At 47.1% G+C, this 72089-nt stretch overlaps 1 protein-coding gene across 3 annotated transcripts; it reads right to left on the bottom strand.

Annotated features, from left to right (window-relative positions):
• Positions 1-6538: 6538 nt before the first annotated feature.
• On the bottom strand, positions 6539-46249 carry LOC134965845 (FXYD domain-containing ion transport regulator 3-like). Of its 3 annotated transcripts, none has more exons than XM_063942224.1 (8): positions 46063-46249; positions 15306-15367; positions 14032-14070; positions 12454-12474; positions 11854-11928; positions 10141-10177; positions 8951-8991; positions 6539-6721 (listed from the first exon to the last, which is right to left on the bottom strand). In XM_063942224.1, exons 2-8 carry the CDS (start codon positions 15343-15345, stop codon positions 6702-6704), a joined length of 273 nt encoding a protein of 90 aa, XP_063798294.1. In that variant the 5' UTR covers positions 15346-15367; positions 46063-46249; the 3' UTR covers positions 6539-6701. The 3 variants fall into 3 exon arrangements, with proteins under 3 accessions (XP_063798294.1, XP_063798293.1, XP_063798295.1); XM_063942223.1 differs by lacking the exon at positions 46063-46249 and adding an exon at positions 39176-39216; XM_063942225.1 differs by lacking the exon at positions 46063-46249 and adding an exon at positions 34661-34855.
• Positions 46250-72089: the final 25840 nt, after the last annotated feature.

Genomic DNA, 72089 nt, shown 5'->3' on the forward strand with positions numbered 1-72089 from the left:
TCTAACTGGGGTCTGGAGGAGGGGCATAGTGGGAGGAGCCAGTGCACACCAGGTAGTCCTATAGCTCTCTTTAGTTGTGCCCAGTCTCCTGCGGAGCCGCTATTCCCCACGGTCCTTACGGAGTCCCAGCATCCACTTAGGACGTCAGAGAAAATCCTTAATTCCTGATAGCAGGACATGAGGGCCAGAGTGGGAAGCACTGGTCTCTTATCCCAACCCCTTGGCGGCACTGGTGGCAACAGAGGTGGCAGCTGCAGCGTAGAGATGAGCGCCTGAAATTTTTCGGGTTTTGTGTTTTGGTTTTGGGTTCGGTTCCGCGGCCGTGTTTTGGGTTCGACCGCGTTTTGGCAAAACCTCACCGAATTTTTTTTGTCGGATTCGGGTGTGTTTTGGATTCGGGTGGTTTTTTCAAAAAACCCTAAAAAACATCTTAAAACATTGAATTTGGGGGTCATTTTGATCCCATAGTATTATTAACCTCAATAACCATAATTAACACTCATTTTCAGTCTATTCTGAACACCTTACACCTCACAATATTATTTTTAGTCCTAAAATTTGCACCGAGGTCGCTGGATGACTAAGCTCAGCGACCCTAGTGGCCGACACAAACACCGGGCCCATCTAGGAGTGGCACTGCAGTGTCACGCAGGATGTCCCTTCCAAAAAACCCTCCCCAAACAGCACATGACGCAAAGAAAAAAAGAGGCGCAATGAGGTAGCTGTGTGAGTAAGATTAGCGACCCTAGTGGCCGACACAAACACCGGGCCCATCTAGGAGTGGCACTGCAGTGTCACGCAGGATGTCCCTTCCAAAAAACCCTCCCCAAACAGCACATGACGCAAAGAAAAAAAGAGGCGCAATGAGGTAGCTGTGTGAGTAAGATTAGCGACCCTAGTGGCCGACACAAACACCTGGCCCATCTAGGAGTGGCACTGCAGTGTCACGCAGGATGTCCCTTCCAAAAAACCCTCCCCAAACAGCACATGACGCAAAGAAAAAAAGAGGCGCAATGAGGTAGCTGACTGTGTGAGAAAGATAAGCGACCCTAGTGGCCGACACAAACACCGGGCCCATCTAGGAGTGGCACTGCAGTGTCACGCAGGATGTCCCTTCCAAAAAACCCTCCCCAAACAGCACATGACGCAAAGAAAAATAAAAGAAAAAAAGAGGTGCAAGATGGAATTGTCCTTGGGCCCTTCCCACCCACCCTTATGTTGTATAAACAAAACAGGACATGCACACTTTAACCAACCCATCATTTCAGTGACAGGGTCTGCCACACGACTGTGACTGAAATGACGGGTTGGTTTGGACCCCCACCAAAAAAGAAGCAATTAATCTCTCCTTGCACAAACTGGCTCTACAGAGGCAAGATGTCCACCTCATCATCATCCTCCGATATATCACCGTGTACATCCCCCTCCTCACAGATTATCAATTCGTCCCCACTGGAATCCACCATGTCAGCTCCCTGTGTACTTTGTGGAGGCAATTGCTGCTGGTCAATGTCTCCGCGGAGGAATTGATTATAATTCATTTTAATGAACATCATCTTCTCCACATTTTCTGGATGTAACCTCGTACGCCGATTGCTGACAAGGTGAGCGGCGGCACTAAACACTCTTTCGGAGTACACACTTGTGGGAGGGCAACTTAGGTAGAATAAAGCCAGTTTGTGCAAGGGCCTCCAAATTGCCTCTTTTTCCTGCCAGTATAAGTACGGACTGTGTGACGTGCCTACTTGGATGCGGTCACTCATATAATCCTCCACCATTCTATCAATGGTGAGAGAATCATATGCAGTGACAGTAGACGACATGTCCGTAATGGTTGTCAGGTCCTTCAGTCCGGACCAGATGTCAGCATCAGCAGTCGCTCCAGACTGCCCTGCATCACCGCCAGCGGGTGGGCTCGGAATTCGGATTTGGGATTTCGAAGAATGCACAGTTCTTTGCTGTGCTGCTTTTGCCAGCTTGAGTCTTTTCAGTTTTCTAGCGAGAGGCTGAGTGCTTCCATCCTCATGTGAAGCTGAACCACTAGCCATGAACATAGGCCAGGGCCTCAGCCGTTCCTTGCCACTCCGTGTGGTAAATGGCATATTGGCAAGTTTACGCTTCTCCTCCGACAATTTTATTTTAGGTTTTGGAGTCCTTTTTTTTCTGATATTTGGTGTTTTGGATTTGACATGCTCTGTACTATGACATTGGGCATCGGCCTTGGCAGACGACGTTGCTGGCATTTCATCGTCTCGGCCATGACTAGTGGCAGCAGCTTCAGCACGAGGTGGAAGTGGATCTTGATCTTTCCCTAATTTTGGAACCTCAACTTTTTTGTTCTCCATATTTTATAGGCAGAACTAAAAGGCACCTCAGGTAAACAATGGAGATGGATGGATTGGATACTAGTATACAATTATGGACGGACTGCCACGGTTAGGTGGTATAAAAAAACCACGGTTAGGTGGTATATAATACAATTATGGATGGACGGACTGCCTGCCGAGTTCCGACACAGAGGTAGCCACAGCCGTGAACTACCGCACTGTACACTGGTTGATAAAGAGATAGTAGTATACTCGTAACAACTAGTATGACACTATGACGACGGTATAAAGAATGAAAAAAAAACCACGGTTAGGTGGTATATATTATAATAATAATACAATTATGGATGGACGGACTGCCTGCCGACTGCCGACACAGAGGTAGCCACAGCCGTGAACTACCGCACTGTACACTGGTTGATAAAGAGATAGTAGTATACTCGTAACAACTAGTATGACACTATGACGGTATAAAGAATGAAAAAAAAACCACGGTTAGGTGGTATATATTATAATAATAATACAATTATGGATGGACGGACTGCCTGCCGACTGCCGACACAGAGGTAGCCACAGCCGTGAACTACCGCACTGTACACTGGTTGATAAAGAGATAGTAGTATACTCGTAACAACTAGTATGACACTATGACGACGGTATAAAGAATGAAAAAAAAACCACGGTTAGGTGGTATATATTATAATAATAATACAATTATGGATGGACGGACTGCCTGCCGACTGCCGACACAGAGGTAGCCACAGCCGTGAACTACCGCACTGTACACTGGTTGATAAAGAGATAGTAGTATACTCGTAACAACTAGTATGACACTATGACGACGGTATAAAGAATGAAAAAAAAAACACGGTTAGGTGGTATATATTATAATAATACAATTATGGATGGACGGACTGCCTGCCGACTGCCGACACAGAGGTAGCCACAGCCGTGAACTACCGCACTGTACACTGGTTGATAAAGAGATAGTAGTATACTCGTAACAACTAGTATGACACTATGACGACGGTATAAAGAATGAAAAAAAAACCACGGTTAGGTGGTATATATTATAATAATACAATTATGGATGGACGGACTGCCTGCCGACTGCCGACACAGAGGTAGCCACAGCCGTGAACTACCGCACTGTACACTGGTTGATAAAGAGATAGTAGTATACTCGTAACAACTAGTATGACACTATGACGACGGTATAAAGAAAGAAAAAAAAACCACGGTTAGGTGGTATATATTATAATAATAATACAATTATGGATGGACGGACTGCCTGCCGACACAGAGGTAGCCACAGCCGTGAACTACCGCACTGTACACTGGTTGATAAAGAGATAGTAGTATACTCGTAACAAGTATGACACTATGACGACGGTATAAAGAAAGAAAAAAAAAATACCACGGTTAGGTGGTATATATTGTAATACAATTATGGATGGACGGACTGCCTGCCGAGTTCCGACTGCCGACACAGAGGTAGCCACAGCCGTGAACTACCGCACTGTACTGTGTCTGCTGCTAATATAGACTGGTTGATAAAGAGATAGTATACAATACATACAACAATATACTACTATACTGGTGGTCAGGCACTGGTCACCACTAGTCACACTGGCAGTGGCTCTCCTGCAGCAAAAGTGTGCACTGTTTAATTTTAAATTAATATAATATTATGTACTCCTGGGGGCTCCTGCTATAACAACCTGCAGTGCTCCCCAGTCTCCCCCACAATTATTATAAGCTTTGCCTTTTATACATTGATGTGCAGCACACTGGGCTGAGCTGAGTGCACACAGACTGAGTCACACTGTGTGACTGGCTGCTGCTGTGTATCGTTTTTTTTCAGGCAGAGAACGGATATAGCAGAGAACGGATATATTATATTAAAATAAATAAAAGTTAACTAACAACAACTGCACTGGTCACTGTGGTAAACTCTGTCTGACTCTGCACAATCTCTCTCTCTCTTCTAATCTAATTTCTAATGGAGAGGACGCCAGCCACGTCCTCTCCCTATCAATCTCAATGCACGTGTGAAAATGGCGGCGACGCGCGGCTCCTTATATAGAATCCGAGTCTCGCGAGAATCCGACAGCGTCATGATGACGTTCGGGCGCGCTCGGGTTAACCGAGCAAGGCGGGAGGATCCGAGTCTGCTCGGACCCGTGAAAAAAACATGAAGTTCGTGCGGGTTCGGTTTCAGAGAAACCGAACCCGCTCATCTCTACTGCAGCGCTGTACAAAATTTCAAATAGGGGAGGCACAGTGAGTCAGATGGGGTGACAGAAGGTAGCACTTTATGTGGTTCCCCTGTTTGATATTTGGACTGTGCTGCAGCAGCAACTCTGGAGCTGCCACTGGTGGGCTACACGCTTTGATGCAAACAGTCCAGGGATTTTTCATCAACTTTATTGGCCTTGAGCAGTAACAGATTTCACACTAGGCACATGACTAGGGATGCCACCTGGTGGGGACAGTTCCACAGGTGACTCACCTACCCCAGACCACTGGGGTCATTGGTGGTATTTTGTCTGGAGAGATCCCGGCTACCTAACTGCTGCCTGTCTTGAGGCTTCAACTTGAGATCCAGCTGTCACAAAAGGGGCGGAGCCCGAGTCGGCAGTGACGCACCCCTCCTACATATGCATTAAGCCGTGGGGAGAGGTAAAGCATACCTCCCAACTGTCCCAATTTTCACTGGACAGTCACTTTTTTGGGGGGACTGTCCTGCTGTGCCACCCGCGGTTGCAGGGTCGCAAATCGTACAGATATCACGCTAGTCTATACCCAGCTTTAGTTCATAGACTGCGCTATCACACTGTCTATGCAGAGCTGCTGGTAGACACTGCAGCTCTATACTTACCCGCCCGTGACTGCAGAGGCCGAGGACGCAGCCAATAATATTGTACCTAGGGACAGCCTGACCTCTAAATACAAAAGGGAATAAGCTTAGCGCCCGACTTACTGGCAACAAGTCCGGTTTAAGCGGCTGCTTCTAAAATTCCTGAGCCTCGAAAAGACTTACAAAAAAAAAAAATAAAAAAAAAAATACACCAAAAACAATTAGAAGTTATTTTATAGTGCTTCCATAGACTGTCAGGGTGACACTGAACAGTGCATTTTTCTTTTATAATACTGGACAGTATCAGGCACTTATAGACTATGCTTCAGTGCCCCCTCAAGACTGGAGTCTTCTGATCTTCTGTTCAGGGCTTTTCCTTTTTTTTTTTTTAACCTAAGGCGGCATTTATAGATGTATCACAGTAAGACAATAGCATTCTCCAATCCTTTCCTGTAGCGGAGAGTTACATTCAGTTCTGTCCGCAAACAGAACCCATTGTTACCCGATTTATGGTTCCACCATTTCCACCGTCTCCTGTTCTGCGTTTACGGCGACCGAACCCAAACAAAGGAGAAAGATGATTAATGGTTTCAATTATGGTTGTAACCCACTTTGTCTTTCACTGAATCAAAATGTGTGACCTGTGGTCATGTTAGGAAGAATTTGACTAAAATGCTTTCTGTACCTTCGAGTGTTAAAATGAGGCTTTAGAACACTCGGCCTCTAAAGAGAGTCAGAAATGTCACATGACCAAATAAGTAAACATTCTTAGTAACCAAAATCACTAACTTCTTTAAATAGCATATTTACAAAAAAAAAACCCTCATTACAAAAGAATTTATCAGAGCAGGTTTGTTCTAGTATGCTGTAGTTTTTGTACATAGTTGAAAAAGAAAATAAAAAAATGACCGACCTTTATTTGAACTTCAAAAATAATGGCACATCTCTCAAATAATAAATCTAAAGACGTTTGCTGAGGTTTAATAATTTCATATTTCTGTACACACTGTTGTGCAAATCCAAACTGTGCAGAACATGCGTTACCTAGAAGACTGCAAGCCAGTCATTCAGATTGAATTTAGTTCTGCTGAAAAGCAAAGCTCAGAAATTGGGGTGATACCAAGAAATAATTTTGGTATATTATCTATCGGACTAATTTATGGGCTGCAATCTACAGTACGGCTTTGTAATAAGTCCACTTTTTTTTTTTTATTAAGAGTAGGACACATTATTATAATACTCTCCCCAATTCAAATAAGCTGCAAAGAATGTAACTACACTGTTCTGCAACGAGCTGGCTGCCAAGTAACAGCAATGGGAGACTTCTATTACTTTAAAGAAAGCATCACACTGTGAGAAAACAAAACCATTTATTTGTATTAGTAGCCAAAAAATTTCTAGAGAAAACCGTTTACATAACAAAAAAAAAGTGTGTGAGAGGTCCGAGATGCAAAACAAGTTGTTACAGCAGAAAACTTAAAACAAAAAGTCCTTTTCGGAGAAGACGCGGCCGTTCAGCAGTGACTGGCGCTCCCTGTAACAGAGATTCACAGCGATAAGACATGAGAAGCACAAAGATATGAAACAATCAACACGTTTATTACAGTGAAAAAATGTGTCCTGAAACAAAAACTCGCTATTCCAGTTACTGAACTCAGGAATGTTGCTCAAGAATTTGGATGTCAAGATACAGTTGTGTTTACGGAAGTTAAATCTTCTAAAAATATTAGACAAATGGAGAAGTTGACCATAGCAACCAGTATCTGCCTATCATTTTATACAGTAGAATGCACTGGACAGATGTTGAGATGTCAATATCTTCACTTGTACATTCTTTAGGAGTTTTGATACATTTCCCCCTGTGTGCGTTAGAAAGGTTCAAAATGGTTTTCACCAACAGCAAAAATGTTTGGTTTAGTTTATTGCAGGAAGCCATTGAAAACCCAAGGCCGGGTATCATCTGACAACTGAAGGCAGCAAACTGTGGTGCAGTAGGAGGTAGGGGGTGGGGGTGTTGGTGAGGTTTAGCTGTCTGGAGGCACCGGGTCTAGCCTCCACTGAAGGCAGTGAAGGTGCAGTGAAGGGATAGGGGTACTAATGATGTGCCAAGTGGCGGCCGGACCCCTGAATCCACACCAGCCTGGACTTGAACAAATGTCTCACAAGGAGAACAAATAGTAATAAACTATGGTGTTCGATCATCACCGGTATCCGGAAGGAAAACACACAGTAAATAGATAAAAGAAAGAAAGAGAAAAAACAAAACAAAAACAGTAAATGGGTAGACACCAGATGGTCAACAGGGTCAAAGGGATGACCGTTAGATGGTGGACATGAACATGGGTTTTCATTATATTTAATGATTTTAGGGTTAGTGTTAGGCATTTGGCGGAGGGTTAGAGCTTGGTACTAGTGGAAGGGTTAGGGTTAGGCATTTGGCGGAGGGTTAGAGGTAGGCACTAGTGGAATGGTTAGGGTTAGGCATTTGGCGGAGGGTTAGAGGTAGGCACTAGTGGAAGGGTTGGGGTTAGGCATTTGGTGGAGGGTTAGAGTTGGGCACTAGTGGAATGGTTAGAGTTAGGCATTTGGCGGAGGGTTAGAGGTAGGCACTAGTGGAATGGTTAGGGTTAGGCATTTGGCGGAGGGTTAGAGGTAGGCACTAGTGGAATGGTTAGGGTTAGGCATTTGGCGGAGGGTTAGAGTTGGGCACTAGTGGAATGGTTAGAGTTAGGGTTAGGCATTTGGCGGAGGGTTAGAGGTAGGCACTAGTGGAAGAGTTAGGGTTAGGCATTTGGCGGAGGGTTAGAGGTAGGCACTAGTGGAAGAGTTAGGGTTAGGCATTTGGCGGATGGTTAGAGTTGGGCACTAGTGGAATGGTTAGAGTTAGGGTTAGGCATTTGGCGGAGGGTTAGAGGTAGGCACTAGTGGAATGGTTAGGGTTAGGCATTTGGCGGAGGGTTAGAGGTAGGCACTAGTGGAAGAGTTAGGGTTAGGCATTTGGCGGAGGGTTAGAGGTAGGCACTAGTGGAAGAGTTAGGGTTAGGCATTTGGCGGATGGTTAGAGTTAGGCATTAAAGTGCAGAGATAAAGTACCAGCCATCCAGCTGCTGTCATTTTTAATCACAGCCTGTGACATAGCAGGTAGCTGATTGGCTTGTACTTTTGTCTTTCTGCAAGGCTTAGTGCATCCCTAAGTGGGTATGGGAATAATCAGGGAACTACTATGAGAATGGAGGGGGTGTGGCAAGTACTGTGTGGGTGTGGCCAGTGCCATGTACCTACAATCTCAGCCCGCATGTCTCCTTAAATACGTTAAAGTGGAAACATTGCATCATTTTGCGAGGAAAACAGAAATACAATTTTAATGCTGGGAATCTGATCATCATGGTGTCATGATGATGGGCCTAATTTTATGTGGAGGCCTGGAGCTGTAGTCTCATCCGCCCCATTTTTAATCCGACTCTGTCTGTAATCACACATCTTATGAGATACTATATCTGCAATATCAGTATCTTCATGTTCGGGGGTAATAGGTACAAATAAAATAAATCTGCATTATGGAAAAATTGTGTGAATATTGAAAAATAATTAATGGAGTTACCAACTGAAGGACAGGACTTAAAGCAAAGCTTGTAATGGGAAGGAAAGGGAAAGGGAAAGGGAAAGGGAAAGGGAAAGAACTGGGCAGATGCTCTACAGTGTCTCCAATGCCACACAGACAAGGACCTAGGTTACTCCTACCAGAACGTGGGTGGCGTCTTACCTGGTGAAATAAGATGTTGCTCTTGTGCTCTGTTTCTTTGTCTGTAGATAAAACATAGTAAAATATTAATTTATTCCTAGCTGCAGATGCAGATACAGGTGGTGGAGTCATACAGCTGTATTAGGCATTTATTACTCCTTCTAAAGCACCAACAATAACTGTAGAGATTACAGGTAATCTAAGAACCCTTCCATCACTTTTAATTTGATGATCCGAAGGATTCTTAAATGAGCATACCGCCTTTAAACCACTGAGGTGACCCATATGAAGAATCTTGGTCATTACCATTATCCTAAATAGGTTTCTTTAGGCTGCTATTCAGGATTTAGAACTTTTCAGTGTCACGGGACTACCATGCCAGCCACATTGCACATGATACTGTGAGCAGAGAGGCTTCGGAATGACAGTCAGAGCTCTATGTACTATAAAATACCCAATCTCCTTGCACCCCTCTTCCTCCACAGTCTGTGTCAGATCATATCCTGTGCAGGCCCCTAAGCAGTCGAAATCTCAGGGCCCCACTCCCAAATTATCTCCTAATATGTTTTTAATTTTACAAATCATCTACGATCTGGAAACTAATGTGAATCTTAGGTCTATGGTTTATGTACTTTAAGTTGTTAATGGGCACATTCACTAACTGTAAAAATTGCCCCCCCCCCCCCCCCCCTGCCAAAAACGTTTCTGGGGCATGTAATCTGTATAAACACTGGCAAGAGCATCAGCGCCAGTTCCCCCAGGGTCTGCGAGGGATGATGCTACACCACTGGTGATATTACATTGATAGAGTATTTTGTCTATAAAGTAAAGTTTTTGTTTGTTTGAGTTGAATTTAGGAAATCTTGATTGTAGTTTCCTTTCAAAATCAAATCAATATTATTTTTAGCTATTTTTGCAGGGGGCTCCATAGGGGAGGTGCGTACTCCGCCTATTTGGCAATCCGGCAATGCCCTTAGAAATAACAATAATGTCTGGCAGCCATATTTGACAGCTCTCCAGAGCCATTTTGAAAATTGCAGTTACAAATAAAAGGAATGTCGTATGCAAGAGAGGGGGGAGGGGGGGGGGGGGGACACAAAAAACAAACACTTCACTCGCTATGTAAAGGCAAAACAAAAAACTTGTGGTATTGCCGGTTTACTTTAAAGCCATAAAGAAACAAAGTCAAGTCAAGGACACTCCGCACTTACTCATTCTTCTGGTTGAATTTACATCTGCATTTTCCACCTGGAGGTTAAAAAAAAAAAAAAAAAACGAGTTTGTTAACCAAAAAAATATTTTTTTTTAAATAAATTAGGGTAAGGGTTTGGGGGCATCAGTCTGTACGTGAAGGAAAGATCCGGATTCCAAGAAAGTACAAGAACTGCCATTTTTGGAGGTTTCCCGCAATGCCCATATGTATCAAGCACTGGAAATCAAAATCTTTCCAGAGCTTGTACCCGATAGTCAATGCCATCTATAGATGGCCTTGCCTATAGAGTCCTATTGGCTTCTATTTGCACAAATCCCCCAGAAAAGATCATGAACAACAAAGGAGAAAATTCTAACTCTATGAAAAACTGTGTTCTCAGAGAGGAGAAAAGAGCTGTGCCACTCTACATAACACTGTATAACATACCCCACAGTTTGGGCAGAATCCGATGTATTACGCAGAACTATCAATAAGTAAATTGGTAAAAGGACAAGGGGAGGGGGAGCCGTGACTACCATAACTGTATAGTATGTATTACACAATACATATAGTGTAACTGGAATTGATATATTTAGTCCCAGAAAGTTTAAGAGGCCAATTCAATTAGCCACTAACCGGTCAAAAATTGCTTAATGCAGGGTTACTCAATTAGAAGTCTGCATGTAGTTAACGTGGGTCTCAATGGTAGCGAACAAGTTTTATTTCTCAACTTCAGACTGGGTGAAAAGTAGGGGTTGGGGATCCTCATTTTAAATGAGAAATGTTGGGTCAAAGTGCAGTACCCCAGGGACACCCCTCCCAATCAATAAATGTATTTAGATTTATGTAAATAGAAAAATATAGTACATTAAGGTCATGCCATTTTCCAAGTTATTTTCTTATTTTCTCTAAAACGCAGAGAAATGGGTGTAAATGATGTGGGACATGTATGTTGGGTTTTTTATTGATGGGAAAGGTTTTTTTTATCTTTCAGATGAGTTGCAAGTGGGTTTTCTCAACTTTTTACAAACTTATATTTACTATAGACACATTTCAGTGTACCCCCAAATAATCTAGACATTTATTTGCTGAAAAACCACTTTATGGCTGTGATTTTTTTCCAGTAATTTTTGGTTTGGTGTGGAGTCATCCTTTAAGGCTTCATCAACTGTATATATTGTGAATACACAAGAGCGGTTCTTGGTGCGGGCAAGCAGTGCCTACGCTCAGGGCGCTGCGGCCTGGGGGCGTGGCCGCAGGCGCCCGCCACCTACCCGCACCCCACTCCCCGGCTGCAACAGACGCCGTGGGCTGTGTGGGCGTCCGCTGCAGCCGGCGCACCTGTCAGACACTAGGGGTCATTATTGTGCGGCGCTGCTATGGGAGAGACGTCATGACATCTCTCCCATAGAGAGGAGCCGTGGGCGGCCAGACGGAGGGCAGCAGCAGCGGTCGGGAAGCAGGAGCGGGGCTGCTAAGTATTGTTTTTTTGTGTGTGTTTGTAAGCGGCTACTAAGGGGCACAACTACTGGGGGCACAACTAAAGTGGCAAATCTACTGGGGGCACAACTACAGGGGGCACGCTCGTGCCCTATGAAGCCACGCCCATATTTTTGCATACTGTTTTGCCACTGGGGGGGGGCACCAGTGGAAACTTTTGCACTGGGCGCCACAAGGTGTAGACCCGGCCCTATGAATATAGTACATTTATAAATGGTTCAGGGCTACTCACTCAGTAAGATGATAATTCCCATGGCACACAGGACACCAGCAACAACAAGCCCGGCTACCTTAAGAGATTTGTAATCTAAAACAGGAAATAATACAATATTACAGACTTCCGTTACACCATGTGATACAGCTCTTCATATAAAGGGGAACTCCACCTTCAGGCAATTTTATCTTCAAGGCAAATTTGTTTCATTTCACTACCCAGGCAACAGATACACATCGGTCTGTACTTCCGGACTGCAAATATATTATCTACACACAGAGACAGAAATCGGCCCAACAAAAAACTGACTGCTGGCGGAGTTCCACTGTCACACACATAGATACATTATATGTACAAACAGAATATGGATTTTTGATTCTGATTCATGTTCTCACCCAGAAACACCCAGTATTCTTGTCCTCCGATACAATAAAATGGTGATACACATTGCTTATTATTTGACGAATGATACATATTGTCCGATAGAAACGCAGCAGTAATCTGCTCTTTGCGTGGCTGTAACACCCCATTTACATTACAGTACAGGGCATAAGTTATAGGTCACCTATATACAGGCATTGCAGGCAAATATTAACCATGTGAAGAGTCGATACGTACCATAGACAAAGGGATTGTGCTCTAAAAAAGAGAGAAAACAAAAATGTGTTGAAGAGGTCATAAAAATAAATACTAATATATATCTATATGTATATCTATATCTATATCTATATCTATCCAGAAAGTACTGTTTTACTGCAGGCGGAGCACGGAAAGACAGACCATATAAAAATTGATCTAGTAATTTGGTCCAACCACTGGCCAAGCGGATCAATAATATTTGTCTGGACACGTTTGGGTTAAACAAAAGAAATATGGCTATTTAACAAAGAAATGGGGCTCAATCCAGTATACTGCCCAGGGTCATCTATTTGCACTATACATAATTTGATTTGCAGCCAATTAAGTATAAAACAGCCACAATGGAACCCATTTATCAAAAGAATATTTGCGTCTATTTCCCAGTACACGTTTTCGGGGTTATCCGCAAATATTTAGTATCACCCGAATGTACGTAGGAGGGACCGCAGCAAATCGACCCGATTCCTGCTGCGATTCCTTCATTCCCACCAGCAGCCGCATCCCCCATAGGTTACTATATCAGATGCAAAGGTGCCAGATTTTATTAATTTCCGGAATGCGACGGGCTCCTTTCAGAGACCACGTCCCTGTGGGTGTACAATGATACATTGACCCGGCACAGTGGCATTTTGCAATGCAATCCAGGGCGCTAATATCGCACCCAGATCACACTGAATATGTGATTAATTACACATGACATGTCCCTAAATGGTCAGAGACAGACTAGAATGGTATTCCTATAGGAGATTATTTTTAATGAGAGATTCTGTACGTACACAGTATATACAGAGCTACTGTCTTCTATACAAAGTGAAGTCCGAATGTAAAAAAAAATTGGCCACCAGTCAAGCTTTTGTCCCGACTGCCAGAATGCTGGGAGAGAAGTTCCAATAATCAGAGAATCTGCAAACAGGTTCCACCAAGCAATGCAGGACTATATTTAGGGCAAGGGAGAATTTATGGATGGCACAAATCAGTCAGAAGCACTGTGCACCATGGTGGTCATTCCGCGTTGAGCACTCGCTAGCAGTTTTTTTGCAGCCGTGCAAACGCTATGCCGCCTTCCACTGGGAGCGTATTTTAGCTGCGAACGAAAGGATAGCAGAGCGGCGGCAAAGTTTTTTGTGCAGTTTTTAGAGTAGCTCAAAACCTACTCAGCGCTTGCGATCACTTCAGACTATTCAGTTCCTTTTTTGACGTCACGAACACGTCCCTGCATTCGCCCAGCCACGCCTGCGTTTTTCCTGGCACGCCTGCATTTTTTCGAACACTCCCTGAAAACGGTCAGTTGACACCCAGAAACGCCCACTTCATGTCAATGACTCTGCGGCCAGCAGTGCGACTGAAAAACTTTGCTAGACCTTGTGTGAAACTACATCGGTCGTTGTAAAAGTATGACGCACGTGCACATTGCACCGCATACACAGAAGTGCCGTTCTTTTGCCCCATCGCTGCACAGCGACCGAATGCAGCTAGCAATCAACTCGGAATGACCACCTATATCCCAACTGCAAAGATCTAGAACATATAGAGTAAGAAACTTGGACACATACAGACCTTCCGATGATCCTTTCTCTGCATGCAGATATGAAGCAGCTGAAAAGAAAGAGGAAGAGATGATTCAGAATCCTGCATCCTATTGCATTTACCCCCTAATCTGGGAGACAAAACAGTGGTATTCTTATCATGTTTATAACCTTTTGTTTATAAGACGCCAGAGTTCTATAGTGACAAATTACGTTCCATTAGATTCGAATGACCGACAAGAGGTGACTTTACCAGTTGGTGGAAGGACAAAAAAATAAAATAAAAAAAAATGGCAGGTATAAAAATATATTGAAATATTACGATGGAAGCAATAAAGACACCAACTGTAGCTTGATGCGTAGGTCTGGTAAATTCCAGAATTCAGCCGGTTTGTTTTATTATTTTGCTTATTTCCCTCTCTCCCATCTATCGCAATGCTGGAAACACCTCCAAAATGAGACAATGGGCCCAACTCAGAGTTGATCGCAGCAGCAAATTTGTTAGCAGTTGGGCAAAATCACGTGAACTGCAGGGGGGGGGGGGGGGGGGGGGGGGGATGTAACATGTGCAGAGAGAGTTGGATTTGGGTGGGGTGTGTTCAAACTGAAATCTAAAATCGCAGTGTAAAAATAAAGCAGCCAGTATTTACCCTGCAGAGAAAATATAACCCACCCAAATCTAACTCTCTGCACATGTTACATCTGCCCGACCTGAAGATGTAACCTGTTTTGCCTAACTGCTAACAAATTTTCTGCTGCGATCAACTGTGAATTACCCCCAATGTTTCAAGGTCACTGTTAATGAACCAGATGGTTATTTAGTTGCAGCTTCCTCTGGATATATCTCATCCTACTCTATGTTGTGAAGCCTGGACTACCCATAAACTAAAGTGTTAGAAAGTGGTGTGTGTGTGTGTGTGTGTGTGTGTGTGTGTGTGTGTGTGTGTGTGTGTGTGTGTGTGTGTGTGATAAATGTCCATTTTAAGCTGAAAAGTCAGTGTGGTCTGTAGATTTAAGTGCTGTAAATAGCGAATACATTTGCAACCACTTGAAATCCTTCAAGTGCTTCTAAAAAAATAAACACAATGAAACCACAACCCGAATTTCTAACAGTAAAACATCTTATTTAACCAATGAAGTATATTATAATATGATAAAGAAAAAAAAACATAAAAATATTTATCAGAAGGTAAAACGGCTTCTCCAGGTGACAGATATTTGGAGGAATTTCTGCACCTTGTAAAACAAACAAATTGATAATTGCGTTCACGTTACATCGCAGCATAATGCGCTCCGTTCACTTACATGCCAGCATCAGGAACACTGTGACAATGAGGTCCTGCATCTTCAGCTCTGCTGCTGCCAGCCTGCCAAGAACAAGAGCAGAAGCGTAAACAGATGAACCTTGTTCAGTGAAGCGACACAATGTACAGGAGCCAGCGATGGCACAAGTGCGTGTTCCTAACCCCGAAGCAAAGTACACCCCTACACAGCCCTCCAACAGCAATAAACCCAATGCCAGAATTTATGTAGGTCGCCGGCACCGGTTTCTGGGTGCCCATTGTGGGCGCCTGTGTCTGGGTTTCTGCAACTCCTACGTGGACATTTCTTGATGGCAACTGGCCAGGCCCAATGTTGACGCATATAAAAAAATAAATAAGTGTCATGGGTGTGTACCCAGAGAGGAAATCTATGCTGATTGGACACTAAATTCAGGCGTATCTGCGCCTAGTATAGGGTAGGTGCCAATAATGGTCAACAGTGACTAGGTCACCACCTGGAATAGGTTGCCACAGTCATTGAGTCGAGATGGAAATGTCGACATGGAAAAAGGTCAACATAAGGTGTTTTTTTTTATGTTGTAGTTTTCTTCGTAAAGTAACCGGTTACACCAAATTAGTGCACAGTGTCCCCTCGCATGGCTCACTTCGCTCACCATGCTTCAGGCAAGTGACGCGCTGCACTCAGCATGTTACTATTCCCAATCGTAGTCCACATCGGTCTTAAAGTACACATAAACAAAGTTCAAAAAAGTAAAAAAAAAAAATTTGAAAAATGCATGTCGACCTAACGCATGTTGACCAATAGTGGTCGATCTAATGGGTGTCGACCTAAGCATTATCTGCCTGAAGACCGGATACCGGTAATCACAGTTGCTCTTGCAACAGATCAGTGGGGTTGGTGCAATTGCATAGGTCTACATGCTACACGTTCGTTGAAGAAACAGTGGAAGAGATTTTCACAAGATAATCAAGTTCCGGATAGGAGGACAAGACAGATGGCAAGTTTAATTTCCCCCTTATTACAGAACTCTCAAGATCCATCCTGGAAGGTTATTACAGTGAACAAAGGCCATTTGTACTCTTCACACTGTTTCATACATCTCCCCCATAGACCGATCATATGTGACGGCAGAGAAGAACCACTTGGTCCACCTAGTCTGCCCATGCACACACTTACACACTAGGGTTCATTTTTGTCAGGGGCCAATTCACTCACCAGTAGATTTGATTGTAAGTAGAAACCCATGCAAGCACAGGGGGGAGAACATACAAACTCCACACAGCTGTAGTAGGGAATTGAACCCATGACCTCAGTGCTGTAAGGCAGTAATGCTAACGATTACACCATCTGTCTTGTTTAAAGACGCCCCACTGCCGGCTTCTGCGATCTGATGGCATTGGATCCTGTGTGTGACCATTGGACGTCAGATACCATCCGCTTACTCAGCATGTCTGGCAAAACCACGCTGCCAGGGAAAGTGAAACGCGTATGAGGTCACAGCTACTGGCTACAGCACGCACAGAAAAGGGGTCAGTTTTCTGAAAAGCTCCTGGCTGCCACCAAACACCATCATTATGTTAATCCTTCTGCGGCTACAAGTAACAGATTATAAATGGAAAAACTAGGAAGACTTTATTGATCCATTCAATGGTGGTCTAAAACCAAAGGGTGGTATTTACTGTATATCAAATAATCTAATTGGGAACAACTATAGCAGAATTACACTATATCATGACTTATATTGTCTGGAGTATAGTAAATGGCTCAGTAGGGGAACTGGTAGAGACATTGCTAGAGCAGTCCAAGAAAATAATACAAAAAGTTACACAAATAAGTAATTAAAGGGGAATAAATTCAGTTAGCTGCAAAATCGCGGTAATTTACTGCAATTGCCATTTTTACATCTTTTTTGCTGCAAAAACAGACTTTTCACGGGTAGGCATGCTCCTGTGATTCACCCTATTCAATTGCAAATTTGCAAAAAACTACATGATCGCAAAATTTGTTCTAGTGAAAAATGGATAAATCTGTCCGTAGTGCCCAAAAAACTAAACTAAGATACATACATACATACATACATACATACATACATACATTTTTCAGCAAAATAAGTGCTAGAATTAAATTCAGGGTACATAAAAATTAGAGATGAGCGGGTTCGGTTTCTCTGAATCCGAACCCGCCAGAACTTCATGTTTTTTTCCACGGGTCCGAGCGACTCGGATCTTCCCGCCTTGCTCGGTTAACCCGAGCGCGCCCGAACGTCATCATGACGCTGTCGGATTCTCGCGAGGCTCGGATTCTATCGCGAGACTCGGATTCTATATAAGGAGCCGCGCGTCGCCGCCATTTTCACACGTGCATTGAGATTGATAGGGAGAGGACGTGGCTGGCGTCCTCTCCGTTTAGACACTTGATTTACTAATTTTGGGGAGCATTAGGAGTACTCAGTAGTGTACAGTGCAGAGTTTTGCTGATAGTGACCAGTGACCACCACTTTTATTTATAATCCGTTCTCTGCCTGAAAAAAGCGATACACAGCACACAGTGACTCAGTCACATACCATATCTGTGTGCACTGCTCAGGCTCAGGCCAGTGTGCTGCATCATCTATATATATTATATATCTGTCTGACTGCTCAGCTCACACAGCTTATAATTGTGGGGGAGACTGGGGAGCACTACTGCAGTGCCAGTTATAGGTTATAGCAGGAGCCAGGAGTACATAATATTATATTAAAATTAAACAGTGCACACTTTTGCTGCAGGAGTGTGACTAGTGACCAGTGACCTGACCACCAGTATATAATATTAGTAGTATACTATCTCTTTATCAACCAGTCTATATATTAGCAGCAGACACAGTACAGTGCGGTAGTTCATGGCTGTGGCTACCTCTGTGTCGGCACTCGGCAGCCCGTCCATAATTGTATATACCAGTGACCTAACCGTGGTTTTTTTTTTCTTTCTTTATACATACATACTAGTTACGAGTATACTATCTCTTTATCAACCAGTCTATATATTAGCAGCAGACACAGTACAGTGCGGTAGTTCACGGCTGTGGCTACCTCTGTGTCGGCACTCGGCAGCCCGTCCATAATTGTATACTAGTATCCAATCCATCCATCTCCATTGTTTACCTGAGGTGCCTTTTAGTTGTGCCTATTAAAATATGGAGAACAAAAATGTTGAGGTTCCAAAATTAGGGAAAGATCAAGATCCACTTCCACCTCGTGCTGAAGCTGCTGCCACTAGTCATGGCCGAGACTATGAAATGCCAGCAACGTCGTCTGCCAAGGCCGATGCCCAATGGCATAGTACAGAGCATGTCAAAACCAAAACACCAAATATCAGTAAAAAAAGGACTCCAAAACCTAAAATAAAATTGTCGGAGGAGAAGCGTAAACTTGCCAATATGCCATTTACCACACGGAGTGGCAAGGAACGGCTGAGGCCCTGGCCTATGTTCATGGCTAGTGGTTCAGCTTCACATGAGGATGGAAGCACTCAGCCTCTCGCTAAAAAACTGAAAAGACTCAAGCTGGCAAAAGCACCGCAAAGAACTGTGCGTTCTTTGAAATCCCAAATCCACAAGGAGAGTCCAATTGTGTCGGTTGCGATGCCTGACCTTCCCAACACTGGACGTGAAGAGCATGCGCCTTCCACCATTTGCACGCCCCCTGCAAGTGCTGGAAGGAGCACCCGCTGTCCAGTTCCTGATAGTCAGATTGAAGATGTCAGTGTTGAAGTACACCAGGATGAGGAGGATATGGGTGTTGCTGGCGCTGGGGAGGAAATTGACCAGGAGGATTCTGATGGTGAGGTGGTTTGTTTAAGTCAGGCACCCGGGGAGACACCTGTTGTCCGTGGGAGGAATATGGCCGTTGACATGCCAGGTGAAAATACCAAAAAAATCAGCTCTTCGGTGTGGAGGTATTTCACCAGAAATGCGGACAACAGGTGTCAAGCCGTGTGTTCCCTTTGTCAAGCTGTAATAAGTAGGGGTAAGGACGTTAACCACCTCGGAACATCCTCCCTTATACGTCACCTGCAGCGCATTCATAATAAGTCAGTGACAAGTTCAAAAACTTTGGGTGACAGCGGAAGCAGTCCACTGACCAGTAAATCCCTTCCTCTTGTAACCAAGCTCACGCAAACCACCCCACCAACTCCCTCAGTGTCAATTTCCTCCTTCCCCAGGAATGCCAATAGTCCTGCAGGCCATGTCACTGGCAAGTCTGACGAGTCCTCTCCTGCCTGGGATTCCTCCGATGCATCCTTGCGTGTAACGCCTACTGCTGCTGGCGCTGCTGTTGTTGCCGCTGGGAGTCGATGGTCATCCCAGAGGGGAAGTCGTAAGACCACTTTTACTACTTCCAGTAAGCAATTGACTGTTCAACAGTCCTTTGCGAGGAAGATGAAATATCACAGCAGTCATCCTACTGCAAAGCGGATAACTGAGTCCTTGACAACTATGTTGGTGTTAGACGTGCGTCCGGTATCCGCCGTTAGTTCACAGGGAACTAGACAATTTATTGAGGCAGTGTGCCCCCGTTACCAAATACCATCTAGGTTCCACTTCTCTAGGCAGGCGATACCGAGAATGTACACGGACGTCAGAAAAAGACTCACCAGTCTCCTAAAAAATGCAGTTGTACCCAATGTCCACTTAACCACGGACATGTGGACAAGTGGAGCAGGGCAGGGTCAGGACTATATGACTGTGACAGCCCACTGGGTAGATGTATGGACTCCCGCCGCAAGAACAGCAGCGGCGGCACCAGTAGCAGCACCTCGCAAACGCCAACTCTTTCCTAGGCAGGCTACGCTTTGTATCACCGCTTTCCAGAATACGCACACAGCTGAAAACCTCTTACGGCAACTGAGGAAGATCATCGCGGAATGGCTTACCCCAATTGGACTCTCCTGTGGATTTGTGGCATCGGACAACGCCAGCAATATTGTGTGTGCATTAAATATGGGCAAATTCCAGCACGTCCCATGTTTTGCACATACCTTGAATTTGGTGGTGCAGAATTTTTTAAAAAACGACAGGGGCGTGCAAGAGATGCTGTCGGTGGCCAGAAAAATTGCGGGACACTTTCGGCGTACAGGCACCACGTACAGAAGACTGGAGCACCACCAAAAACTACTGAACCTGCCCTGCCATCATCTGAAGCAAGAAGTGGTAACGAGGTGGAATTCAACCCTCTATATGCTTCAGAGGTTGGAGGAGCAGCAAAAGGCCATTCAAGCCTATACAATTGAGCACGATATAGGAGATGGAATGCACCTGTCTCAAGTGCAGTGGAGAATGATTTCAACGTTGTGCAAGGTTCTGATGCCCTTTGAACTTGCCACACGTGAAGTCAGTTCAGACACTGCCAGCCTGAGTCAGGTCATTCCCCTCATCAGGCTTTTGCAGAAGAAGCTGGAGGCATTGAAGAAGGAGCTAAAAGGGAGCGATTCCGCTAGGCATGTGGGACTTGTGGATGCAGCCCTTAATTCGCTTAACAAGGATTCACGGGTGGTCAATCTGTTGAAATCAGAGCACTACATTTTGGCCACCGTGCTCGATCCTAGATTTAAAGCCTACCTTGGATCTCTCTTTCCGGCAGACACAGGTCTGCTGGGGTTGAAAGACCTGCTGGTGACAAAATTGTCAAGTCAAGCGGAACGCGACCTGTCAACATCTCCTCCTTCACATTCTCCCGCAACTGGGGGTGCGAGGAAAAGGCTCAGAATTCCAAGCCCACCCGCTGGCGGTGATGCAGGGCAGTCTGGAGCGACTGCTGATGCTGACATCTGGTCCGGACTGAAGGACCCGACAACGATTACGGACATGTCGTCTACTGTCACTGCATATGATTCTCTCAACATTGATAGAATGGTGGAGGATTATATGAGTGACCGCATCCAAGTAGGCACGTCACACAGTCCGTACTTATACTGGCAGGAAAAAGAGGCAATTTGGAGGCCCTTGCACAAACTGGCTTTATTCTACCTAAGTTGCCCTCCCACAAGTGTGTACTCCGAAAGAGTGTTTAGTGCCGCCGCTCACCTTGTCAGCAATCGGCGTACGAGGTTACATCCAGAAAATGTGGAGAAGATGATGTTCATTAAAATGAATTATAATCAATTCCTCCGCGGAGACATTGACCAGCAGCAATTGCCTCCACAAAGTACACAGGGAGCTGAGATGGTGGATTCCAGTGGGGACGAATTTGTAATCTGTGAGGAGGGGGATGTACACGGTGATATATCGGAGGGTGAAGATGAGGTGGACATCTTGCCTCTGTAGAGCCAGTTTGTGCAAGGAGAGATTAATTGCTTCTTTTTTGGGGGGGGTCCAAACCAACCCGTCATATCAGCCACAGTCGTGTGGCAGACCCCGTCACTGAAATGATGGGTTGGTTAAAGTGTGCATGTCCTGTTTTGTTTATACAACATAAGGGTGGGTGGGAGGGCCCAAGGATAATTCCATCTTGCACCTCTTTTTTCTTTTCTTTTTCTTTGCATCATGTGCTGATTGGGGAGGGTTTTTTGGAAGGGACATCCTGCGTGACACTGCAGTGCCACTCCTAGATGGGCCCGGTGTTTGTGTCGGCCACTAGGGTCGCTAATCTTACTCACACAGCTACCTCATTGCGCCTCTTTTTTTCTTTGCGTCATGTGCTGTTTGGGGAGGGTTTTTTGGAAGGGACATCCTGCGTGACACTGCAGTGCCACTCCTAGATGTGCCCGGTGTTTGTGTCGGCCACTAGGGTCGCTAATCTTACTCACACAGCTACCTCATTGCGCCTCTTTTTTTCTTTGCATCATGTGCTGTTTGGGGAGGGTTTTTTGGAAGGGCCATCCTGCGTGACACTGCAGTGCCACTCCTAGATGGGCCCGGTGTTTGTGTCGGCCACTAGGGTCGCTAATCTTACTCACACAGTCAGCTACCTCATTGCGCCTCTTTTTTTCTTTGCGTCATGTGCTGTTTGGGGAGGGTTTTTTGGAAGGGACATCCTGCGTGACACTGCAGTGCCACTCCTAGATGGGCCCGGTGTTTGTGTCGGCCACTAGGGTCGCTTATCTTACTCACACAGCGACCTCGGTGCAAATTTTAGGACTAAAAATAATATTGTGAGGTGTGAGGTATTCAGAATAGACTGAAAATGAGTGTAAATTATGGTTTTTGAGGTTAATACTACTTTGGGATCAAAATGACCCCCAAATTCTATGATTTAAGCTGTTTTTTAGTGTTTTTGGAAAAAAACACCCGAATCCAAAACACACCCGAATCCGACAAAAATAATTCGGTGAGGTTTTGCCAAAACGCGTTCGAACCCAAAACACGGCCGCGGAACCGAACCCAAAACCAAAACACAAAACCCAAAAAATTTCAGGCGCTCATCTCTAATAAAAATGGGTATAAGTATATATTTGGGTAATTTTAGGAGAGAAAAAAAAAAAAAAAAAAAAAGGATTGAAGAAGACAGACCGATTACTCCCAACGGAAAATCTAAAAACACTTGTCTCACTCAAAGCATCCCAAAATACCGGTCACATACCTTGTACTCATCTCCATAATTTTGTACTTTTTTCCCCAAAAATATACCATCTAAGGTCCCGTTTCAGAGATGTACGCTATGTTGGGCGATCTGCACAGTGATGTACGCGTTTGTCGGTTACCTGCACATGCGTCTAAGTCAAACTGCGCATACGTTGCAATGGTGTGTGTGGGGCGGTTTGAAGCCTGTAAGTCTGTATGCATATGACATGGCTCTGATGTCTCATTACAGGCAGCCATGCCTGGAGATCAAAGGGCTTAGATTATTGAAGGATCTGCAACGCAGCTTCGAATCCAAACACTTGGATTTGCAACGGTGGGCATTTCAATAAACATCCCAGCGGTTGCGACAAAGTATATTCACGCACAGCTGCTGCGTACAAATTTGAAACTGTGATTGGAATTTTACATTTGTATCCCCCCCCCCCCCAAACGAGAGTTATTCCTCCATGTCGTATGTGAAGCTTTATCCACAAGTACAGGTGGGGAGTGGGACAGACCCCAATAAGTCAATAGTTTATCAGTAGGACTTTATTCTGAGCGCCTCTTGTAAAATAATGAATGACTTTATGAGCAAGGCATAGAAAACGGGTTCACCTTCCTATGCAAACAATTTCAGGTTTAGGGGAACATTTACCAAGCAGTGATAAGAGCGGAGGAGTGAGCCAGTGGAGAAGTTTCCCCCATCAACCAATCAGCAGCTTTGCATAGTTTTATAGTATGCAAATTATATATGTTACTTCAGTGCTGATTGGTTGCCATGGGCACTTCTCCACTGGCTCACTTCTCCGCTCTTATCACTGCTTAGTAAATGTCCCCCCCAAAAAATTAAGAAAATAAAATTCATGTGCAGGGTTATAGCCACAAATCTACACGATAACATGACATACAGTATAGGGGATGGCTGGGAAGTGAGGAAAGATCTGATAGTATTTAAGCACACCTTCAACTTATGTAACTTCACAGAACCAGTTTGTTTTGCTCCTGGGGAAGTGCAGCTGCCAAACCAGACAGGGGAACAAACAGGCTGGTTTCAGCAGGATGATTTAATGCAGAGTCTGACGCACAGGTTCCCAGATTCAGCCATTACAGTCCAGGTTTTAAAGGATATACATGCATAGGCGCAAGTTAATCTCTAATTTTATCCCTCATGCATATGCCCCGAGGCATCACAATAACAAATCCACGTATAAAAAGAAAATCAAAGCAAAAAAAAAAAAAAAAAAAATTTGGCCCAGATGCACTAAACCCAGAAAAGTGATAAAGTGGAGAGTGATAAAGTACTAGCCAAATTGCCATGTTACAGGCTGTGTTAGAAAAAAAATGACAGTTAAGGGGGGTACTCACGGAGCGATATTCTAAAGCAATCTGACTAGATTGTTTAGAATATAAGCATGATCGGTCCGTGTGTAGCCCTTACACATACTTGCCTACCCTCCCGGAATGGCCGGGAGGCTTCCGAAAATCAAGTGACCCTCCCGGACCCCCGGAAAAGTGGGCAAGCCTCCCGCTTTCCCCCTCAGCCGCCCGCAGCAGAGAACAAGCGGACGGCCCGAGGGGGTCCGATGACGTGATTCGCGCTGTTTCGCGTCCTCATAGCTCCACCCCCGCTATGCAGCGGCTCGTTTCTCGGCAATGCACAGCGGGGGGCGGAGTCATGATGACGTGACCCTGATGTAATGCCCCCGGACCGCCCATCCTGCTGCCGGTCACGCCCCCGTACCGCCTATCCTGCTGCCGGCCACGCCCCCCATACACCTACAACACTGCCTCCTCCCGGAGGAGGAGGCTGCAAAGTAGGTAACTATGCCCTTACAGCGATAGCGATGCGCAGCCCCGCGCATCGCTATCGCTGCTGCTAGATTGGCCAAGTGAGCTAATTGGCCAAATGAGCCCGCCCCCCACCCCCGTCTCCCCCCGCACAGATCGCGCTGTGCTGAGCGGCAAGAGAGATGTGTGCAGAGCGGTTCGCTCAGCATACATCTCTCCCCGTCTATATGGGCCTTTAGGAACGGTTTGCCTGGTACTTTATCACTTTTCATGGCTTAGTACATCTGGCCCTATGAATGTACCATGATGAGTGTAACACTTTGATGACTACAAAGAAATATGCGAATTAGAAACTGGATGCCGTAGCAAAACAATTTTTTTTCATTGCAATGGGTTAACGTTACAGTGTAATATAATCTTTGGCGGGAGACCGGGCGCACCAGTACAAGCCGAGACGTGGACTGACAAGCGCCTCGTTTTGCCAGATTATGATGCGGCACAGACACACAAAAAATTATATTATGCAACTGTGAGATCATTAATCCATAGACAAGCTTCCCTTCCTTGTGCACACAAATGCAGCGGAGGGTGATGGTTCAGGCTCTGTGGTTAGAGAACCGTAGGCCCAGATTGTACAAGTATGTATAAGTAGACAAGAGAATAATAATAATAATAATAATAATAATAATAATAATAATACAAATATAAATAAAACTTCTCACTGGTCTATAGACATGTAACACTTCTGTAACCTGATCCCAACACAGAGGCAAAAGGAACTAGGGCAAATATTGTGTCGCTGATCTATCCAGGACAAAACACTGCCCACTCAGCAAGAGCGCTGCAGTTTAGGATTGTGCAGCCAGAATAGGGACAGAAGGTCGGTAACAGACCCATGAAAGGATTCAGTATATGACCCCCCCCACACTGGAGAAACAGAGTCTTCTTCACTATAACATGAAACAGCAACAATGTAACTTTATGAATACATAAGAACCAGGAACAGTAACGAGGTTTGCTATTGTCCTATGCTGGACATTCCAGTACAAATAGTGCTACACGGTAGGCATGGCCATGGAATGGTTCACCCTCGATGGTGCCATTGGTACTTTACATCAATGGCAGAAAACTATTGATGGAAAACCATAGTTGGCTTGAAGTTGAACTATTGATAAGCATATCTACTGCCAGGGCTCCGTGAATCGTTCCTGCAGATCTGCAAAGCTCCACCTATATGTAACGTCACAATGTGTGACATCACATAGGGGTGGATCAGTGGCAGAATTTTTTTTTTTTTTTTTTAGGTGGGCCCTGTCTATTTTGTCAGTCCCGGGCCCCACAATCTCTGATGGCAACCCTGTCTACTGCTGGACAAGAGACGTGGTGTGGTTTGGCCAAAACAGGTAAGCAGAAAAATCTGAGTTGCTAGCAGGAAAACGTCGGACCTATGCCATCGATGGCCAGCTCTACAAACATCACAGCCAGTATTCGTTTAGTCCACTTGAGATTATGCCAAGAACCCGTAGTAGCTGGACATGGGAAGGCAGGTCAATTCTCTTAGAACCATGGAGGTCACCATGAAATGTCATGGACCATTGCCTTCTAGTGAATTTGTGAACCCTGGGGGAATCTATTGGGATGCGGTCAGAATGCACAGGATTCCAACACCCAATAGATAAGTGGTCTAACCCTAACATCTAATCCCCCTAAACCTAACCCTACCTACCTGCAGCATGACCATAACTCTAACCCTTCCCCCTCTCTGCAGCCTAAACCTAGCCCTCACACCCCTGCAGCCTAACCCTTCCCAGTGGTGCCAAACCCTACCATCCAGCGGGTTCACTAAGATATGCCGGCGGTCGGGCTCCCGGCAACCAGCATACCGGCGCCAGGAGCCCGACCGCCGGCTTACCAACAGTGTGGTGAGCGCAAATGAGCCCCTTACGGGCTCGCTACGCGCACACTATTTTATTCTCCCTCCAGGGGATCATGGAACCCCACGAGGGAGAATAAGTGTCGGTACGCTGGCTGTCGGTCTCCCGGCACCAGTATGCTGGTCGCCGGGAGCCCGACCGCCGGCATACTGAAGACCACCCCATCCAGCAGCCTAAACCTAAAATACCTCAGTAGCATACTTACGTTCGGGTTGCCAGCAGTCAGGATTCTGGCATTTCAATTGATGTTGGAATTTTTACTGCTGGGATCTGGTCATATTCATATGCATCATTATAGGCAAAATCAAGGGTACAATTTTTTTTTTTTATAAAAGATAATTACAAAAAAAAAGTTGAGACAAAAAAATAAAGATGCGTCATACAATATCTACTTTAATGCGTGATGGGGTGGTATAACATCATTATGGGAGAATGTGAATAACTACGCATACAAATTGCAGACGTCCTCAAGTTTGAATATAGTCTGAGAAAGATGAGATTAGTTTGCAGTGCACCTGGGGGGGAGGGGGGGGGGGGTGTTATGAAAAACCCAGATGGACAGATTTATTTTTCCCTCCGACAGTCTCCATCTCAGTCTCTAATGTTTTGTGGGTGGGGTCCAGTTAGTCTCTCATGGATACTGAAGATATATGAACCTTCTGTTACATCTCCCTGTATTAATTAAAAACACATTTGTCAGCATGTCATACCTGGGACCAGGGTCGGACTGGCCCACAGGGGTACCAGGGAAACCACCGGTAGGCCCCACTGCCTGAGTACCCACTCCTTCCTCTAGGGATCAGGATCCAGACTGTGCACTTGTATTATACATGGTAAATATGTTGCATTACACTGCAATAGACTATTGTTTTTTTCAGCCTTTGTGGAAGCTGACCACACCCCCTTTGTAGGCTGGCCACACCCTTAAGTATGGCCCCCTATCACTGCATTCCCCCGGTGGGCCCTTCATGCCCCAGTCCGACACTGCCTGGGACTACACACCCCGGAGTATGAGAGAGGTCAACTGTTGTATTATTATATTTTCTTTTTCATCATCAGAAAACCATTGATGCTTGAGCGCTGCACGCACAGGACTGAAACATCAGGGCACCATCGTCAGCGGTGCAGTATTGGCGGTGTACCATCACTGGCAAAAAACACTCGCCATTGGCTGTTGCAAAGCCACCCAAAGTTACAGCACTGTATCAACTGCGTGAAGACCGGACATCTGAGGAACCCACAGGATACTCGGGCTGCGCGGTGAAATCACGCTGCCGGGGGCCAGCGAAGTTGAATATGAATGCGCAGCCACTGGCTTGGGCACACCCAGAAAACAGGGCGGTCGTGCTATAATTTTTTAGAATGTTGCTCATCCCCACCCCCAAATGTTAGCAGCTTGTCAATCATGCTGCAGCATTTGGGGCACAGCTAGTGATGTCACACAAACAGATCTGCACGTGCGCACTGCGTAGATCAGAAAACAAATAGAATTTACATAAGACTCTGAATCAGGCCCACACTCAGAATTACCACCAGGCCTCCATGTACATTTCCATTGTGACGGTTGTATACAACAACCTCAGGCATTCCTCTGCGCTCAGTTCCCCGGAATGATGTGAATCGTTGTTTGTGAATCTGGCTGGGAATTCAGCAGCGAGATGCTAAATCTATTCAGGGCGTGTGAGCCGTGTACAGAACGTTCCACGGAATAAGGAGTAAGTGTTGGGACTTTCTATAGCGACGGGGCTGGGTCCACAATGGAGGGCTGTGTGAGAGCAGGACACAGGGTTGCTGGGGTAACATTTCTGGAACAAACAGCATCCACAGAGAGGAAGATAAACAAGAAAAGGAGACGGGAACGGGGGAACGGCACAAGGGGAGCGATGAAGGGGAAAAGGTTCCACAAACAAGGCTAGAATTAATGTACAAGCCTGGAGAGGAAGCGCAGGGGACACGGAACGCAGACAAGAGAGTAGATGGTACAATATGGCAGTAATGGTATGCGAGGAGATATGCCCAGGCAGAAATCCATGTGAATCAATGCGTTTTGATTCTAAACGCTTCAGGGAGTCTCCCATACATTCTGGGAGAGTCATCAAATATGGGGTCAAAAGGTCAACACATCGTAAGATCGGTATGGAAAAGGACAGCTGCAAATTTAGATTTTTTTTGGGAGTGTTTTATTCAACACACGCCAGTCATACCCCTTTCAGACCTGCCGGCTTTGAACACGGGTTATTGCACATGAGCGGCCATAACCTGTGTTGCTGAGTGGTCTGAAAGCGACCCGGTATTCCAAATCGTGTAAGGAGCAGGGTTGAACAAGTGTACAATCCGTCTCACCGTGCTGTGTGAATGGGAAGCCAGGTCGATGCCATCCATCTCCCATTTACTCTATGAGAGGAAATCACGACAGCACTCAAAGCAAAAAATGGTGATGCAAGGCAGCAATAAATATAAAACACTCACTTCTCCAGCGATGCAGTAAAAGTAGACAAGCCAGCACTCACGTGTAGATGAAAGAAAAGCAGGATTTATTCCTAAACCAAACGGCATGGTGAAATACAGCAAATACAGCCCAGGTGTGTGTGTGTGTGCGTGTGTGTGTGTGTGTGGGGGAAGGGGTAGGGAAATCGACAAGGTTTCTAGGTCGACATGAGTTTTTCAAATTTTTCTTAATTTTTTGAACTTTCATACTTTACCATCCACGTGGACTAGAATTGGGAACGGTAACCTGTGCCAGCGATGCACCAGGTGCACTAATTGGGGTTCTCGGTCACTGTACGGAGAAAAATACACCAAAGTAAAAAAAACAAACAAAAAAACCTCATGTCGACCTAGAGTCCCTGTCTAATCTGCCTAACATACTACACCCAGTCTGGATACCGGTAGAATTCTAGCAAGCCGGCCCTATGTTGTAAGTGGCAATCATTTATAAGGTACATCCAGGTTGGTCTTGCCTTGTTTTAAAGTGTGGGCACCCACACACAGTAGAAGCAGCAATTTGGGAGGTGCAGCCTGAGAATCATTATCTTTAGGACTCGTTGCCTCCGCCTCAGAGCCCCCACCGCTGTGTATACTGGAGCACAGGACGTTCCATTAGAAAGTTAGTAGAGTTATGGTTTTAAATGCTTGAAATGTAACAACTGCTGTATCATACATTGTTGCTGCAGATCAGGACATTGCATAGGCTAGCTACAACATATCAGTAGGGTTTAGCCCCATATCTATAGGCTCATCCAGTGTAGACTTGTATTTATTGCAACATGTAAGTGTTCATCTGAAGCTGGCAGCGACCGTCAATTGAGTAATGTTCTGTACCTGCTGCCAGAGACACTTGTAACTGGTGAAGTCCGGACATTAATACAACCAGTTACACTCAGCACTTAAACCACTCCTGATTGTCAGTGTAAATCATTACAGTGATGTGAGTGTAGCCTTCTTAGTTTTTGTCTTTCTTTATGGTTTAAACCTTTATTGCCAACTAGCTGTTCTACCCGTTCTTCACACGGGAGTTTGATTGTCACGGTTGTACATATAAATGAGTGTTAATAATTTGGTATATCTATAAAAGATGTAAATTTGAGACGTCTTAATGTAAGTAAATATTGATCCATGGTTCTTGGCGTTACCCGAGGAGCACCCGTAGCAGATACGGTAAAAAGTGACAGGAACATTTTAGTAGCTTATTAAATTCTACACACTGGAGGTGCAATCCAAATTTTGATCCGATTGTCCATTTGGGCGTTATCATTCACGCAATGCAAGCCACGCATCGATAATGACGTCATTATGTCACCCCCCTTTTCATACCCTTAGGGGAGGTTTATTAAAATTTTAATTATGTTTTCTTATCTCCCACATGAAGAATACCGATGTTACATTTCACCTTCCGAACATATTGGGAAGTCAGAGAGTTAGTGATGAGTGAGTGAGTGAGGGCTTTCATTACATACATGTCCATCTTTGGATGAGATCTTCCAATCTTTTTCTCCTTACTAGCTAACCCACTTTACGTCCAAATATCTAGGTCACTGTTCATGTAAAGCGACATAATAGCCATAATTTACCGATATGTATATGCAGAGCATTAAAAGGAATGTCTGCTAATTAGTACAGAGAGGCCTGCCACATGCAAGTGTTGAAACCTCATGAATAAGAAATCTAGGAGGTATATTTAAAATTGATATATTTCCCGCTGAGTACAGGGTCAGTGGCACTCTCATTGGCACATGCACAAAAGTGTACCAATAGCGCATACAGTCACATGGCTTGCAAGCAATGGTTGCATGCCATCTTCAGGAATGTAACGATGGTGTCAACACTATGAGCCCACCCCTAGCAGGAACTGGTCGAAGGCATGGGTGATTAGGGCATTACTTATCCAGGATGTGTGTGTCAGGATTGTGGGTGTGGCTTTGAATAGGTAGGACCTGACAGAGGGAGGGGAATGACATTGTGGGTGTGGCTATGAATATCCATGACAGGACTGAAGGGCCATGTCATTGTGGGTGTGGCTATAAAATGATAGAAGGAGGGGGAATGACATTGTGGGTGTGGCTATAAATATGCAGGACATGGCTGAAGGCGGGCCAAGTCTCTGAGGCAGTGACAGGCTCAGAAGCAGCGCTTATGAGACCAGGCTTGCTGGTGGAAATAAAACCACCCAAGCTCATAGACTTCTGTATTGGATATCTACCATGTGCATTCCTTGGGGTAGCCACAATTTAGCAATTATGTTTGGAGGAGGCAATAGCACCTTTAAAAGTAAATTATGAAAAATATATCCAATGAATTGTGCAAGTTCTAATTGGTGCAAGTGTGTCACGAGCAGCTCCCATTGGCTCAGAAAACAGCCATTTACTTGCACATAGTAGCCAATAACAGAGTTTGCAGGATTTCATCTCTTACAAGATCTCCCTGAACGTTAGATACAAAACAGGCCCAAAGGAATGAGAATGAATCCCAGTACAAACACAGCACTGAGTACACAAGGCAACCCATGCAGCCATCCTCCAATCACAGCAGCCCATTCTGAATTAAGTATATTTGCTTTTCTGTAATGTTCATCAGTATTCAGTACAGAGATAAAATGTAAATGAATTAAAGGTTTTTAAAAGAAAAACAAGTTCCCAGTTTCTCCCAGTTGCAGCTCAGAGGTGATCTGTGAGGGGACAGGGGGACAGGGGGGGGGGGGGGGGGGGGGCACCTCTGGGAAGGTCTCCGTCTGTACACAACATTGTTCTTGAAATGTTTTCCAAAGAAGAAATTTGCATGACACAGCCGGACTGTAAGACGATGGTCAGAGAGTGCTCCCCTCAACAAGGATAGGACGTCCCAGAGCGCCAGGGGGGCTTATAAGAAGACAAATACTATTATCCACATAGGAAAACATTTCTAATTTAATAATAAAGCTTTTATCCCTGTATCACATCTGCCATCACCGTCCTGAGATGTCCGAATCATTAAGAGGCCAGACCGCAGTACAAGAACTAAAATGCTTTGCATGGGTAAGACAGGAGGTACTGTAGGCAGTGTGTGACATTACAACTGCTGGGGAACTACACATCCCAGCCGAGATAGGTCTCCCAGCATTACCGGTCACCCACCCGCAGCCACAAACTCACGGAGAAAAGGTGGCCCGCCTGGGCAGCCAATATCACGTTTTGCACTGAAACGCCTCATCATGGCCCCAACCCCACTTCACAATGCCGGTAATTGCACCATCGTGCAGTGGGGCGGGGGGGGGGGGTGTGATGATGCAAAAACGTCATGTCCACCGGAGTGCCCACTCCCCACCCCCTTCCCCATGGAAGAGGCAGCCAGGAATTCTGCAAGTATGGCCCTGCCACCATTTTAGCATGCTCTAACAGAACTGTGGCACCAGCAGGGCATGCTGGTATGTACAGTTCCACAGCAGTTGAAGCGCTGAACGTTGCCTACCTCTGGCGTGATACAAGAATCAATGCGTGGATAAGAGTTTTTGCTGTGTGTTGTGTAAGATAAGGGCGTATTTTGGATATGTTTCTTAGATGTATGTAACATGATCTTGAGACAGATTGAATGTGGGGAACAAAGGACAGATCAGAGTCAAGAATGACACCTAGGCAGCGAGCTTGTGGGGTAGGGATGATTGCTGAGTTATCAATAGTGATAGAGATATCAGGTTGGGAACTACTATTGGCCGGTGGAAATATAATTATTTCTGTTTTGGAAATATTAAGTTTGAGGTGGCGAGATGTTATCCAAGATGAAATGGCAGAAAGGCATTCAGTGACACGGCCCAATACAGATGGTGACAAATCAGGGGAGGATAGGTAGATTTGAGTATCTTCCGCATACAGATGATACTGAAATCCGAAAGAGTTGATTAGTTTGCCAAGAAATGAGGTATAGATTGAGAAAAGCATAGGACCTAGGACTGAGCCTTGCGGTACTCCAACTGAGAGAGGTAGCGAAGGAGAGGTGGAATCAGAGAAGTGAACACTGAAGGAGCGATTAGATAGGTAGGTTGAGAACCAAGAAAGAGCGGTGTCCTGAAGACCTATGGACTCTAGTGTTTTTATGAGAAGAGAGTGGTCAACAGTGTCAAAAGCAGCAGAGAGATCAAGGAGAATAAGTAGAGTGTAATGGCCCCGGCGTCGGTCAGCACGGCCGTATCGAGGACGCCGACGTGGGAGAACCACTGAGCAGGACGAGGACCAGGGACATCACCATCATTGGTGAGGAAAGTTGTGCCCCTGTGGGAGTTCGGGACGCCGCCCTCCGCCAGCGCCCTCCGGAAGGTGGCGCCCCGGGCAAAAGTCCTGCTTGCCCGTGGCAAGATCCGCTACTGTGTATACTCACTGCACTACCTCCCCACACTACATCACTGCACTACCTCCCCACACTACATCACAGCGCTACTTCCCCACACTGTGGGCGGGATGTATTAACATACATCGCTGCCCACCGCAGCTATGTACTAACATATGTGATTAACATTGCAATGAGGTGACAGAGGCCCCCCGCGATACCTGTCAGATGGTGTGCGGGGGGGCTACAAGCCCCTGGAGGTGATGTCTGCTGGGAGTCCCCGGGATCTTCCTCCTCCCCCCTGAAGCCGGAAGCAGAAATGGCTGTGCTGCGGGGGAGAAGAAGCTGGGGATTGAGGTACGGCACCTGGACACAGGTGAGTGGGGGGGAGGCGTGTCGGCGGATGCTGCGCTGGGCAGCCGTGGGTGCGAAAGAAGCCCATAGGCATCTATAGGGTATCGCCACAAAAAGATGGCAATACCCTTGGCGGCACTGTGCTATGCTGCACTACCTTCCCACACGCCACATTACTGCGCTACCTTCCCACACGCCACATTACTGCGCTACCTTCCAACGTGCCACATTACTGCGCTAGCTTCCGACACAACTGCACTACCTTCCAACACACAACTGCACTACCTTCCAACACACAACTGCACTACCTTCCAACACACAACTGCACTACCTTCCAACGCGCCACATTACTGCGCTACCTTCCAACACACAACTGCACTACCTTCCAACGCGCCACATTACTGCGCTACCTTCCCACATGCCACATTACTGCGCTACCTTCCAACGCGCCACATTACTGCGCTACCTTCCAACACACCTGCACTATCTTTCCACGCGCCACATTACTGCGCTACCTTCCCACGCGCCACATTACTGCGCTACCTTCCAACGCGCCACATTACTGCGCTACCTTCCAACGCGCCACATTACTGCGCTACCTTCCAACGCGCCACATTACTGCGCTACCTTCCAACGCGCCACATTACTGCGCTACCTTCCAACGCGCCACATTACTGCGCTACCTTCCAACGCGCCACATTACTGCGCTACCTCCCCACATGACTGCGCTACCTCCCCACATGACTGCGCTACCTTCCATCACGCGACACATGACCGCGCTACCTCCCGTCAGGCGCCACATGACCGCGCTACCTCCCGTCAGGCGCCACATGACCGCACTACATGTGAGGATATGGATTCTCTGATCACTCAAAGTTTAGTAAAGTGGCAAATGCCCTCTAGTGTAAATATACACACACAGTACACTATAACATCACCAATAACAAGCCAGGATGGTTTCTCACCTACGAAGTACCCACAGTAGTCTACGATTACAGACGCCTGCTGTTACACGCTGGCAGTATTCCTGTGCCTCCTTGCCTGCAATACCAGCTCACACAGCGTCCGTCGCCACAGATTCTCACCACTGACAGCACCGCAATGCCTAGTGTCAGCGCCTGCACTCCAGAAGTACATCTCTCCTCTGACCCTTCTGTGCAGATCTCAAACCCCCCCCCACCCCCACCCCAAATACAGCTCACTGCTCTTTTTATACCCTACCCTGTCTATTCATAACACAAGCAGCTCAGTCAGGGGGTCAGAGAGGAGTGTGGGCTTCTGTACACAATGTGGTATACAGGATCAGGTTACCTGCAGCTCCACATATAACCTGTTTACTATTTACCTACTCATCCTAAACAACATCTGATTGTACAGCCAGGGGACTTGGGGCCCGATTCATACCTGATCAATGCCGCGAGAAACCGCACAGGGTCAGATTATCGAATGACTGCGCATGCACTACAATGCCAAACAACGACAGGATGGTGCGAAAAGTTTGATCGCCAGGTGATTGACAGGAAGAGGACATTTGGGGGCGGTAACTGCCCGTTTTCTGGGAGTGTCAGGAAAAACGCAAGCATTCCCAAACGTTTTCAGGGCGGGTGTGTGACGTCAGCTCCGGCCCCGTCAGCCTGATTCTATCGCACTGTACGAGTAAGTCCTGAGCTGCGCACAGACTGGAAAAATCATTCGATGGCGAGCGAGTTGTGAACGATTTGCAGATGTCGGCTGTCTGGAGAGGTTTCCGCGAGGCGTACACATGCATTCTCATACTTGTACGGGGCGGGTTTTCACTCTCTATGGGTGGCGGCTATCTGATCGCAGCCCTCTGCAATATCGCACAGCAGCCATCAGAACTGAATCAGGCCCTTAGATTAAAATGAATTGTATTAACTTTGCACTGTGGCATAGACTTATTTCTGTGAACAATTACACACATTGCACACAGTATAACCAAACTACATATTCCAAATATAACAGATAAAATATAACTGTACAATATAATACAATATTGCCTAGCATATATCTAATAACATATCGGCAATTAGTGGAGTCAGTGGGTAAGACCAGGTCTAGGAAAGTAATCACGTGTCTTACCACTGTGCGACACAACGTGCAGGCTGTGATGTCACACCACATTACTGCGCTACCTTCCCGCGCACCATTACTGCGCTACCTTCCCGCACCACCGTACTGCGCTACCCTCCCGCGCAGTGCTGTTTCTTGCGGCGGGCGAGCCGTGCAACCGCACGGGGCGCCCGCTGCGGCACTTTGCAGGTCCCGGTTTCCCTATCCTCCGTCTTTCAGAGTACTCTTGCTTGGGGAGCGGAGTTTTGCAGAATGACGCGGTTGCATCGTGAGGTCACGACGCAATCGTGTCATTCCGCAAAAATCCGCCCCCCGAGCAGGAGTACTCGTGAAGACGGAGGAGGGCTGGCAGGAGGCGGCGCGAGGAAGGAGAGACGGCCAACCCGAAGAGCGGGAAGATCCTTCATATGCAAGTTGTCTCTCTCTCTCCCTTCCCCCCCACTTGATACTTGCCTGCCGCACTGTGTAAAATGGGGACACGTGCCTGCCGCACTGTGTAAAATGGGGACACGTGCCTGCCGCACTGTGTAAAATGGGGACACGTGCCTGCCGCACTGTGTAAAATGGGGACACGTGCCTGCCGCACTGTGTAAAATGGGGACACGTGCCTGCCGCACTAAGTAAAATGGGGACATATGCCTGCGTAATGTGTAAAATGGTGACTTTTGCGTGCCATAGTGTGTAAAATTGGGTCTTTTTTCCCTGTGGTGGTCGTGATATCAGATTAGACCACACCCATTTTAATGAGACCACACACCCTTGTCGGGTGCGCGCGCACATTTTTTGTTTTTATATCTATGGGGGGGGGGGGGGGGGGGGCGCATTTTGAAATCTCACACTGGGAGCCAAATTGGCTAGAAACAGCCCAGTTCCCGCGCCACATTACTGCGCTACCTCTTCACACACTATCACCACAATATCTCCCCATAGTACTTTACTGCACTGTGTTTGGGGGGGCAGGGGGTTAGTTTTGGGGCTGAAGCGGTCAGTACCGAATTCTACTCAGATCAGTTGTGGAAGAGTATATGCATGGGATGCGGTCAATTTACCTACAAATCAAAACCCCGACAGTCAAAATACCAACAAGGTCATAATAGTGACATTTAAAATGTTGACATGTCAAAAAGTCGACATGCGTTTTTCATGATTTTTTCATTGAAACAGACTTTTTCATACTTTACCATCCCAGTGGACCTGGAGGGGGGAATATAATAGTGTGCCAAGTGCAGCGAGCCATGCGGTACACTTATATGGTGTCCATGTCGACCTGTGTCGACATACAAACAAAAAACCTATGACAACTCTTATCGACTTTTTGACCTTGTTGGTATTTTAAATGTCGGTATTTTGACTGTCGGTCAATTGTTGTCGCTTTTTTGACCGTCGGGATTTTGACTGTAGGTATGTCATACTGATCCCACTAATGCCAATATACACTACGTTTGAAGACCTCAGTGTGAGAGACTTTGGGGTCTATATAACAGTGGAGATGGACCTACTGTACCTTTTGAACCTGTCACTCATTTAACTATCAACCTACTGAACCCGTCGACCATTCAGTGTTGACCTATTCACTGTCTGTTACCCTAAGAACATGCCCAGTACTGACCTTACAGACATGGGGGTAAATTTACTAAGATAGGAGTTCTATTTAAGATGGAATGTTGCCCGTAGCAACCAATCAGATTTCAGGTATTATCTTCTAGAAGGTGCTATATAAATGAAACGTAAAATCTGATTGGTTGCTATGGGCAACATCCCATCTTATATGGAACTCCCATCTTAGTAAAATGTACCCCATGGACTGTATTGCACGGGATACCGGCTTGCAGTAAGTACTTGGTTTATTAGATAAGTTGTTTTTTTATCTTTTTTGCTGCTGCTAATTCCAGAGAGACCGGTTACCACTTTCTAACAGTAACGTCAGCTACAGTCCGACAAGTTCCTACGTGTCAGTAATTTACTTTCACCATTATGGTTACAGAAATCTTTGAGCGTAGAGAGGAATAAATAATTGCTGCGTATTAAAGAGACATCACATTCCCAAACATTATCTACAGGAAAACTTTTGGCTATTACACACAAAAAACAAAAAAAAAGTCAGAACTTTGAACAGCGGCCGAGCGGAGACCCTATGTTTACAGTTCTCCAAGGGTTACATATTTCTCTGTCCCCATCAGCCCGATACCTACAGGAGGTTCCTACAGAAGAAAACGATCTTGGCACGGGACACAAAAAGGCTCATTCCAATGGAATCTGTTTATTTTACCTCTATGACGCTTAATAAACAAACACCCGACACCTGAAACAATGATCCGAGACTCCAGATGTGTAAATGTTAATAGAAAAGAAGCAGCAGATGGTTAGTCATTGTGTTATTAACATTTACAGTATGGGAGAAAGCAGCTTGTACCGTAAACAGCCATAATTTAGGACAGTTTACTAGGGATGGCCATCAACCATCATTGATTATTAATCATCAATGGTTTATGACCGATGTTGAATGCTTTTGCCATTGATGCGAGAGAACCAGATGGCTTCCCTCCATCGATGGCACAGCATAATTTTTTATTTTTTTTGCAAAGTGCCCTGACAACCACAAAGCCCCGCCCCTGGGCTGTGATTGGCCCGCGGGTCAATTACAGCGCTAACATGGATGACCACTGATGGACGAAACCTACAGCCAAGTGTGCAGGAGACAACCATCTTGTTTGCTTGCAAAACTCAAAGGGAAGACAGATTGCCATAATATTTGTATATTAGATAATGCCACCAACTCCTAATGCGAATGATAAATTGTGTATACAGTACATTTATGTTGTTATGTGTCGGAAATCAAGCTATTATTCTCAGTTATCAGTACACACTCTGGAAAACGTTCTGGCTGTAGTGTTGTTATAGTTGCTTAGTAGCAGGAAGTCTGCAGTGCATAGGAAAAATACTTCACCCCCCCTTCACAATGAGAATTCAAAATATCCATTAGTTCAGGTAAACTCCTGAAACTTTTAGGGTTAGGCACTAAGGGGAGGATGGTTAGGTTTAGGTACTAAGGGGGGGATGGTTAGGGTTAGGCACTAAGGGGGGGATGGTTAGGGTTAGGCACTAAGGGGGGGATGGTTAGGGTTAGGCACTAAGGCCTAGATTTATCAAGCACTGGAGAGTGATGAATTGCACGGTGATTGGTACCAATCAGTTCCTAACTGTCATTTTTCAAACAGACTGTAGCATGACAGTTAGGGGCTGATTGGCTGGCACTTTATCAGTCTCCAGGGCTTGATAAATCTGGGCATCAGATTGGAGGGTTAGGCACTAAGGGAGAGGAGACAGGGTTAGCCTGTAGGTAGGAAGGGTTTGGGAAGTAGGGGGGGGAAGAGGGTTACTATACTTACCCACTGGGTGTCAGGATCCTGACCATCAGCCTGCCACTGTAGGTTTTCTGACTGCCGACATGGTAAGTGCCAGGATCCCATACCCAACCCCTCCCAAGTGTTTCCATAGCAGTCCTGATTTGTGAAGACCAAATAGGGCCAGTTTTTTAAAAAAAAATGTAGGGGCTTTGTCAGAAAGGTGGCAGCGTTGCGACATTCCCCCTAACTGCACTGATTTGAAGGATATAGTCCCAAACTTGCGGACCATGAAATATACTGCCTCACTCTCCCGGAGTTTCCAGTGGACTCTCAGATTTGTGCTGTCCAGAGAACCATGCCACCTTGGCGATGTCCACTCTTGATGAACCCCTGATTCACAGAAGCATGCTGCATTTTGGGACAGTTCTAGCAGAGTTTCCCAAACTCGGTCCTCAAGGAGCAGTAACAGTGCAGATTTTAAGGATGTTCGTGCTTGAGCACAGATGGTTAAAAAATAAAATTGACTGAGGTACTATTTAATTATACCTCCCAACATCTTCCAAGAGAGTCGGGACATCTTTCTTGAAAAATGGGTCGTGCAACCAACAAAAGGGTGCGTGGCTTTACAGGGACGCAGTGACCGCGAGTCACACACCCTTTTTCTGTCACTGCGGGGGCATGCCTAGCGTTCTGTGAGCCGCCAATTCCTTTGTTTCCCGTGAATAGATGCTGTGAGTGACAGGGAACTTCCCAACTGCCACTACCCCCAGCCCCCACATACATACATAGTCAGACACTGTGGCCCACAGGTGGGACAGCAGGATAGTCCCCAAAAAAAATGGAACGGTACCACAAAATTGGGACAGTTGGGAGGTATGATTTAAGTCATCTGTGCTTAAGCATGGATATCTTTAAAACCTGGAGTGTTAGTGTTCCTTGAGGATGGAATTTGGGAACCACTGTTGTAGAACAGGGCTAAATTTGTCCCAAGCCTAAATATTCAGAGTGGATTTCCTTCAGATTAGGGTCTATGGGGTAGAACTAGCACTGACTGGGCAGGGCATATTTGGACTTTATGCATGCACTTAGTAACATGTGAATGATGTATAATTCAAGTGCACTGTCTGGAACCTGATCCTTTGATGAGAGGATTGCCCCCTGGGGTGCCTTGGGACACTTGCAGGGATACCTTGGATTGGTAGTCCAGGATCAATAAGAATTATTTATGGTCAATGTAATAGACCAGGGGTTCTCAAACTTGGTCCTCAGGACCCCACACAGTGCATGTTTTGCAGGTAACCCAGCAGGTGCACAGGTGTATTAATTACTCACTGACACTTTTTAAAAGGTCCACAGGTGGAGCTAATTATTTCACTTGTGATTTTGTGAGGAGACCTGCAAAACATGCACCGTGTGGGGTCCTGAGGACCGAGTTTGAGAACCTGTGTAATAGACAAAACCAGTGCTGCTAGCTGACTATCAGAGCCGGCCCTAGGCATAGGCAAACTAGGCAAATGCCTAGAGGCATAAGCAGCTTCTGCTGATCAAAATGATATGCAGCATGCCTATATTCTGTGTGTCTGCAGCTTTATCTGTATGCGAAATGCTACGTTACAGCGTATTCCTGGAAATTACTGTAACATAGCATTTCATATGCAGATACAGCCACAGTCACACAGAATATAGCAGAAGCTGCTTGTGCATCCCTAGTCACATCGGAATGCAAATAAGATGCATTTCTGGAAAAAAAGGCGCCTGACGTTTGCAGAGCTGCCAGCTGACTCACACCAGGCATCTCCTGCTGCATGGCATATTGAGTCAAGATGTATGAGGACACATCTGTATCCAAGCAGAGGGAAGAAGGGGGAGGGTTGGTTGTGCAATATAGTGTCCGACATAAGTGTAAGGGGCATTGTGTGTGTCGTGTATACATGCATTAATAATGTGCGGCACCATCGCATGATAAAATGTGAATAAAGTTGCACTACTGTGTGGCCTGAATTGAATTGGGGGCAATATTATGTGGCCAATGGCCATGCCCCTTTCTAGCAAGAACACGCCCCTTTTTGGGCTGTGCGCCGAATGTGCACACAGTACCTACTTAAAATATAGGCCTATCGCACCAAAAATGAGGACTGCTATGGGTGAGGGTGCTGGGAAAGCAGAGCCGGATTAAGGCGGAGGCGACAGGGGCAGCCATCCTGGGGCCTCCACACATTAGGGTTCCCCGCACCCTGCGTTTTCAGGAGTCTACCTTCGGCGGCTCAGCTGTTCAGTAACAGCGGCCGCCGAGGAGCTCCCCCACAGTCAGTTTCGCGGAACAGGGAAATCCCGTGAGACAGTGACAGCCGTCGGTGTCTGTCTGCGCTCCCTGCTGCTATGTAAGTGACAGTCTGTATGTGCGCATGTATGTTCGCGTGTGCACGGCCTGGGAGGGGGTTGTAAGCATTGCCAGCAATTGTAGGTGGGGGTCCCCATAATCTACGTTGCCCTGGGCCCTCACCACCCTTAATTCGGCCCTGTGGGAAAGGGGTGCAGGGTCAGAGGTGGAACTAGCAGTGGTGCTAGGGGGCACCAGCCAAAATCTTGCCTAGGCCATCATACTGGTTAGGATCGGCTCTGCTGACGATCCTAAAATATGTGGACAAACAGAAACAAATCTTGTCCCCCACCATATAACTGACCCTAAGGATGACAAACACAATTTACTTCATTTTATACTTTTTTCTAAATTCCTCAATAAGAAACCTTTGGCCTAGGGGTGTCGTAAAAAAAAAAAAAAAAAAAAAAAAAAAAAAATTCTGATTCTCTAGGGCGCCGTGATTAAAAATTTTGTGAACCACTACCTTAAGGTCTTTTCAAATAAATTTATACAGCCTAGAGAGGCGCTCTGCACATGTTACATTATTTCCCAGCCCTTCAGCAGTTTACAGTATGGCACCGGGCCCAGTTACCAATTGCCAGTGCGGAGTGCCAGCCTTGAAATGCTAAATATTTGCATCCAAGGTGGGACGGCAATCCGCTCTTTAGCATACACCTGCCGTTGTGCTTACTACCTACATGATCTATATCCAGACATATAAACCCAGCTTGTAGTCATGAAGAGAAACCCTAAAACCATGTCAGTCGCTCTAACACATCGGATTTATTAGGCCCGGTAGCGGTCTAGGCACGGGCCAGCAGGGCGGGTCCGCAGTTACCACACAGGCGCCCACCCACCCGCACCCCGGCTGCAGCAGGTGCCACTGTCAGACGCTAGAGGTCAAAATTGGCTTCTAGTGTCTGTGCGGCGCCGCTACGCGAGAGACGTCGTGACCTCTCTCCCATATAGAGAGGACCGGGTGGCCAGAGACAGAGGGCAGCGCAGCAGCGGTCGAGGAGCGGGGCTGGTAAGTATTGTGTGTTTGTTTTTTTGTGTTTGTAAGCGGCACTACTGGGGGCACAACTACAGCGGGCAAATCCACTGGAGGCACAACCAATAGGGGGCTGTAATGGTGGCCACGCCCCTTCCCTCCAAAGCCACGCCCCTATTTTGTTTTACCTGGGGATGGGGGTGGGGGGTTGGGTTGCCAAAGGAAACTTTCACCCTGTGCGCCACAAGGTCTAGAACCGGCCCTGATTGGGCCACCTGATATTCCCTGAAAATGGCTCTAATAATCCCAAAATATTAGAATTTTCCTTCGCTACCACAGGAGGAGGAGAGCGGAAATGCGGCTTGCCACTTCGGGAGGCAGGGCCAGGCAATCCGTCACTAGGCCCCAACCCACAATGTTGCGATTCGTGTGCCCGTGGGCAGGGGTTGAATTACACCAATGCGCATCAATAAGCCCCACCCACAAACGGTGCCACAATTCCCCCCAAAGATCAATCTCCTTGTCATGTCGGCTTCACTAGGAAGTGGGCGGGATATGGGAGATCTGGCCGTCCTTTCATGGGTGCGGGGGACTGGCCGAAAAATCATGAGTCTCCCGCAAGTAGGAAAGTTTTGCTGGAGATATATCCTACTGCTTACTTCTGAAAAAGAATTTCAGGAAGATTGTGAAAGTAACACCTATAAGCGCGGACGTGCGCTGCTACATCGGAGAGGCGCGTCATGAGAATGACTTACATCCAAATGTAAATGAGCCCCACAGCAATTAGTAAGAGCTACTTGTAGATGAAGACACTGATACTTTCAGCAGTGGCGTCATAAGGGGGTTGCAGTCCGCATCCGGGTGTCACCCTCGGAGGGGATGACACGTAAATGCCGGCTCCTCTACAGTTACCTCCTGCAGTACGCGGCCCTTGTTATAGCTATGGACAGTACAGGAAGACTGTTTACGGGCGCAGCCCAGCATCTATGGAGATGATCTTGGGATCCCCCGTGAGGACACGCCCCCTCTTTATATGGCCACGCCCTCTTTATGTGTGACCACACACCGTTTTCACTGCAAGTATGCATCCTGGGCATGGGAGATCCAGCGTGTGTACCGGGTGTCACCACACCCGGTGATACCGCTGCTTACAGGGCTTGCCCGTGTTATTGTGTTTTACAAGAAACCTTTAAAATGCATGTAGCCATACAGATCACTGGCCCAAATGTATTAAGCCTTAAAAAGTAATAAAGTGGAGATAAAGGGGGGTATTCAATTGTTTGAAAAGTCGGTTGGGTGTCTGTTTTTCCCATCTAATAGACAGGAAAAAAACAGACCCCCAACCGACTTTTCAAACAATTTAATCCCCCCCCCCCCCCCCCCAAAGAGTGATAAAGTACCAGCCAATCAGCTTCCTGACTGACAGTAACTAGGATGACAGGTCTCTAGGTTATAGGAGAGTTTTCCACTTTTTTTTTTTGGAACGTTTTCATACTTAACGATCCACGCGGACTACGATTGGGAATAGTAACCTGTGCCGAGAACCATGCGAGGGGACACAGTGCACTAATTAGGGTTCCCAGTCACAGTATGGAGAAAACGACACCAGAAAAAACATTTAAAACTCATGCCGACCTTTTGACCTGTCGACCTAGAGACCCTGTCGCCCAATAGCGGTCAACCTAGACCCTGTCGACTCTATGAACCACACCCGAGCCTTATAACCAATGCAGGGAAATGGCACGGATGATCCTACTTGAATGTACAGTATCTCTTTTTTTTGTCCCTAGAAAAGAACAGCTACATAACGTGGGTAAGATGCAGTCAGGGAGATTGCAGAGCATAGGCAGATCCAGAGTCTAGCAACGTGCAGATATGTGCCGCAAAGGTTTCAAATGGTGGCAGTTATGCAGGTTTAGTATTCTGTACATTGTTCCTGAATATCTATAGTGTACACCAGTAGTTCTCACACTGTGTGCCGCGGCAGCCTGGGGTGCCTCAGGACACTTGCAGGGGAGCCTTGGGTCGGTGGTACAGGAACAAATCAAATTATTTATGGTCAATGTAATAGGCAAAACCAGTGCTGGCGGCTGCCAATCAGAAAATATGTGGACAAACACAAGCAAACCTTGTCCCTCACCATATAACTGAGCCTAAGGAGGACATATAGACACAATTTACTTCATATACTGTAATATCTATTTCTAAATTTCTCAATTAGAAACTTTTGGCCTAGGGGTGCTGTGAACGTAATTCTGATACTCTAAAGGGCCCTACACACATGCCGATTTTTTGAAAGATATGAACGATCTCGTTCATAAATGAACGAGAACTCGTTCATATCTTTCAGTGTGGAGACTCCTGCGATGAACGATGCGCGGCCCCGCGCTCGTTCATCGCTGGTCCCCCGTCGGCTGTGCATGCAGGCCAATATGGACGATCACGTCCATATTTGCCTGCACTTCAATGCAGCCGCGTGACGGGGGGAGTGAAGAAACTTCACTCCCCCCGTCACTGCCCCCCCGCCGCCGGGTCGCTCGTCGGCCGTATCCGCCGTCGGGCAGCTCGGCGGCGGGTCGGCCAGTGAGTAGGGCCCTTTAGGTGCTGGGATTCAAAAAAGTTTGGGAACCACTGGTGTACACACATTAAAAAAAAATATTTCTTTCTATTGAAAAAAAAAAAAAAATAATCTCATATTTTAGATTAAAACGCAATATTTTTTTTACAGGATAAAATCAAATTGAATATTTAGTAAAATATCAAGTGGGGCTAATTCTGGATTCATTGTCCACACCCTGGAATCACACTGTTCTGTACAGTGGAGCCGGCATTGCACAACTGCTATATACATGTATTAGGAAGCTTTTTTTAAATACTTCCAGACAAAACACACACACACACACACACACACACACGTGAATAGAGTTTGACAGTCTTGTAATAACTACAGTATAAAAAGTGGTGTCTTGTTTATTCCACCCCCTGTGTATAATATATTTATTTTGTCTGCAGCAGGTCGCGCCCAATTACCTTGTAACATTATAAACACCTGTAAATTAAGAATATGGGTCATTACGACTAAATATATACACAAACAGCTATTCAGGACTAACAACAATAAATAAAATATTACACAAGAAGTAAAGTCACTTCAGCTGCTGGTGCGATTCACACTGGAAAACATCATTGTTGAAAAATAGTCTGAGGGCATTTATACTTCTTGCTGCCCAGGGGACAAAATCCAACAAGGCTAGAACTTGGATTTCTTGTTTTTGCATTAGTGTCATCACAACCACCCCCGAAACCATACAACATTACAAATTTAAAATAAATAACATATAGAATGAGAATAATCTACTTGCCACAAGAGCTAACACTCACTCAGAATGGAAAAAACAAACAAAAAAACAACACAAAAATAAAATGTTACTCCAGCCCAGTAATTGTAACAAACTTGCAACAGGTTCCTGCATCTTTCCAGCAATGTTGATACATAAAACAGAGTGCAAGCTCACAGGGAGACCTGCTAGATCTAGTCAGTACATGCCAGAGCCAATACACAGAGACTCTTCTTACCTTCCAGAAGATAGAGAGAGCAGAACCAGAGTTTGGGGAGACAGAGATGGAGTGAGAGGGACCAGCCCAGAGCAGCTCAGACTGGGTCTAGCTGTGTACTATCCTCTGCCTCTGATCTGCCCCTCCCAGCACACAGGTGAGGACAGGCCCCAGTGGCTGCACTGCCAGACACCTCCACCCACTGTGCAGATAATCAGCCCAGCTGCAGCCAGATGAAGGAGTCTCTGCATTAACTCTTCCATGGCTCTGCTGAGACATGAATTACACTGAGGATTTGTCAATGCTCTGAGGCTACGCAGGCTGCAGTGATATCTGCTCCCCAGTACAGCCATGAATGCCTTGCCTGAAAGTTAGTTTATGTTGTGCCCATTGCATGTGGTCAGTCTCAGTAATGTTTATGAGTTGCTCTAATAACCCTGAGCAATGGTGAGCCGGCATGAGTGACCCCCGATAATCAGTTATCCCACTTGCTGCGAGTAGAAGCGCTGGATACAAAATCACCGGAGCAATTGCGAATTGCTCTGGGGTGGAGCCAGCTGATCCGAAGAGCAGCTGTCCCTGCGGTTCCTATCGCCGGCGGTGCTAGTACGGGCGCCTGTACTGGGGTTCAATCGCACATGTGCACAAGATCCCTGTGTCTTTCAGAAGGAAGGAACGGAGTGCGGGAATCGGCGCCGTCTGGATACGGTGAAGAATCCAGCTGTCATGCTCCAAGCTTGATGGATTTAGGCCCCCATACAGAAATCCCCTGCAGAATGCTAATTAGCACTATAGATCACAGTCCCCATTATTATCAATGGGGATTATGATCTGACCCCTATTCACTAAAGACTAAACCCTGAATAGTGAAGCTTTTGAGTTTGGCCACATGAGGCACGTGCCTAGGGGCAGCACTTGGGTGCTTGTGGTGGTACTGTCAGCCTGAAATGTACCAGTACCTGCACAATATTTCCTCTGTACTGTACCATATGCCATCTTCAGTGGAGTGTAAGTGCATAGGAAATGCACGGGTTTGTATACAAGGTCAACAGGTATTGGGTCGGCAGTGTCTAGGTCAGGGGAAACCAACCCTGGTCCTCAAGAGCTACCAACAGTTCATGTTTTCCAGGTCTCCTCACAGAATCACAAGTTAGGTGATTAGCTCCACCTGTGGGTCTTTTAAAATGTGTCAGTGAATAATGAGTGCACCTGTGCACCTGCTGGGTGACCTGGAAAACGTGAACTGTTGGTAGCTCTTGAGGACCAGGGTGGCTACCCCTGGTCTAGGTTGACCCCAAACGGTCAACATGCACAAGGTCAACATTGACAAAATATCAACATTGAGAAAAGTTAAACACGGGAAAGGTTGACACATGAAAAGGTCGACACATGATGTTTTTTAATTAATTTTGGTGTCATTTTCTCCGTTTTAGCATGTGGAACCCCAATAACTGTACCGTGTCCCCTTGTTCCACTACCGCTGCTCTCGGCACAGGTTACCATTACCAATTGGATGGTAAAGTATGAAAAAGTAAAAAAAATGGGGGGAAACCTCACGTCGACCATATGGTGTCAACCTATTGACTATCGACCTACTATATGAATACCGACATACACATACTGCCCCTGTAAGTTTTCCTACTTAGTTAAGATGTACACAAAATAAAAAATTAAAAATGTAACATTGGCTTTTTTCTTATTCTACTAGATTGGTTATGAGCCCTCATTTGATGATAGCCAATCAATAAAAATGATAAAATTAGGCAGGGTCGTTATTGCTATTGTGCCTAGGGGTGCACTCACCCCTAAATCCGCCCCTGGGCCCATCTAGTCTGCCCTAAACACATGTACATGCTTACACATTAGCATACCTCCCAACTGTCCCGATTTTCACGGGACAGTCCCGTTTTTGGGGACTGTCCCGCTGTCCCACCCGCGGGCCGCAGTGTCCCGCGGTGGGGGGGGGGGCAGTTGGTAGGCTCTGTTTCTCGCTGCCCTGCTTAGCAGAGCAGCGGTGAATCACAGCGCCTATTCACTGGAGTCCGAGGGAGAGGGGGCATGCCAGCGGCTCACAGAGCGCTGGGCATGCCCCCTCAGTGATGAAAACGGGGGCATGGCTCGCGATCGTGGGTCTTCCCATGAAGCCACGCCCCTTTACCTAGACCACGCCCCTTTTTTGGGAACGCGCGGCTTTGCCGCGCATGTGTCCCGCTTGCACCAAGTTCAAAGTTGGGAGGTATTTATTAGGTTAATTGTCTCCCAACAAAATTAACCCTAGTGTGAATGTGTGTGCGTGTACAAGTGATCAGGGCCGTTTTAAAAGCAGTGTAGGCCCTTGGGCAAAGCAATGCACTGGAGCCCCTACCCATCCTCCAGTGGTAGGTATTGGGGATGCTCTCAGCAGCAGCTTTGATGTCCCGCGGACAGTAGTGGGTATTCTGTCTTCCACTCAGCATGTGGGACCTGGAGCAGTAATTTCTGCTAATTACTACTTTACTGCACAGATGGTGGGAGATGGGGCAGGAGGGAGAACACTAAATTGTAGAAGGGGCATTGGGCTAAATAAAAGGGCCCCAGTACATAACTTCCAGGGTAGTAGGGGGCATTTAATATGCAGGGGAGAGGTGGGCATCATATTCATAGTTTTCTGGTGGGAGGGCAGCTTGCTTGACTGCAGATACCTCCAGTTCCTGGAAATAGATTTCTAAGCTTTGAATGGGATAAAAAATTAGCGAGTACCACCTTTCAGGAGGTCCTGGGGACACCTTGCAGGAGGTCCTGGGGACTTGGAGATCAGAGGTCAGGAGCCAGAGCAATCCACCCACAAAAATATAAAGCTGCAAGTGCATACCAGGCGTGTGGAGCTGGAGCAAGGACCAGCTGCTGGAAGGCTGATATCTCTGGTTCTGTGCATAGTAGAGACAAGCTGCTAGTGTCCACCGAAAGGGGAGAGTCCCAGCTTTTGGAGCATACCCTCAGAAAAATGGACCCTCAGGAAATCAGACAGAACCCGAGATATCTGGCTGGGTAGAGCAATTAACAGGCTTGGATGAGGACCACTGCTTTGAAGTCGGATATCTCAATCCCAGGGCCATTTAAAAAAAAATATATGGTACCCCTGGAGAAAGGGGACCTTCAGCTATCAGCCTAGGGACCTAATACTCCTGGTGTCCTTTAGGCAACTGCCCAGTGAGCCCATATGAAAGACAGCCCTGCATGTGATAGGCAGTGTCGGACTGGGGCATGTAGGGCCCATCGGGGGAATGCAGTGGTAGGGGCCTATGTTAGTGGTGTGGCCAGTCTACAGTGGAGGTGTGGCTTGCAGCCTCATTGGTTTGACTAACCATTAGAGAGTGCAATGTCTGGGCCCCTTCATAAATATATACAGTAAATTAAGATGCTGCATGCATGATAATGTACCAGAGTAATAACAGATTAATAACAGCAATGCACTAAAGAAAATACACCATAGTCCAGTATAAGGTAACACGTGTATAATGTATAATTCAAATGCACAGACTGGAACCTGATCTTTAGAGCAGGAGGTGGGGCAGTAGCGGATCTTGCCACGGGCAAGCAGGACTTTTACCCGGGGCGCCGCCTTCCGGAGGGCGCTGGCGCCATCCGGAGGGCGCCGCACCATGGCAAGATCCGCCACTGCTGTGCCCTCCGCTGCCCGCTGTGTCCCCCGGCTGTGAGCTGTGTCCCCTGTGAAGGGAACTAGACGCGTAGCGTCTAGTTTCCCTTCGTGGAGAGGACCTTTGCTGAGCGGTGCGCGATGACGTCATCGCGCACCGCTGAGCATTTAAGTGGCGCTACTACTATACAGGGGGCGTAGCTGACCACGCCCCCTGCATTAAGCCACACGCCCATTTCCTGCCCGGGGCGCAGAGGGCCCTCGAACCAGCCCTGAGGTGGGGCCCCAGGCAGTAGGGCCCATTGGTGGTTTTCCCTGTACCCCTGTGGGCCTGTCCAAGCCTGGTGATAGGGAATATAGATTGTAAGCTCCAACAGGTGCTCCCTTCCCCACGACTGCACACACATAACCAAAGCTAAGCAGTCATAAGACTGCAGGGGGACCTTTTTTTGGTGTAGGGAGGATACTGTATCTGTATGCTCAGGCCTTCTGTGGTCATCTGCCAACCCACAAGTAGTCTAAATTGGCAAAAATCTGAATTTATCTTTTGAGTGGCTGGCTTATTGCTGGGATGCTCCTTTCTCCTGTTCTAGAACAGTACCATCACACTGATCTCAGCAGGCAGCGCTATTAAAGTACTTTCTTCTTGCAAGTGTCCAGCACAATCTGTGTTTTCAACAGATAATTGATTCATTTCATGTAATGCCTGAGGCTGTGTGGGATTTCAGAAAACCTGTTATGAATTCCATTGCAGGCAGCCTGGCGGGGTACAGCTAACCATGCGGGTTCTATGCAGTCATTATAGACTTTGCGAGCTCATAGGTTCATAGTTCACAACTGATTCTAGGTAACCATGGAAAGCCTCGTGGTAATACAGTATTATGGCCCACTCCCTGGTAATATCCCAAATTTTAAACAGTCCAATAAAGATGAAACTATAATTACATTCAGTGAAGATGCAGGCTGCCTAGAGATACTGTATGGTTGGCATGTGAGGGCATGGACAAACCCGGATGTGCAGACTCTGATACTCAGCAGAGCTGCATGCTGCACGAGGAGACTGGTTACACTGACTGGTAGGGTCTGAGCCCCAGACAAGCCCGGGTGCTGTGTATCTGCCCCTTGCCCCTCCACTCCCCTACGCCCTGCGGTGCCTCTATAATCATCTAACTTTTTTATGACGCGTGGCTGGTGGCAACTCTAACACCTGTGCATGGTTTACTCCAGGGGCACATGCCACGGACACACACACATTCCCATGCACTCTTGTGTAGCTATATGTTTTATTTATCAAATAGCATCAGAGAAACCAGGGGCGTAGCAAAAAGTTTCTGGGCCCCACAGCACCATGATGAAGGGGCCCAGCACCTCTCTGCAGCAGTTGCTCATTTTATGCCCCATGCTAGTGCTCTTGTTCATCTTATGCCCCCACAGTTGTGCCCTAGTTTATCGTATGCCCCACAGTAATGCCCTAGTTCATTTTAATGCCTCAGAATAGTGTCCTAGTATATTTTATCCCACAGAGTAGTGCCTTAGTTAATTTTATGCCCCATAGTAGTGCTCTAGTTTATCTTATGCCCCATAGTAGTGCCCTAGTTCATCTTATGACCCATAGTAGTGCCCTAGTTTATCTTATGCCCCATAGTAGTGCCTTAGTTCATCTTATGACCCATAGTAGTGCCCTAGTTTATCTTATGCCCCATAGTAGTGCCCTAGTTTATCTTATGCCCCATAGTAGTGCCCTAGTTCATCTAATGCCCCATAGTAGTGCCCTAGTTCTTCTTATGACCCATAGTAGTGCCCTAGTTTACCTTATGCCCCATAGTAGTGCCTTAGTTCATCTTATGACCCATAGTAGTGCCCTAGTTTATCTTATGCCCCATAGTAGTGCCCTAGTTCATCTAATGCCACATAGTAGTGCCCTAGTTCATCTAATGCCCCATAGTAGTGCCCTAGTTCATCTAATGCCCCATAGTAGTGCCCTTATTTACATTATGCCCCAGAGTAATGCTTTAGTTCATATTATGCCCCATAGTAGTGCTCTAGCTCATTTTATGCCCCATAGTAGTGCCCTTGTTCACATTGTGCCACACAATAACCCCGTTCACATTATGCCACACAGCGATCCCCAGTTCACTTTTATGTACCTAGTGACCCCCAGTTCACATTATGCCACACAGTGACCCCAGTACATATTATGCTGCAATGTAGTGCCCCAGTTCATATTGATAGACAACTTGGTAAACGATATAACCTGGTGCAAGAAAGCCGGGCTCCCTAAGCCTCTGGGCCCCCATAGCAATGGCATCCCCTGCATCCTCTATAGCTGCACCCATGAGTGGAATGCTTGCAAACAGCCAATCACAGGCTTTTCACTAGTAATGCTGGTGACTGACGTCAAAGTGATTAGATATTTTCCCCTGCCCGTGGCCAACTGCAAATAACATAGCTTCCTCAAGTGTATATGTGCCTTTGACCCGGTCTGTAACCCGCCATTACTGTACTTGGACTATATAATAACGTGTCCGGCCAGCATGCGGCAAAATCGCGCAAATCTCCACTGGAGCATAAGTGTTAGTCTGCTACTGCAATTGCAACACTATCTAACCCCACATATAAGAAGAACATATTTCTCACTCCATCTTTACCTTCTAGAAAGGACAGTTTTGAATCTTCACTAAAATTATCATTGCAAATAATTGTCGCATGAAACAGAAACAGGGATACAAATAGAAATGAAAGAGTTTTCCTTGCTGCTGGGCGGCTGGTTATTCTGTGAAGAACTACTGTATCAGCACAATGGTGTCCACTACTCCTTTGATCTAGTCCGGAGTTATCTGCTTGCAGTATCTGAGCTGCAGTATATAAGTGTGGGATGTTATTGTATTCAGTCTCCATTACACCGCCAGCCCAGCATGGCTTCTCTGTGCCTACAGACAGTTTATTGCAAAGCAGTGTATGCTATTGTTTCAGATGATCACAAGATTTAAATGAGACATTAGAACACAAAGCATCCCCCCAAATCCTATCTCTGCATTGTCCCGTCTCCAATTCTCCTTGCGTCATTAATTCGGAGGAGTCTGCATCTGGGATCCGGTCTGAAGATCGACAGTGTCTAGGTCGACAATGTTTAGGTCGACCACTATAGGTCGACAGTCACTAGGTCGACATGGATGGAAGGTCGACAGGGTTTCTATGTCGACATGTGATAGGTCGACAGGTCTAAAGGTCGACATGTTTTTTACATTTTTTTCTTTTTTTGAATTTTTTCATACTTAACGATCCACGTGGACTACGATTGGAACGGTAAAGTGTGCCGAGCAAAGCGGTAGCGGAGCGAAGGCACCATGCCCGAAGCATGGTGAGCGAAGCGAGCCATGCGAGGGGACGCGGTGCACTAATTTGGGATCCCGGTCACTCTACGAAGAAAACGACACCAAAAATAAATAAATCCTCATGTTGACCTTTAGACCTGTCGACCTAGCACATGTCGACCTAGAAACCCTGTCGACCTTCCTTCCATGTCGACCTAGTGACTGTCAACCTATAGTGGTCGACCTAAACATTGTCGACCTAGACACTGTCGATTTGATGAACCACACCCCTGCATCTTTATGGAGAAAAAGTACTGTATATCTGAGAGGAAAACAAAGTCTGATTCACAGGCGGCCTGTAATATGAATGAAGCTATAGGGTAGGTTTAAATATTAAGTTTTGACTATAACTTTGATCAAGTGCCGGATCTGGGCAAGATTACACCGGCTCCATTCCCCGTACATGTGACGTCATGGTGGCAGAGAGTGGCCAGCACCAGAAAGTACAGCACTGCCCGGAGCACCGATAGGATGGCTGTACAAGATGTACGCTGCGTGCCCAGAGCTTTCAAAGTAATGCGACAGGGGGCCGTTATTAGAAGCCAGGTTCCATGCGGTAGCAACAGTGCTGCCCAAAGGGCCCTGCGCCCTGGGAAATGCCACCACTTGCACACTCCTACTCAGGGCAGTCGAGAGCTGGGACGGGCCCAGGTACTTTTCAAGGGGCGTGGCCTAATCACAGGAGGTGTGGCCATGTACCCTTAGAAAAAAATACTGGAAAAAAAAAATAGTATTTTAAGCACCTCCATGGCCACACTGCAGCGCAGTACACAGCAGCGTGTGCTGAGCTGAGGAAAAGAGCTGCCGCTGCTGCCAGGTAAGGGGGAGGGGGCTTGGGCCCCTACTGGACCCTCACTGGGCCCCTCCATCAGGCCTGGGCCGCTGTAATTTGTACCCTCTCCCCTCCTCTCTCGGCACCACTGCTGCCAGGTAAGGGGGAGGGGGCTTGGGCCCCTACTGGACCCTCACTGGGCCCCTCCATCAGGCCTGGGCCGCTGTAATTTGTACCCTCTCCCCTCCTCTCTCGGCACCACTGCTGCCAGGTAAGGGGGAGGGGGCTTGGGCCCCTACTGGACCCTCACTGGGCCCCTCCATCAGGCCTGGGCCGCTGTAATTTGTACCCTCTCCCCTCCTCTCTCGGCACCACTGCTCCTACTTACATCTCCAGGTTTACATTACAGTCCCTCTAGATAAGGAAAGGTTTATTATTCCATACCGCCCAACTTTTCTGGAGAGGTGTCTGGGAGCAATGCATGCGCTGAAAATGTGCGCCCGGAATTAGGGGGCATGGCTTCACTATAAGGGGGCGTGATCTTGTGGGGAATGAAACACCCGTGAGCCACGCCCCCATTTTTGTCATGCGGGGGGCTTGCCCAGCGCTCCAGTAGCTGCTGGACATACCCCACCATCCTCCTGTGCCAACACAGTGTGTGTGGGTAAAAAGAACAATTTTGGCACTGCGCTATAGAAAGAGAATAAGTTAAAACTGTATAGTGCTGCTGCAGGGAGTGGGGCTACTACCTAGCTCCACTGGACTATAGACACGAGAACACAAGATTTTTCCCCAGCGCACAGTACAGAATAGGAAAACTAAAAATCAATTTTTTCAATTCCTTAAATCTCTTATTTTATTCAATAATACAAAAGAAATTCAATGTCCAGCTAAAATACATACACCAATAAAAATTTGTGACTGCCTATTACCGGTAAACATACACATAACAATTACAAACAAAAAACATATAGAATAGGGGTATATGAGGAGTGGATATTCGCTATGCCCCACAGTACTTTAATAGTCTCCAGTACATGAGCAGAGTGTAAACAGTCCTAATAGATTGGATGCGCTGATCTGCGGCTTACTCCCTCTATAAAAATGTAATAAGTGACTGCGGATTTTCTTCTAAACAAAGTCCTTTCAAAAGGGGCACACTCCCAGTTATATAAGACGTATTGGTAGAAGTAGTAATCCTTCCAATCATAGTGGGCACATCCCTACAGTTACTGATTTTACTGAACGTAAAAGTGTGTGTGGGTGACAGACGCATGCAGCCGTCATCCGTTCTCCGTCAGCCGTCAAAGTTTCCCCCCAGCAACCCACTGCCACCCACGGAACATTGCATCCAGCGGGTGAGACAGCGGGACAGTCCAGAAAAACTGTTGCACTGAAAACGGGACAGTTGGGAGATATGCAATCCTGCTGACTCTATAGTGTGAATGAGAGCACGTGTAATCCAGCGCTGCATTAAGGTTTGTGGGGGCCCCAGGGCAACTAATTTGTGAGGGTCCTATCAATAAAATTGTCAATATGATATTAAACACACTTTCGTGTTCCCATTATGCCACACGATGGGATCCGGTCTGAAGATCGACACTGTCTAGGTCGACAATGTTTAGGTCGACCACTATAGGTCGACAGTCACTAGGTCGACAGGGTTGGAAGGTCGACGGGGTTTCTAGGTCGACATGTGCTAGGTCGACAGGTCAAAAGGTCGACATGAGTTTTTGTTATTTTTTTTCTTTTTTTTTGACTTTTTCATACTTAACGATCCACGTGGACTACGACTGGAAAGGTAATCGAAGCGAGCCATGCGAGGGGACACTGTGCACTAATTGGGGTTCCCGGTCACTCTACGAAGTTGTTAATCCAGCTTTGGCGCAACCAATGATTCCATTAATGAAGTTTTATAAACATATACACCTACCTTTACTGGCTTACCGCAGATGAGAGGGATTTTTCATGTCATCGCGGATTGTGTCTTAACTTGCAAATGTTACTTTGTCACATTGCACCCTATTCAATAACTGCAGCGATATTTAGTTTAAGCATAGTTGTCCTGAATTTCCCAATTCTGTAGAGTTGTCCCTGGAACATCTGTTTTTTTTTATCCGGTCTGGCTAAGTTATAGCACCACTTTGGGGGTAATTCAGACCTGATGTGTGTTTTCGCACAGCTGGCGATCAGGTCTGTACTGTGCATGCGTATGCACCGCAATGCGACAACGCAGCGGACGACTGCACCGGGCATCGGTGCATAGCGACGGGATGGTGCGAAAAAAGCGATCGCATGGGTGATCGCAAGTTGACTGACAGGAAGAGGCCATTTGTGGGTGGCAATTGACCATTTTGCAGGAACGTCCGGGAGTGACCAGGCGTTTGGAGGGAGGGTTTCTGACGTCAGCTCCGGCCCCGATCATCTCAGCGGCAGAGTAAGCCCTGGGCTGAGCAGAGACTGCACAAACTCCTGTCTGGCAGCTCTCCAACAAATGCGATCGCACCCCTGCACACAGCAATTACCCTCCTCCTGTAGGCGGCGACTATCTGATCACAGGGATGCCAAAAAAATGCACCCTAGCGGTCAGGTCTGAATTACCCCCTATGTTTCCAGCTATAACTGTCCTTGTCACGGTCAATCGTTCAATACTAAAATAAATAAAATATCTCTGGAAAGCGCGTGTAACGTATGTAAACCCCCGGAGTCTGTGCAGGATAATGATTCTGTAGTACTGCACTTCCCAGGGTCCCTGTGACCCACAGAAGATAATGGGAGCTGTAGTTATGCACAGCTGTAGAGCATCAGACTGCCGTGGATAGTGCATAAGGCAGAGGTTCCCAGACTGTGTGCGGTGGCTCCCTGGGGTGCCTCGGGACACTTGCAGGGGTGCCCTGGGTTGGTGGTCCAGGACCAATTCAAATGATTCATGGTCAATATAATAGGCAAAACCAGTGCTGGTGGCTGCCAGTCTTAAAATATGGGGCCAAACAGAAGCAAATCTTGTCCCTCACCACACACCTGACCCTAAGGATGACATAAACGCCATCTACTTAATGTAATATTTCTTTCTAAATTTCTCAATAAGAAATTTTTGGCCTAGGGGTGCCGTGAAAAAAATTCTGATATTCTAGGGCGCCGTGATTCAAAAAAGTTTGGAAACCACTGGCATAAGGGGTTAACACCGCACTCGCTGTATCTGATTATACCTGGAAGTCTGATGGACAATACACCGTAGATCTACTTACATTATTTTGCAATCCGACGCTGGTAGTGGTGGAGATGGTTTGAAGTTTTCCACCTACAGTATATCCAGTTAACACTTGCTGAAGGCCCGGGGCTATGTGCTGCCAAACTGGAATAGTTATCCGCACTCCAGATATCTGGGGGTAGCCTCTGTCTCATACAGTATGTAAAAGTCTCTCCATGTTGCACTGGAATAATAGTTACTGCATTTGTAATGACAACAGATCAGAGGGACATAGAATAAGAACTTGAAACGCTTTCATATGACTTGTTTGTCTACCTATTGTTCTACATGAGTGTATAAATATTCACAGCTATTACACACCCTCCGGGGCACTATGAGCCAGGGAAGCTCTGATGCGGGGTGGCAGGGCCCGGGAGTGAGTTATGTGTAGAATACATGATGACTTCCCAGCAGCCCAGCATTTGCATACAGGACATGATGTTTTCTAGGCAGAGTGCTGTAAAATATAATGCCGGACTGAATTCACAGCCGTCAGCAAAACAAAGCTACAGAGCATGTGTGTGCGTGTATGCTATGTGTGTTTGTAGGTATGCTGTGTGTGTTGTGTGTATGTTTGTATGTATGTTTGCATGCTGTGTATGTAAGTATCATACTTGCCTGCCCTACTGCAATGGCCGGGAGGCTCCCAAAAATCGGGTGGCCCTCCCGGTGCCACGGAAGAACAGGCGAGTAATTTTCTAGGTCCCCTCCTTGCCCAGCCACCCACTTAGTGAGTAAAGTGGGCGGACTGGGCAGTCGATTACACGATTCTCGCTGAATCGCATCAACATAGACACGCCCCCTGCAGTATAATGCCGGTAATATCGACATTACAGAGCCGGGGGGGGGGGGGGGGGGCATGGCAACAATAAGGTGAGCAGTAAGCAGGACGACATATCCCATTAATACCCCTTCAGATTGACAATAGCCGGATCGCACCCGGGAATGTGTACACGGGAGCTTCCCAGGTGTGACCTGGCTTGAGACCCCTTCAGACTTGCGGCCCGACCCGACATATTGCCAGGTTGGTGACGTCATCGCTGGTGCTACTGGAGACGGTGCTTGGAGATAATCATCTCCAAGCACCGCCTCCTCCAATGCGGAGAGCGGGTGCCGGGTCGCCTTGACCCGGCTTACCCGTTCACACTACATGCATCCAGGGTCGATTCCGGCTTCAACCCAGGTCGAGACCTGGGATGAAATGCCGGGACACTCGACCCGGGATATTCTTTCTGGACCCTTTCACACTGAGCAAATTCCCGTTTTGATGCACGTTCATGTGCATTTGTGAGGGTGGCAGTGCTTTGTAGTGCCTGCTGCCGTGCAGGTGTAGACTCACTACTTACCAGGGGCTCAGGCCAAGTGGGCATGCCTACATGCACACATCGGAGTGGCCTGGGCCTATTGCCCAGCACCACCCTTATTCACCGGTCGAGCACTCCTTTTACCCTGGGCCTAGTGCCCCCTAATTATCCACAGGCCAGATGCCTGACTTTACCCCTGGGCCTAGCGCCCGCCTAACTTGGGGCCCGTTGGGTGACCTGGGCCTAATGCCCAGGGTCACCTTATATCCCTAAGCGGCTGCACTTTAACTAGGGCCTAATGCCTGGTAACATGGGCACAGGCCTAATGCCTGGTAACAGGCCACGGGCTTATTGCCTGCCTACTGCGTCACAGGCCGGTGCCTTGACTGTGCCCCATGGGCCTAATGCCCGATCCCTGGTGGTCTAGGGAGGGGTGGGGGTAGCAGGGGCACCTTGGAAGGGCCTACCTGACCCGGTGGGAGAGGCAGCTCTTTTCTTCCCTCCCCTGGTGGCCTCTCCAGCCCGCGCCTCAATCTTCTGCCGCTGGCCCGTCCTGGCCGGCGGCACCGCCATCGCTTCTCCACTTCCAGCCGCCGCCGGACATCTTCTCTGATGCTGCCTGGGTCTTCAGGCCTCTTCCGTGGCCACAGGAGCTTTCTCCGTGGCGTCCTCATTTTTCCGCCGCCACCCGACTCTTTACCGCTCTTCCGCACTGCCTCCCGTCTTCTTCTGCTCCCGGCAACGTCTGACGTCACTGCCCGGGGGCAGGGCCTATGACGTGGCGAGCGCCGATTGGCTCACCACACCCGCTCTCCGTGTTTGGCTCACGGACGGCGCCGGATTCAAAATCCCGCAGTCTGTGCTTCTGATTGGCTGCCAAAACTGCGCCAAGTTTGAAGCGGCGCTGTCTGTCGCCACTTCAGGTTCGGTGCAGGGAACCAATACGCGGTCCCTGCACCGGACACCCGCCGCTGCACCGATGTGCCCTGTGATACAGGGCACATCTCCACACATTAATCCGGGAAATATTTGTCAGTGTGAAAGGGGTATAAGCCGTTGTGTTTGCAGATGTTCATTAACCAGCCTCTGTTTCGGCAATAACGAGCAGCCTGCGGACACGCTGAACCTTACAAGAATAAAACATGTTACTACAAACAGTAAATGTCTCAACACTCTGCATCTGTTAATTAGTGCACAGCCCTGCCCATATGTAGTTCTGCAGAGAGGTAATAATAATAATGGGGGTAATTCAGACCTGATCGCAGCAGCAAATTTGTTAGCAGTTGGGCAAAACCACGGGGGTCATTCCGACTCTCCGAGTTGATCGTAGCTGTGCTATATTTAGCACAGGGCTAGTCCACCCCTCATGTCAGTGCCGCCCCCCCCCCCCCCCCCCCCCCACACACACAAATACAAAAGCATCGCACAGCAGCGATGCCTTTGTATTTGAGGAGTAACTCTTGGCTAGCGCAGCTCCTGCGGCTGGCCAGGAGTGAATTGTCGCTGCCGCTGTCCGCAGCGGCTGCGTGAGACGTCACGCAGCCGCGGTGGCCCACCCCCCCAACGGTCCGGCCACGCCTGCGTTGGCCGGACCGCTCCCCCTAAACGGCGGCTTAAGGCCGCCGTTCAGCCCCCTCCCGCCCAGCATCGCTAGTCACCGAAAGCTGCCATGCGCCGTTCCGACCCGATTGCTGTGCTGCGACAAACTGCAGCGAGCGATCGGGTCGGAATGCCCCCCCATGTGCACTGCAGGTGGGGCAGATGTAACATGTGCAGAGACAGTTAGATTTGGGTGGGTTATTTTGTTTCTGTGCTGGGTAAATACTGGCTGCTTTATTTTTACACTGCAATTTAGATTTCAGGTTGAACTCACCCCACCCAAATCTAACTCTCTCTGCACATGTTACATCTGCCACACCTGCACTGCACATGGGGGGTCATTCCGAGTTGATCATAGCTACGATCATGCCCATAGACATGTGGGGGGACGCCCAGCACAGGGCTATCCCGCCCCGCATGTCAGTGCCGCCCCCCCCCCCCCCCCGCAGAAGTGCAAAAGCATCACACAGCGGCGATACTTTTGCACTTTAGGAGTAGCTCCCGGCCAGCGCAGCTTTAGCGTGCTGGTCGGGAGCTACTTGTCGCTCCTTGGCCTGCAGCAGCTGCGTGTGATGGTCACACAGCCGCTGCGGCCTGCCCCCCCGCACGGTCCGGCCATGCCTGCGTTGGCCGGACCGCACCCATGAAACGGCGGCCAAATGCCGCCGTTTGGTCCCCGCCCAGCGACCGACAGGCAGAGGCGATCGGCCGTCTAGCATGCACCGACGCACTGCGGCGCATGCGCATTCCTGACCCGATCGCACCGCTGCGATAAATTGCAGCGTGCGATTGGGTCAGAATGACCCCCATGGTTTTGCCCATCTGCTAACAAATTTGCTGCTACGATCAGGTCTGAATTAGGCCCAATGTCTGACATGCTGAACAAACTGTCTGCAGCGTTTACAATGATGTATTGAGGACAATTTAGCAATTTAGAAAGCTTTTTTCTTTCTTTCAAAAATCATGTAGAAACAGTGTTAAGTATCGGCCATATTTATATAAAACCATGAACGGAGCAGTTATCACAGATTCTTATTGTTGCAAAATGTGACGATATGAAATTGTATTAGGTTCCTGCTGCCTTCATTTATATCCTTACATCATATAAACTGCTGCTGTCGCAAGAAGAACTGCTTTCATTAATACATCACTCACCTCCTGATATACTCTGTGCTGCTGTGTGAGCCTGCTACTCCCACTATATAACTCTTATGGGGGGTACACACATAGCGATGTGTACAGAGATGTGATCTAGCACAGAACGCTCAGCACACATCTCTATCCCACTCAGCACACAGGGGGTCATTCCGAGTTGATCGCTCACTAGCAACTTTTTGCAGCGCTGCGATCAGATAGTCGCCGCCTATGGGGGAGTGTTTTTTCGCTTTGCAAGTGTGCAAACGCTTTTGCAGCCGACGGCACAAAAAAGTTTGTTGCAGTTTCTGAGTAGCTCTGGACTTACTCAGCCGCTGCGATCACTTCAGACTTTTTGGTCCCGGAATTGACGTCAGACACCCGCCCTGCAAACACTTGGACATGCCTGCGTTTTTCCAAACACTCCCAGAAAACGGCAAGTTGCCACCCATAAACACCCTCTTTCTGTCAATCACCTTGCGATCGACTGTGCGAATGGATTCTTCGTTAAACCCATCGCCCAGCACCGATCCTCTTTGTAACCGTACGATGCGCCTGCGCATTGCGGTGCATACGCATGCGCAATTTTGCAGAGTTTTAACCTGATCGCAGCTCTGCAAAAAGTTGCTAGCGAGCGATCAACTCGGAATGACCCCCACAGTGCAATGTACCAATCTAGAGTCAGTGAAAGCGACAGGCGGTGCTGCGTATAGCTATCGCTATGGGCTATACACACAGAGATGTTTGCTTCATTTCTAAGCAATCTAGTCAGATTGCTTAGAATTTAAGCACACATCGCTACGTGTGTACCCCCTTTACACTATGGCTTCCTGCTGCCTCCATTCCCCTCCTCACATCATGTCACATGCAGCTCTGTCCTCACTAACACATCATTTATCTCCTGATATACTCTGTGCTGCTGGGGACCATGCTCCTCCCACTATATAACTCCCAGTCTGTGGCTTCCTGCTGCCTCCATTCCCCTCCTCATATCATGTCAGTACCCCTGTCACATGCAGCCCTGTCCTCACTGACACATCACTCATCTCCTGATATACTCTGTGCTGCTGGGGACCCTGCTCCTCCCACTATATAACTCTCAGTCTGTGGCTTCCTGCTGCCTCCATTCCCCTCCTCATATCATGTCAGTACCCCTGTCACATGCAGCCCTGTCCTCACTGACACATCACTCATCTCCTGATATACTCTGTGCTGCTGGGGACCCTGCTCCTCCCACTATATAACTCTCAGTCTGTGGCTTCCTGCTGCCTCCATTCTCCTCCTCACATCATATCACTGCCCCTGTCACATGCAGCCCTGTCCTCACTGACACATCACCCATCTCCTGGTATACTCTGTGCTGCTGGGGACCCTGCTCCTCCCACTATATAACTCTCATGCTGCTTTCACATCACAAACCCTGCTTTTGAAACGGTTCTTTAAACGGTTCTTAAAACAGGTCTGAGCAGTTAAACCCCCTTCACATCGCATGTTGTAACGGATACAGTGGCGGATTTAGGGGGGGGGCACCAAGGCACGTGCCCCCCCTGTCATTTTTAGTGCAGACTGACATGCGGACGAGCGCCCGCATGTCAGTCTGCGGTCTCGTTTCGTCCCCCTGCTGTTAGGAGGGACACGGAGGGCACAGTGCTGCACGCCTCCCTGTGTCCCTCCTGTGTCTCCGGCGGCCGCGGGTCTCATAAAGGAAGTGCCGTTCGTGAGCACTTCCTTTATTAGAGAGACCCGCGGCCGCCGGAGACACAGGAGGGACACAGGGAGGCGTGCAGCACTGTGCCCTCCGTGTCCCTCCTAACAGCAGGGGAGCAGCGGCGGCGGAGGAAGGGGGGGGGGGGACGCACAGGGGGGGAATATCTGGCACTGGGGGCATATTTGGCAGGGAGGGGGGGGGGGGAGAATATCTGGCACTGGGGACATATATGGCACTGGGGGGGGGGATATCTGGCACTGGGGGCATATGTGGCACTGGGGGGAATATCTGGCACTGGGGGGAATATCTGGCACTGGGGGGATATCTGGCACTGGGGGCATATGTGGCCCTGGGGGGGGAATATCTGGCACTGGGGCATATGTGGCACTGGGGGCATATATAGCACTGGGGGGGGTGGGGGTCGATATCTGGCACTGGGGGCATATGTGGCACTGTCGGGGAATATCTGGCACTGGGGGTATATGTGTACCTGGCACATGGGGGGGGGCTATATTTGGCACTGGGGGCATGTGAGTACCTGGCACCGTGGGGGAATATCTGGCACTGGGGACATATGTGGCACTGGGAGCACAGCCCTAGCAACAAGGACTACCTCCTAGCAACGAGCATGACACCCAGTGCATGAAACCCCTGGCAACGAGCGTGACACCCAGTGCATGAAACCCCTGGCAACGAGCATGACACCCAGTGCATGAAACCCCTGGCAATGAGCATGACACCCTGAGCATGAAAACCCCTGGCACCGTGCATGGAACCAAGAGCATGAAACCCCTGGCAACGAGCATGAGACCCAGTGCATGAAACCCCTGACAACGAGCAGGTATTTGAAAAGTAATTAGAAGCCTTACTGTAGGACTTAATGTGTAATGGGCATTACGGTGTGTGGCATAATGTATCACGGACATTGCGGTGTGTGTCATAATGTGTCACAGGCATTACGGTGTATGGTATACTATATCGCTGGCATTGTGATATGTGGTATAATGTCTCAGGGTCAGTGCAGTGTGTGGCATAATGTATCACGGACATTGCGGTGTGTGTCATAATGTGTCAGGCATTACGGTGTGTGGTATACTATATCACGGGCATTGTGGTATGTGGTATAATGTCTCAGGGTCATTGCAGTGTGGCATAATATATAACGGGCATTGCGGTGTGTGGCATAGGGTACAACGGGCAGGGCATTGCGGTATGTGTCACAGGCATTACGGTGTATGGTATACTATATCGCTGGCATTGTGATATGTGGTATAATGTCTCAGGGTCAGTGCAGTGTGTGGCATAATGTATCACGGACATTGCGGTGTGTGTCATAATGTGTCAGGCATTACGGTGTGTGGTATACTATATCACGGGCATTGTGGTATGTGGTATAATGTCTCAGGGTCATTGCAGTGTGGCATAATATATAACGGGCATTGCGGTGTGTGGCATAGGGTATAACGGGCAGGGCATTGCGGTATGTGTCACAGGCATTACGGTGTATGGTATACTATATCACGGGCATTGTGGTATAATGTCTCAAGGTCATTGCAGTGTGTGGCATAATGTGTCACAGACATTGTATGTGCTATAATGTATCAGGGGCAGTGCAGTGTGTAGCATAATGTATAACGGGCATTGCGATTCCTGTCATAATGTGTCACAGGCATTGTATGTGCTATAATGTATCGGGCATTGCAGTGTGTGGCATAATGTATCACGGACATTGCGGTGTGTGTCATAATGTGTCACAGGCATTGTATGTGCTATAATGTATCAGGGGCATTGCAGTGTGTAGCATAATGTATAACGGGCATTGCGATTCCTGTCATAATGTGTCACAGGCATTACGGTGTGTGGCATAATATGTCTGGGGCATTACAGTGTGTGCATATTGTGTCATGTGCATTATTGTGTGTGGCATAATGTGTAAGGGCCATTGCAGTATGTGGAATAATGTATACTGGGCATTACTATAAGGAGGAAAAATGACAAATAATGTAAGGGGCATGAATCAGGATTATTTTTCTTTCCTGTGGTGGCCAACGTCTGGGCGTGCAGGTTGCAAAACTGGGGTATAAGGTAGTCTTTTCCTTCAATTCCACGCCCATTCCAACGAAGCCACGCCCATTCCAACGAAGCCACGTCCCTTATGGTGCCCCCCCTGTAATTTTTTTCTGGATCCGCCCCTGAACGGATATATTACCGTTTCATTACCGTTTTGGTGCCTTTCACACTGAACCCGTTTCTCCCATAGAAAACAGTGGTTGTCATTTTAAATGGACTTTTCTGGCCCACACATTATTAATAATTATGTATTAATTATTAATAATTTGGCTAGTCGTACGATGGAACCCAGCAGCTTCAAGCATCTTTACCATGTTTTTGTAGATTACTGCATTCTTCACTGTCCCAGTGATTTGTCTAGCAATTTCTTCATCCCCTCTCATACTAAGCAGCTCCCTAACCTCCTCATCACTCCACTTTGCCATTTTAAACTGTATTCTGTATAAAAAAAAATGCTTTTTCACTCTCATGTGTTTCCTCCAGTTTATTTCCTGCTTCTGCCTGGTGACATCACGCATGGAGACAGCCTATCACCTTCTGTGGCTTGGAAATACCGTTTCTGAGCCTTTCACATTGCACAATGAAACGGATCTGAACCGTGTAGGACCCTACTTTTTAACCATTTTAAAATACCAGTAATCTGTAACCAGTAAATTCAATGTGGCCCTTTCACACCGCAGCTAGAACCGTTTTGGAAGGCTTAAAAAATGGCAATTTACCGGGTTATAGCTGCGGTGTGAAAGGGGTATCAGTCTGTAGCTTCCTGCTGTCTCCAATCCCCTCCTCACTTCATGTCACTGCCCCTGTCACATGCAGCCCTGTCCTCACTGACACATCACTCATCTCCTGATATACTCTGTGCTGCTGGGGGATCCTGCTCCTTCCACTATGTAACTCTCAGTCTGTGGCTTCCTGCTGCCTCCATTCCCCTCCTCACATCATGTCACTGTCCCTGTCACATGCAGCCCTGTCCTCACTGACACATCACTCATCTCCTGATATACTCTGTGCTGCTGGGGACCCTGCTCCTCCCACTATATAACTCTCAGTCTGTGACTTCCTGCTGCCTCCATTCCCCTCCTCACATCATGTCACTGCCCCTGTCACATGCAGCCCTGTTCTCACTGACTCATCGCTCATCTCCCTGAAATACTCTGTGCTGCTGGGGACCCTGCTCCTCCCACTATATAACTCTCAGTCTGTGGCTTCCTGCTTCCTCCATTCCCCTCCTCACATCATGCCACTGCCCCTGTCGCATGCAGCCCTGTCCTCACTGACTCATCACTCATCTCCTGATATACTCTGTGCTGCTGGGGACCCTGCTCCTCCCACTATATAACTCTCAGTCTGAGGCTTCCTGCTGCCTCCATTCCCCTCCTCACATCATTTCACTGCCCCTGTCACATGCAGCCCTGTCCTCACTGACACATCCCTCATCTCCTGATATACTCTGTGCTGCTGGGGCACACTGCTCCTCCCACTATATAGCTCTCAGTCTGTGGCTTCCTGCTGCCTCCATTCCCCTCCTCACATCATGTCACTGCCCCTGTCACATGCAGCCCTGTCCTCACTGACACATCCCTCATCTCCTGATATACTCTGTGCTGCTGGGGCACACTGCTCCTCCCACTATATAGCTCTCAGTCTGTGACTTCCTGCTGCCTCCATTCCCCTCCTCACATCGTGTCACTGCCCCTATCACATGCAGTCCTGTCCTCACTGACACATCACACATCTCCTGATATACTCTGTGCTGCTGGGGCACACTGCTCCTCCCACTATATAGCTCTCAGTCTGTGGCTTCCTGCTGCCTCCATTCACCTCCTCACATCACGTCACTGCCCCTGTCATATGCAGCCCTGTCCTCACTGACACATCCCTCATCTCCTGATATACTCTGTGCTGCTGGGGCACACTGCTCCTCCCACTATATAGCTCAGTCTGTGGCTTCCTGCTGCCTCCATTCCCCTCTTCACATCGTGTCACTGCCCCTATCACATGCAGTCCTGTCCTCACTGACACATCACTCATCTCCTGATGTACTCTGCTTCTGGGGACCCTGCTCCTTCCACTATATAACTCTCAGTCTGTGGCTTCCTGCTGCCTCCATTCCCCTTCTCACATCATGTCACTGCCCCTGTCACATGCAGCCCTGTCCTCACTGACACATCACTCATCTCCTGATATACTCTGTGCTGCTGGGGACTCTGCTCCTCACACTATATAACTCTCAGTCTGTGGCTCCCTGCTGCCTCCATTCCCCTCCTCACATCATGTCACTGCCCCTGTCACATGCAGCCCTGTCCTCACTGACACATCACTCATCTCCTGATATACTCTGTGCTGCTGGGGACCCTGCTCCTCCCACTATATAACTCTCAGTCTGTGGCTTCCTGCTGCCTCCATTCCCCTCTTCACATCGTGTCACTGCCCCTATCACATGCAGCCCTGTCCTCACTGACACATCACACATCTCCTGATGTACTCTGTGCTTCCAGGGACCCTGCTCCTTCCACTATATAACTCTCAGTCTGTGGCTTCCTGCTGCCTCCATTCCCCTCCTCACATCATGTCACTGCCCCTGTCACATGCAGCCCTGTCCTCACTGACACAGCCAGCAAGAACTGAGAGGGTTAATCTGCTGGCCAGGGAGAGCACAGCAGAGAAAGTTTGGAGTGCAGTGCCAATAAGGGAACCCAACACGAAGCGAGTGCCATACCCAAACCAGCCCCTTCTCACTGAGACAAAAGTGGCACAGAGGATAATTGTGAGGGAACAAGGGCGGCATTCATAGGGACCTGGGGAACGAGGAGGACTGGGGAGAGACATAGAGCAGTCGCAGAATATGTCCATCAGACGATGAGTGCGGGTTTATTCTGGAAACATGAGACAATCCTAGTGACTGAGCAACAAGAAGACTTACTGAACTAGAGCAGAAAATCAATGACAACCCCGCCATGACATAGGAAGGGTGACATAGGGGGTAATTCTGAGTTGATTGCAGCAGGACTTTGGCCCTCATTCCGAGTTGTTCGCTCGGTATTTTTCATCGCATCGCAGTGAAAATCCGCTTAGTACGCATGCGCAATGTTCGCACTGCGACTGCGCCAAGTAACTTTACTATGAAGAAAGTATTTTTACTCACGGCTTTTTCTTCGCTCCGGCGAACGTAATGTGATTGACAGGAAATGGGTGTTACTGGGCGGAAACACGGCGTTTCAGGGGCGTGTGGCTGAAAACGCTACCGTTTCCGGAAAAAACGCAGGAGTGGCCGGGGAAACGGTGGGAGTGCCTGGGCGAACGCTGGGTGTGTTTGTGACGTCAACCAGGAACGACAAGCACTGAACTGATCGCACAGGCAGAGTAAGTCTGGAGCTACTCAGAAACTGCTAAGTAGTTAGTAATCGCAATATTGCGAATACATCGGTCGCAATTTTAAGAAGCTAAGATACACTCCCAGTAGGCGGCGGCTTAGCGTGTGTAACTCTGCTAAAATCGCCTTGCGACCGATCAACTCGGAATGAGGGCCTTTATTAGCAGTTGAGCAAAACCATGTGCACTGCAGGGGGGGCAGATATAACATTTGCAGAGAGAGTTAGATTTGGGTGGGTTATTTTGTTTCTGTGCAGGGTAAATACTGGCTGCTTTATTTTTATACTGCAAGTTAGATTGCAGATTGAACTCACCCCACCCAAATCTAACTCTCACTGCACATGTTATATCTGCCCCCCTGCAGTTGACGTGGCTCTGCCTAACTGCTAACAAATTTGCTGCTGCGATCAACTCAGAATTACCCCCATAGTGTACAGCAGTGACGCTGGGGTCGGATGTGCCGCATAAGGCATATTTATATTCATCACTTCAACTGAATTTTTCCTATGTGTTTTATATTTCTGGATGACGGGCAGCAGCGTTGCTGGGGGGGGGGGGGGGGGGGGGAGAGAAGTATTTTTACAGAGTTACATTAGTTATTTTACTTTACATGTTAAAACATATAATGGGCTTTATGGTGTAATTACTGTGAATGCTACAATAATATTAGTAATATTACTAATAACATGAATACTAATAATATTAGTATTAGAGATGTGCTGGTTCGGATTTAAACGGATCTACTCTGATCTCAAACGGCATCTTATTATTGGCTGTCAGCTCTCACGTGTTTTGAATAGCCAAAAAGATAAATCTGGATAAAATCCAAACTTGCAATAAATTTGGCAAAAAGAACCCTCTTATCTCTAATTAGTATTAAAACAAACTATAATCCTGTTGAGCATATATACATATATATATCTCTGAGAGCGCTTTTGTCTTTTAACCATTTATTATACAATAAAAATACAATTGACTTTGCATTAATCAATTACCATACATTAAATATCATAGGGCTACTTTGAAACACTATAATATACTATAATTCTGGGACTATATATATTGTATCCTCTCATTTAATAATCATTGCTTTAAATTCTATAGCCAGCTGTTACTTGAATGAGAAAAGATACTTTTAAATCCTTTTAGTTTCCACTGCTGTGACTTGAGATGTTAAAAGTCCAGATTTAACAGATAGAAAGTCTCTCCAGTAGATTATTTAGCACAGTTATAGCACAGTTGTTAGGACAGCTGTCAGATTATGGATGTTTTATAGATAGTGTATTCTCACCTCACCACAGTCACACACTTGGATGTATAAATCCGGAAAAAAGCAGTGCCCAGCTGCGGTCGCACGCCGCTAGATGTACCTTTTGCTGGAGTCGCTTATTTTCCGGAGCCAGTCACCTTTTCATTCCCCAGCCGGGGTCAGCGGTGTATTTGGTATGAGTGGCGATGTCCGGCTGCAGCTACATGCCGCCAAGCCTCTCCTCGTTAGGTGCCGCTCTGCTCTTTCTCTTACTAAAGTGGTAGTCAGTGTTTCCGCTGCGGCTCAGAGGTGAAGACAATGTCCCAGGTGTACAAGTGTTTCAAAAGCCCAAATAGTGGATTATCCTTAACGCGTTTCTCCGTTGTGTCCTTATAACGGTTTCCTTAGAAGGAGCAGAGCGGCACCTAACGAGGAGAGGCTTGGCGGCGTGTAGCTGCAGCTGGACATCGCCACTCATACCAAATACACCGCTGACCCCGGCTGGAGAATGAAAAGGTGACTGGCTCCGGAAAATAAGCGACTCTAGCAAAAGGTACATCTAGCGGCGTGCAACCGCAGCTGGGCACTGCTTTTTTCCGGATTTATACATCCAAGTGTGTGACTGTGGTGAGGTGAGAATACACTATCTATAAAACATCCATAATTTGACAGCTGTCCTAACAGGGTGGTCTTCTGTTTGCCGGCGGTCGGGCTCCCGGCGCTCAGTATACCGGCGCCGGGAGCCCGACAGCCGGCATACCGACACTTATTTTCCCTCGTGGGGGTCCACGACCCCCATAGAGGGAGAATAAAATAGTGTGGCGTGCGTAGCGCGCCACCGTGCCCGTAGCGTGGCGAGCGCAGCGAGCCCGCAAGGGGCTCATTTGCGCTCGCCAAGCTGTCGGTAAGCCGGCGGTCGGGCTCCCGGCGCCGGGATGCTGGTCGCCGGGAGCCCGACCGCCGGCCAGCCGTAGTGAACCCGTCCTAACAACTGTGCTATAACTGTGCTAAATAATCTACTGGAGAGACTTTCTATCTGTTAAATCTGGACTTTTAACATCTCAAGTCACAGCAGTGGAAACTAAAAGGATTTAAAAGTATCTTTTCTCATTCAAGTAACAGCTTGCTATAGAATTTAAAGCAATGATTATTAAATGAGAGGATACAATATATATAGTCCCAGAATTATAGTATATTATAGTGTTTCAAAGTAGCCCTATGATATTTTATGTATGGTAATTGATTAATGCAAAGTCAATTGTATTTTTATTGTATAATAAATGGTTAAAAGACAAAAGCGCTCTCAGAGAGATATATATGTATATATGCTCAACAGGATTATAGTTAATTTTATATTGGTACAATTTCAGAGTACCATGTGGGAGCAGCCTATAGGTCTATAAACCTTCATAAGTGACCAGTTTTTAGTAAGAGGGTTTTTTTCTTTTCTTTTTAGAATAATAATTTATAGAGCTAATTGGTTTTGTTTATATTGCGCCTGAAATTATATATACAAGCGGATATATCTAAATGGTATAAATTTATTGTTGATTGGAATAATTATCCGCCTGTATATATAGTACCTGTAAAAAGGGAAATATATATAGTAATAAAACAATTCTAATGATTTAATTAGTCTTTATTTCTAAAGGATTCAAATTTGTCAACACCCCCAACATGACCTGACCGCTGGACATGACCATAATACATCTATTTCACCCTATACAAACATAGGACACTACACCCCAACATGACCTGACCACTGGACATGACCATAATACCCCTATTATACCCTATACAGACATAGGACACTTCACCCCCAACATGACTTGACCACTGGACATGACCATAATACATCTATTACACCCTATACAGACATAGGACACTACATCCCCAACATGACCTGACCACTGTTAATGACCATAATACATCTATTACACCCTATACAGACATAGGACACTACACTCCAACATGACCTGACCACTGGACATGACCATAATACACCTATTATACCCTATACAGACAAAGGAAACTACACACCCAACATGACCTGACCACTGGCCATGACCATAATACATCTATTACACCCTATACAGACATAGGACACTACACCCCCAACATGACCTGACCACTGGTCATGACCATAATACATCTATTACACCCTATACAGACATAGAACACTGCACCCACAACATGACCTGACCACTGGCCATGACCATATTACATCTATTACACCCTATACAGACATAGGACACTACACCCCCAACATGACCTGACCACTGGTCATGACCATAATACATCTATTACACCCTATACAGACATAGAACACTGCACCCACAACATGACCTGACCACTGGCCATGACCATATTACATCTATTACACCCTATACAGACATAGGACACTACACCCCCAACATGACCTGACCACTGGACATGACCATAATACATCTATTACACCCTATACAGACATAGGACACTACACCCCAACATGACCTGACCGCTGGCCATGGCCATAATACATCTATTACACCCTATACAGACATAGGACACTACACCCACAACATGACGACCACTGGCCA

The sequence above is a fragment of the Pseudophryne corroboree genome, chromosome 10 (assembly GCF_028390025.1).
Source record: "Pseudophryne corroboree isolate aPseCor3 chromosome 10, aPseCor3.hap2, whole genome shotgun sequence".
NCBI lineage: Eukaryota > Metazoa > Chordata > Amphibia > Anura > Myobatrachidae > Pseudophryne > Pseudophryne corroboree.

What these genes read in the sequence shown, in the direction of transcription:
- LOC134965845 (XM_063942223.1), bottom strand. Translation starts at nt 39,201, where the DNA reads ATGGTCAGGATCCTGACACCCAGTGG. An exon ending in AGTGTTCCTGATGCTGGCAT is followed by an intron (nt 14,071 to 15,305) that starts GTAAGTGAACGG and finishes CTTTCTTTTCAG; the next exon opens with CTGCTTCATATCTGCATGCA. An exon ending in AAATTCAACCAGAAGAATGA is followed by an intron (nt 8,992 to 10,140) that starts GTAAGTGCGGAG and finishes TTTTATCTACAG; the next exon opens with ACAAAGAAACAGAGCACAAG.